The following is a 72089-nucleotide window of genomic DNA, read 5'->3' as shown; positions in this document are numbered from 1 at the left end:
TGTCCAATAACCACGTTGAACTCGTCTCATGGCACCTTAATCTACAACAAGGATAATAACGCTATCGTTATGCTATGAAAGGTACAACTATCGCACAACGAACGATAAACTTATTTTATATTAAAACGGACAACATCTCCCCTATAATCTTTACGTCCTCCGAATTCAAGATATTACCAAGAAAAAAACAATAATTACATATATACATTATTTTCCATCCTTATATCCATCACAAAATACCACAATATAGCCCAACACACCCCAATCACTTCATACACAAAACGACAACCATAGTAGCGTCAAACAACCCGAAAATGTAACGACGATTTTCAAAGGCGATCTCATTCCTAAGCTTACATCAATTGACTTATGACATACTCTTACGTATGAAAACATGAGGTGTAACATCATTCCCCCCTTTGGAACATCTGTCCTCGAATAGTGACTGATGAGCTTGTCAATCTCATAACCCATAGATCTTACGGTAGGGTATTCACCCTTTAGGCCACTTTCTCACACCCCGACTTGTTGCCAAAATTCTTCCAATCTCGTAACTATTGCTACCTTATGTCATGCAGCCTGTATGACTTTGTCCTTGTATGTGCGATTATGCGACTCTTCTCTCCTTTTTCCTCCAGCTTTTAGCCAATCTTTAGGCCTCTCTTTGCGAAGATATATAGAACTATGACAAGTTGTCCCTCTGGGCATCTATAGGTGTACTGAAGTTTGTCGCTTGGTACTTTGTCAAACTTATGACTATTGCTTTATTTTGTTTCATAGCCTCGGTTATTTATCCTTATGGCTTTACAACATTTACGTAGGTCATACTATACCATAACATTTACTTCAGTTTTATTAATAGCGAGGTCTGCTACCCAACTCCAGATAACTCTCTTACTGCTTATCCTGTATATATAAATCTAAGTCCTTTAATGCTTCATCATTACTAATGATCTTAAGAATGACAGCCTAATCTCATCTTTTACTTTGGAACTTTTATCCATCTATTGCTGATTTGCCTTAATTTTGATCTATAATCTAGCACTGATAACTTGAACCCTCTTACGTAACACATGTCACTAGGGCTTACGTATCATCGGGGAACATCTGAAGTGATTTGCCTGATCCACCTAGGGACAAAACTATACTTCAATAACCGTATTTCATGGAATCCCAACGTGGTTTATCTTATGAGGGGCATTCTAATCCCGTGCAATTCTTTAAATCATTACTCAATCAAAGGCCTAAACATCATGCTCATATCCATCACAATTACACCCTTATTCTACTACTAGGGTAGCATTCTATCTCTTCTAAATGCTCCTAGTGTTAAACTCCTCCGAGTTCATTCATGCTATACGTAGCTTTCTATAACTTACGGAAACCATCAACTCTCTTATTTTATTGGGCTTAATCCTGAGGCCTTACCTATTCTTGTTACCTTCTCACTCACCTTTTCTTATCCTTACTCATATCTACATAAAATCTTGTCGCCCTACCATACATTAGCTTACGACCTACACATGTCCATTTTATACTACTTGCAACCTTCCTTTAACTTGCTAGCACCATAGATTTCCTTTCGTGCCTTCTCGGTTGTCTTTAAACATAAGCAATTACTTTTCCGAGTAGTTTTGGCACTTGCTGCATGAATACTTGGCTTAACTTAGTGCCCAAGAATACTGGAATTTCTTGTAACTCATATGATATCGAATATTATTTTTTATTTTACTTCACGTTCATTACTCACGATAGGTACCACTTTCTTATGGAGTGAATACAATGTTGTAGTGAGATTGTTGTTACAAGACCATTTCTTCTTCAAATTACTGTACTTAGGTTGCCTTCTTCCTTATTTCCTCAGCTAATCTTTCATTGTGGTACTTAGGCGAGACCCTCTGACTCTTGTAAAGCTGCGAGCATATTACATCGTATACCTGGCAGAATGTTTTGATGTTCTTACCCACTTATAATTATCTTTAGTTACTTACCTCTGTGCCCTTGTGCTCATGGGGTTACTTCAGAACTGAAATTTTGATTTTTTCCCCAGTGGCACTCTCTTTTATTTTCGTAACACTTCTACAGTACCTTTAACTACCCTAACTCATATATGAATGTTTCTCAAGGATTACGATGTCATATCTGCGAGAGTGAATTCCCTATGTTGGGGTTCACTAATTTTATCATGCATTATCTGCTAATTTGTCTGTATCCTGTTGTCTAGAAATAACTAGACTCTTCTTGAATGAATTACTAAATACTCATTGGTCTATTCTCATATCTATATTCCGCATAATCTGTCTCGAGTTATTTCCTTTATCTTAACCTACCTCTACCACTGGATCCTAATGTATCAAGTGTCCATTCACACTTATTTATCAATTAACATCCCGGCAGGGAACCTTTACTGCCTCTTCCCGACGTCGTGCTTGCATAATGTTCAGGAGTCATAACATATATGTAAGATCTGAATAAATGCAATCTCATTCCTTTCGCCTTTTTACCATATTCTTCCTTTACTATTCTATAGTTACCTATTCATCTTTGGCATCTCTTTACTTCTTCACTAACTCGTACTCACCTTTCGGTAAACCTTCTGTACTAAGAATAATAGAATTTTTTATGCAGGAGGGTGGCACCTAGTGTAACAGGCACACTTAGCCCCTTAATCTTAACTCTGCTCACAGTGCTTGCTTTAGGGAAGCGTCTTCCTGAATGACCTTTAAAAATTATTCTTTTGTCATCCATTCTATTATTGTCAGAACAAGGTCTCTGAAATTCCCACGATGTCAACAATTATCAAATCCTCTGGTGCCTAATTCAAGTTCTGTTTTATCTTGTTTACCAGCCCATATTAATTTTTTTTACTCCGGGGTGTCTAACATAGCCTTATTCATAATCACATTGGAGTCACCAACTCATTTCCTTCTTGTTGTTTCCTTCACTTTACAATATACTCTGTCATCCTGTCATATTTTGATTTACCGTTATCACCCATTTATCACAACTTACTCATAATGCTTCATTTATTCTCCTGCTAATATCTCTATCTATCGCCTTATTCTGAAAGATTCAAAAAACTATTCTTTCACTTTTAGCTCCCCTTGCTCCATCTCACTAGCTCTTCGGGTGGCCTAACGTTCTCTCTTTACTAGGGACGGGGGTCATACTAAGGTAAATATTTATCCCTTTTAGGATTCCACTGCCCATCGTCTGAAATTCCTGAACATTCTAGTATTCATATCTGGCTGTACTATTCTGGAGTGCACCAACTAGGTGTCTCACAAGGAGAACTTTTACCATGGTTGCAATATCCTTTGGAGATGTCAGCTTACGCTAATAATCCATCCACTATTTTGGATTACTCTAACCCTAGCTGAATCCTGATATCCCATCCTTCTCTTAAACTCTATTTGTTAGATCCTATAGGGCATAACTGAAATGGGTGTGGCCAATTATACGTACCCCTGCTATTGTTGAAGGTAACTCAAAATGCTTATATTTCTCTACCTGAATTGTAAATACTGATAATTTTTACTAACTGTGTACCTCATATCCTCCTTCACCTTGCGTCTGTTACCTGTTGAAACTTATACTTTTACCTTCTTATACTCCCACAGCCTGCTACTCGCGGGGTGTGGTTGACTTGAAATTTGCACATCTCGGATGCACGATCTGATAGACCCTCAAATAGGGCCACGTCGGTAATAACTCTTTATCTATTAGTGCCATTACCTGTTGTTGTATTAGTCCTGGCTAATTCTAATCTTCCTAATTGCAAACATCTCGGTATCATTAGTGAACATAAGTCTTGACTCAAACTCTTATGACTCAGCTCTATAACATGATTTGGATTTGAAAAAAGGGTAACAGACTCCTAAAAGCCTTGTAGCTTCCTGTTTATATAATATTGTGCACAACACATCTATAAACAAAGCTCTACTAGACATAGCTTGTAGACTCCCTAGGATAGAACTACTCCGATACCAAGTTTGTCTCTCCCCAAAACCTGGGTAGGCGAGACCGGCACTCGGTACCTCACTTGACCGAGCATACCAACCTGCGATTGAGAGACTCCGAACATACAATGCGATACTTTGTCCATAGGTCCACGTTGTAAGAAAATTTGGGAAACAAAATATAAAATGGAATGGAGACTAGCTCCAGCAGAACATCAGTATAAAGCTGGGCCGGGAAGGCCGTAATAACTACTACAAATGGCAAACCAAAAATAATATATACATACAAGGCCTGCAAGGCCAACATATGGCACTGATTGACAGGATATGTCTACAAGCGTCTACTGATGGTTGTATTATGTTGTCGGAATAGTGCCCCGACCTACCCATATAATCTTTATATATAAAATCGACACAAAGGTCTAGACCTGGTAACTCCGGGGGTGTGGAGCTTACCAATCAGGCTGATGTTTGGCTCTGTCTACTCGAAAGGTCTATACGGCTATTTAATAGGACCTGCAGGCATGAAATGCAGCGTCCCCGACAAAAGGGTCGTCAATACAAAATATTGTACCGAGTATGTAAGGCAAGAGAAAAGCTAAAAGCTGAAACTGAACTGATAATATTGTAAATGAAAGTAACTGAGAGTCGAAGATCACCTGAAGATATGCTTACCTACTGATACTGACTCAACTCTCTCAATGTAGATAGTAAAATAGCCGTCTGGCCCTATAAGGCTCTGTACATGTAACTGCTCTGCCGTAGTAGGCTCGCTCATAGGCGCTGGCCATACTAGGCTCGGTATCTCGGCCATTCTGGGCTCGCTCATAAGAACTTGGCAATAGTAGGCTCGGTATATAACTTACCATCTGATTTTAGGTTTCCCAATAGGGGCATGCCCACCGATTATAGCTCGGTGGTGGTGAAAATACTATAATATCATATATATATATATATATATATATATATATATATAGAGAGAGAGAGAGAGAGAGAGAGAGAGAGAGAGAGAGAGAGAGAGACTTTCTACTCTCTTGAATATTAAAAGACAATACTTAACTGAATTTAAAGTCCCTATAATGGAGAATACTGTAACTTATGAGACTAGGATAATGTACATAAATTCAGGAGTACGAACTTCTCTTTATGTATCGTTATCAAACGCATGTAGTTACAGGATCATGCCAGAATGAAGGAAAGGTTTAGCCTTAACATACCGTAACAAAATCTGTCCAATAACCACGTTGAACTCATCTCGTCACACATTAATCTATAACAAGGATAATAATGATATCGTTAAGCTATGAAAGGTACTACTATCGCACAACGAATGACGAACTTATTTTATATTAAACTGGGCAGCATCTCCCCTATAATCTTTACTTCCTCCCAATTCGAGATAACACCAAGAAAAAAAGTAATAACAACATATGTACATCATTTTCCATCCTTATATCTATCACAAAATACAATAATACAGCCAACACACCCCAATCACTTCATACACAAAACGACAATCATAGTAGTGTGAAACAACCCAAAAATATAACAACGAGCTACCTGCTAACCAGCCCGCAATTATGTGGTATTTATCAACACCCTTTCTCCTCTCAAACTCCATAAAAATAGTAGCAAAACAGACAACCCGAAACAGCCCACAAAAGAGTCCATTACAATTTGAAAAACTCGAACTCACGGCTTCCGATTACCGTCCCATGATTTCTTACTATTATGGAACGGATTTCTCTACCTTTCCAGCAGAAAAAAGAGATGAAAGAGGTCAGTATACTTACCTTATTTGGTGATGATCTCAGCTTCTAACTTGGTTCTTCAACTCTTAGGTTTTCCTCCTACTACAACTTGAAAAGAAGAGAAAATCATTTAGGGTTTTGTGTTAAATTTTTGGGAGAAGTTTGCTAAGGGTTATATCTGAATTTTGTCTCTATAATGAGTAAAATATATGAAGGAAATGAGCCTTTAAAAGGTCCATTTGTCCGACCCCAACTAGCCCCTTTTTGTGGACTTGTTTGGTCCTTTCATTTAAGCAAGTACGTGACACACCTACTTGTCACTTATGCAGCATGCGCAGTCTCGCAAAAATGCAAATATGTCTCTACTACTATGTTGTATCGACAAAAAATTTAATGAGATAGAAACTAGACTCGAAGTTCTTCAATTTAGTAAGTGGATCGTCCCGTAATTCCAAGTATATTGGGAGAAAATCTACGATATATTTATACTAATATTCACTGCATTATTAATGTAACTTGTGATGACCTTTGCCAACTTTTTCTCCACAACTCGCTTGACTTCAAAACATAGCACACAATTATCATATGACTAAAATAACTCATAACATAACCTCCTTATCATGTTAATCGCCCTAGTCTCACACCAAAAGTACATGTCATAACATTCCCAACTTATCGACTTTTGACAAAACTTATTTTCTTCAATTGGTTTAGCTTCTAAGCCTTCCAACCCTCATGGTACTTGTTATTCATGATCTTAATGATCTCATTCCTGAGCTTACTTCAATTGACTTACGGCGTACTATTACATACGAAAACATGGGGTGTAACAATATCATTTGTAACCCCCAGTACCCTTCCTTTATAACTGCCCCAATCTCGCACTGCTATTTAACCGAATGATTCATAAACTACTGTGACACAAGTCATAAAACACTAAAAAGACTCTGCCAAGTGCATATTCATCCTTGTGATAGTCACGCAAACTTCTTCAAGCCCTCCAAAATAGTAGTTTATGAATTTCGCTGAATCGAAGTCTCGTACGAATCACACAACCTCACATCTTCTCGTAGGAGATAAACCACCTACTTAGCCTCCAACAAACATCTCTCTATGGCATTACTACAGTCATAACCACTATGCAATCAATCCTTCTGAGTCTATACTTGAAACGATTCAGCCTGTCATTTTGAGTGTCGTAGCCCCGCTCTCCCATTTACTGCTTATTATGTGCTCACTTGCTTTTATGTGACTTGTCGGGGTAGTTGGTTTGGTCCCGAGAATGTTACAGAATAAATTAGGATATTTAGTCCCAAGGTTAGTTGACCGGATGTTGACTTATATGTAAACGACTCTAGAATGTAGTTTTGATGGTTTCGATAGTTTCGTATAGTGATTTTGGACTTAGGAGTGTATCTAGATGTTGATTTGGAGGTCCATAGGTCATTTTGTCTTGAAATGGCGAAAGATGGAAAATTAGATGTTTGGAGAGTTGAGAAGTTTGACCGAGAGTTGACTTTGTGGTTACCAGCCTCAAATTTTTGTTCCATAAGTTAGAATAGGTCCTTTGTGTCACTTATGACTTATGTGCCAAATTTGAGGTCAATCGATGTTGATTTGATAGGTTTCGGTGTCGATTGTATAAGTTGGAATTCATTAGTTTTTATTGGGCTTGAATTGGGGTGTTATTCATGATTTTATGTTGTTTGATGTTATTTAAGGTGTCGACTAAGTTTGTATCATGTTTTAGGACCTGTTGGTATGTTTGGACGGGGTCTCGGGCGCCTCGGGAATGATTCGGATGGGAATCAGATTGAAATATGGACTTAGAAGAATTTCTAGGCTGCTGATGTTTGGTATGTGACCCGCAGAAGAGAAGAAGTGATGGAAGGTGCGGTCTGGAAAGAGTTGGGTAGTGGGCACAGGTGCGAGGAGGTGGTCCATAGAAGTGGAGCCGCACCCGCGGAGAAGAGGTTGTAGAAGCGGATTTGGGCAGAAGGCTTTGGAGTCGCTAAAGCGAGGGGTGATTTGCAGATGCGGTCCTGCACGTGCGAAGCTGGGACCGCAGGTGCGTGAGGTCGGCTGTTTAGTGGGCTTCACAGAACCGTGATTTTCTCTGCATAAGCAGAAGTGCAGGTGCGAGCCCAGACTTCGTATGTGCGGAATGCCTGGCAGTGTTTAAATTGAAGGGGTTCCGAGGTTTTTATCATTTTTGAACTTTTGAGGCTTTGTTGAAGGAGATATTTGAGAGGGGTTTCATGAGATTTCTTGAGGTAAGCACTTTTGATTAATCTTATTCGATAATATTGATTACCCACTGAATTTCCCACCTAGTTTATGTGTTTTTAAAGTGGAAGTTTGGGAGTTTTGGGCTAGGGATTGGTGAGTAAGATTTGAGTATTTGAGTGACGATTTGGTGTCGGAAAGTGGTGAATTTGGTATGGTTGGACTCATGGTAGAATGAGTGTTTGGATTTTGTAACCTTTGTTTGATCCCGAGACATGGGCCCGGGTAGACCTTTTGAGTTGACTTTTTAACTTTTTATTAAGAACTTAGTATTTACATATGGAACTGAACTTAGCGGATTAAGACCTTTTGAGTTGACGAGTTGTTTGTGGCTAGATTCGAAGCGTTCGGAGGCCGATTTGTGAGGCAATGGCTTATTGGAGTAGATATTTGCACGGTTTAAGGTAAGTAACACTTCTAAACTTGGTTCTGAGGGTATGAATCTCCGAATTACATGTTGTGTGATTGGTGTGGAGGTGACGCACATGCTAGGTGACAGGCGTGTGGGTGTGCACCATAGAAATTGTGACTCAATCGATTTCGTGGAACTGTGTAGTCATATAATCTTGTCCTTATCCATGTATTCTCCATGTGTTAGAGAAATTGAGCCGTGACTCATGTTAGAAATCATGCTTAGGCTATGGTGTTATTGTTGGGACCCACATAGGTCGTGTTGCTATCAAATTACTTGCTTAGTTTGAAATTTCGTACTCAGCCACATCTATCATTTACATATTATATCTCAGTCTCTGTTGGCATATATTGCTACATCATATCATCATTATTTGGGCTGATTTTTATGATGTTTGTGAACCCGAGAGACTGGAGAGATTGATGACTAAGTGAGGCCGAGGGCCTGATTGTGAGGATGTTTATGGGATAGAGCTTCACGCCGCAGCAGGCTTTATTAATTCATGTCATGATTGGCTTATTCTAATGCTTGGACAGGATCCACCCCACCGCAGTCTGACTTATCAGCAGTGAGCGCAGGTACCTACTGAGTGCGAGTGCTGAGAGTGAGTGCCAAGAGCGAATGCTGAGCGATTGGGAGGATTGAGTGACTGTGAGGAAATGGGTGACTGTGAGGAAATGAGTGACTGTGAGGATTGAGTGAATGGGAGAACTGAGTGAATTGATACTATGAGAGTATGCATATGATTTTACCACTGTTTTGCATTACAGTTGGCATGCATAATTGATATGTAGATATAGAAATGTATCATCCCTCACTTTTGTCACACTTGGCATAATTTATCTGTTTTGAACTTAAACTACTGAACTTGAAAGCATGTCTACATTTATGTACTGTTATTTCTGTATTTGGACTATACCTGTTGAGCTCGCCACTGCTTTCAGCCCAAGGTTAGTCTTATTACTTATTGAGTGCATTGGGTCAGTTGTACTGATACTACACTCTGCACTTCATGTACAGATCTAGGTACTTCCGGGTATTGTGGTTGCTAATTTTTTGAGCTTTATCAGTTCGGAGATTTTTGAGGTAGCTGCTCTAGGATCCACACACCTTGATTCTCCTCCTCTATCTTTCAGTTTTGTTTACATATATTATTCTACCTTCCTAGATAGTGTTTCAGCATTTCAAACCATATTATTGTATAGATGGTCATGTACTCCGTGACACCTGAATTTTGGGGAAATGTTGTATTGAGTTGCGGTATTTTCTTATCAGTATTTATGAGATTTTACTCTTAAACTTATTTTGTTATGTTTTCAAACTTAATGAATGGGTGGTTTATTGTGGTTGTCGGCTTGCCTAGTATTGCGATAGGACCGGGCAAACTGCCACCAGTACCACTAGCTAGGGCAACGAGAGGCCGGAGCCATATTAAGGGCCGAGGTGCAGCTAGAATAGCACCTGTAGTACCACCAGTTGCTCCAGCTAAAGAGCAAGTTCCAGATGTAGTTGAGCTGGCAGGATCAGCTCAGGCAGTAGCTTTGCCCATGGTGATTCCAGGCCTTCAGGAGGCTTTGGCCCAGATATTGGCTGTTTGCACTAGCCTTGCTCGGGCGGTTTAAGTTCAGGCCGCACCAGCCACTTCTTAGGATGGGGGAGGTGCTCACACTCCAGCTGCCCATACTCATGAGCAGGTGATGCAGGGACTCCAGACACCGAGGGTATTACCAGCCTAGCTGGTTGCAGTTGCTCGAGCCTAGGTGGGTCCCATTATGAGTTATGTGGAGAAAACTTGACTAGAGAGGTTTGTTTCATGCCCCAACCTCGGGAGGCGCAACCGGCACTCAACCGAGTGAACCCGGCCGAGCAATCCTGTTAGATACTTTCTACCTAATTCACCCATGATCAAGAAAAAACGTGATTTCATTAATTATACAGTATGACGCTCATTCATACAATCCTAAATCGTTTCATTAGTCACTGCGCCTTTAAGTCTCAAAATACACATATCTTATAGTTTGAATGGAAAAAGTGATCAAACACGACATATACTTGTTAAACATTTCCAACACCCATATACAACCCACATAGTATCTACGGGGCCTCTAAAGATACAAAAGAGAGTAAAGATGGTGCCGGCAACAAGGCCCCGGCTATACCTAAAAATGTGACCATATAAACAAAAGGTACAATACTAGACCCTGGAATGAAATGGGGCTCACCGAGTCTGCTGAGAAGAGGATGCATCACTATCAGTGATCAACACTGTCTGCTATGTAACCACCTGCATCCATTTAAAGATGCAGCGCCCCCGGCAAAAGGGAAGTTAGTACCATCCAATAGCACTAGTATGTATAGCTAAACACCAACTCAATGGAATAAATAATAATACAAGAGGAACAATCAAGAATTCAATAAGGGCTTCAAATAATATTAAAACAACGAGTTAAGGATCATATACGTTTTCAAGTCATTTTCCATATTAATAGGTTGGGTGATCTTTAGTACCGATATTCCACAATTCACAATACCTCCGTATTGTTACACAGAGTCTGATCTCGACTCGATCAGCTAGGTTGTCTCATTTGAGATATTACCATAATTTCTTTATAATTTCCAGCACAATACCAACATGTGTGCGGCATGCGTCCGATCACGGCCCGATCGGCTAGGCCATTTCATTTGAGACATTACCACAATTTCATCCACAACACAACTGTATTCTAACACGGAATCCGATCTCAGTTCGATCAGCTAGGCCATCTCATTTGAGACATTACCTTCTTCAGTCAATCATCTCACATCGTACTTCTTAACAATTACAAATTCATTCTTGGCACTTAGCCGTATTTCATAGTTCCAGTTCCCTTTTCCACGTCAAATATCATTATCATTATCAACATCAATAGGGTTTCTCATTCAAGACATTAATTCACATATGAGCAATTTAGGAAATCTTAGGCACATAGAGGCCATTCATACAATTTGGCATAACAATCTTTATTTCGGTCTTGACATGAAGTTTTAACATTCCTAACACATATTCCATATTTTTGAACATATTCTCAAATGGCAAGATAACATGAAGAAGCATTTAGAATAAACATTGAACAAACATCCTTCAATACAATCTTATTAGGAAACAACAATTCAATAATGATCAAGGACTTACTCTAATTACATGAACACCGTGGGATTCGATTCTTAGAAGAAGGGGGTTTAGCCAACATACTTGAATCGAGCTTCTCAAACTCTAAAATGATCCGGAATTCATAGCAACTTCAATCTATTTTAGAAATATAACAAGTTGAACCAAAAATTAGGAAGATGATCATGGTTTTAGCAAATTTGAGCATATTATCAAACACTAGGTGTGCATTAATGTTTTAAGGCCCTTTTTGTGAAAGACTCCACCAACCCACACCCCATTCTTTTCTATCTTTAACTTACAACCTTCCCTTATACCATAGGAACACATGCATATAAGGTATGAACTCCCATCCCCATAAATTACCTTACTAATGGCCCATTCTAATTACATTTTGAAATTAAGAGTTTGGGTGATAGAATCTTACCTCCTAGGAAGAACACCTAGGTGTCTCTCTTGATAATATTCAAGGTTTTAAGTAAGAATTGAAGAACAACTTGATGAAGATCACTTCCTCCCTCTAGGGCCCTCTCTCTTACTCTAGAAATATCAGAAAATATGTTTAAAATGGTCTATGGGGTGTGTTTTAACGGAATTGGGTCGGATTTAGAAACTCCAAAATTGAAGCTCCGGAACGGGTTCTGCGGTCGCATATGTGACCGCATAATTAGTTATGCGGTCCACGAAATGACCGTGAAAATGGGAGCCAGAGCTTGAAAGAAATTGACCTAGTCGACGGTCACTATGCGGCCCGCATACCTATTTTGTGATTGCATAATGCACCGCAAAATGGTTCTGCGATCGCATAGTGCACCCTGAACCTCCCTATGAAAAATACCAAGGTGGGATATGGGACAAGAATGTGGCCCGCGAAACGGTTATGCGGTCGCATAATGGCCGTGAAATTGGGCATCAAAAATGCCCCAGAAATCTTGCCCACTCTACGACCAGTCTGCGGTCAGCTGAGTGGTTCTGTGGCCGCAGAATGGGCCACAGAAATGCGTACTTCTGCCCAACATTTTCCTTCAACTCGCAGCGCACTGTTCAATCGCAAAAGTCTAAACTGCTATTAGCACCTTCTGCTCGAATGAGGATTAGGGTTTGCTATTAGCACCCTGTGCAACTCAGTTATCATACCCTACACCAGCAACCCCAAATTTAACTAACTTCCGAAATTTCCAAAAATTTCGCCAGAGTTCCCTTTGTAACTAGGACTATCCACCTGCCAGAGAGCCCCAGAAACACATCTGACAAACATATGCACAATGCATCGACGTAAAAAACTCATAACAATACCAAACGTGGCCTCATGTTAACAACATATAATCAAAAGGAACACCTTTACATTAACTGAATAAGGGATACAGAATTCATAGGCGAGAAGTTCATAACAAGAAAGGATTACCCATCTATTCAAACAAGTGAGGATACTTCTTCTTCTTCATTTCTTCCTCGGCCTCCCACGTGGCTTCTTCAACCTGCTGGTTTCTCCATAATACTTTCACGGAGGCAATTTCATTATTCCTCAACTTTCGGATTTTCCTATCAAGAATGGCAACTGGAATTTCTTCATATGACAATTCTTCATTAACCCCAATGGTCTCAACCAGCATAATAGCTGACGGATCTCCAACTATGTTCTTTAACATAGGCACATAGAATACCGGGTGGACTAATGACATTTCGGGTGGTAGCTCAAGCTTGTACGCCACTTGGCCAATTCTCTGAATGATTTTGTACAGCCCGACATACCTCGGACTCAATTTCCCTTTTTTTCCAAACCGCATAATTCCCTTCATGGGGGAAACCTTCAAAAATACCCAATCATCTTCTTTGAACTCTATGTCTCTGTGACAAACATCCGAATAGGATTTTTTACGACTTTGAGTGGTTTTCATAGCCCGATGTACAAGTTCTTAACTTTATGATCTTAACTTTTTCCATAGCCCGATGTACAAGGTCTGGCCCTATCAACTCTACTTCCCCAATCTCGAACCACCCAATGGGAGATCTACATCTCCTACTATATAATGCCTCAAATGGTGCCATCTGAATACTAGCATGAAAGTTGTTGTTATAAGCAAACTCCATGAGTGGAAAATGATCATCCCTTCTACCCTTGAAGTCAAGAACACAAGCACGCAACATGTCCTCAAGCGTCTGAATAGTCCGCTCTGCTTGGCCATCGATCTGTGGATGGAAGGTTGTAGTAAGATTCACCTAAGTATCCAAACTTTGCTGAAATGTCTTCCAAAAATTGGTCGTGAACTGAGCCCTTCGATCGGAAATGATAGAAACTGGAGTACCATGTAGCCTAGCTATTTTATTGATATACAACTAAGCATACTGTTCTGCTGTGTCGGTAGATTTAACTGGAAAGAAATGAGCTAATTTCGTGAGTTGGTCCACGATCACCCAAATTGAGTCAAACTTGTGCGGAGTGCGTGGTAGTCCTACCAAAAAATCCATATTAATCATCTCCCACTTCCACATTGGAATATATATGTTCTATGCCAACCCACCAGGCTGTTGATGTTCGGCCTTCACTTGCTGACGTTTCGGACACCTTGCCACAAGATCCGCCATATTACTTTTCATGGCATTCCACCAATAGACTTCCTTGAGATTGTGATACCTCTTTGTAGAACCTGGATGCACGAAATACCTAGAAGCGTGAGACTCGGTCATGATTCTTTCCCGGAGACCATCTACATTCGGAACACATAGTCTCCCTTGGTACCTTAGTGTACCATCATCCAAGCCAAGAGCAAAAGCCATAGTCTTATGTTTTTGAATCCCCTCCTTCAATTGCACCAAAAATAGGTCGTTGTATTGCTTCTATTTGACTTCCACAACAAGCGATGATTCAGCTCTATTTTGCACAATTACCCCTCCTTCATTAGAGTCCGTAAGATGAACTCCCATTCTAGCCAATCGATGGACTTCCTTGGCCAATGGCCTTTGTTATACGTCCAAGTGTGCTAAACTACCCATAGATTTCCGGCTAAGAGCATCCGCCACAACATTGGCTTTCCCCGGGTGATATAGAATATCGATGTCATAATACTTGAGTAACTTAAGCCATCTTCTTTGCCTTGAATTCAGCTTCTTTTGTTTGAAAATATATTGAAGACTCTTATGGTCTGTGAATACATCCACATGGACCTCATACAAATAGTGACACTAAATTTTCACTGCAAAAAGCACTGTCCCAATCTCTAAGTCATGTGTTGGATAATTCTTTTCATGATTTTTGAGTTGCCTAGAAGCATATGCTATAACTTTGCCGTGTTGCATTAACACACATCCAAGCCCAATACGTAAAGCATCACAATATACCACAAATTCATCTGTACCATCTGGCCAGGTCAACACCGGCACTGTAGTCAATCTTAATTTCAACTCCTGGAAGCTCCTTTCACAAGCATCGGACAATTGGAACTTCACCGCTTTCTGAGTCAATTTGGTCAACGGAGAGGCAAGAGTAAAGAACCCCTAAACAAACTTCATGCAATACCCTGCTAAGCCCAAGAAACTGCGAATCTCGATTGGCGTTATAGGTCTAGGCCAATTCTTTACTGCTGAAACCTTTTTAGGATCAACCTTGAATCATTCTCTAGAAACAACATGACCCAAGAATGTGACAGATTTGAGCCAAAATTCACACTTTAAAAATTTTGCATACAATTGGTGCTGATGAAGATTCTGCAACATTGCCCTGAGATGATCGGCATGGTCCTCCCGACATCGTGAATACACAAGAATATCGTCAATGAACACTATCATAAAGGATTCGACGAAAGGCTTGAAAACCCGATTCATAAGGTCAATGAAAGCTGTTGTGGCAGTTGTTAGCCCAAAAGACATCACCAGAAATTCAAAATGCCCATACCGGGTCCTAAACGCTGTTTTTGGAATATCTTGGTCTCTAATCTTAAATTGGTAATACCCGGATAGTAAATCAATTTTGGAAAAGCATCTAACACCCTGTAACTGATCAAACAAATCATCTATTCTTGGTAGTGGGTATTTGTTTTTGATTGTGACTTTGTTGGGCTACCGGTAATCAATAAACATCCTTAGTGATCCATCTTTCTTCCTCCCAAAGAGAACCGATGCGCCCCATGGTGACACACTCGGTCGGATAAAACCATTTTCTAGCAAATCCTTCAATTGTTACTTTAGTTCCTTTATGTAATGCCCCAAACCTGAAGAGGCGTGGCCGGCACCCGGTGCCATACTCGGCCCGAGCGTACCATTATGTAACTGTGAAGTCTGGAGGGGTAACCCTTAACTTAGGCCGATGAGGCCATACTATGAATCATCTTAAAATAACGTCTCTCTACTCTCTTGACTGGAAGAAGACAATACTCAATTAAATATGAAGTCCTAATAAGGAGAATGCTGTAATTTATGAGACTAGGATAATGTATATAAATTTAGGAGTATGAACTTCTCTTTATGCCTCGTTATCAAACACGTGTAATTACGAGATCATTCCAAAATAAAGGAAGGGCTTACCATTAAAATACCTGAGTCGATTCTCTTGACAATCCCTCTAACACACGTTAATTGCGAAAACACACGTGATGACAAGATAGGAGTAGGGAACAATCCGTATGATATTCTTCGTTGCTTATGTGATATATGCGGATGCATATTAGAATGACTCACGTTACGTATGTTGCTTTAAAATTGCACCGTACTTTGGAGTCATTAATTGTTGAAAGATATGTATCTCCCTTTGAATGGGTGTGGGCCCCAGTACATGTGGTCGCTTAACCACATACTATTAATCCTTAATCTTGCCACATAACCTATAATGACTTAAGAGTCATATATCTTGGGGTGTCTTGCTGCCACGTTTTTGGCATTATTAACTTATCCAATAACTCCCCCATTTCCATAATTTCCTTAAGCAGCTGAAAGAACTATCATTTCTCTATATTGGAATATGGAATCCAGTTAAATGAAATACACTGTGAGCAAAATATCAACAAAAAGTCATATGAAAAATATAAAATAAGAGAGTAAACTGAAACCGCGAGGAAATCGTTATAGAAGCTGCATAGTTGAGTCCACGTCGCATGTGCTTTATTGATCAACTTAAATTACAAAAATATTTAGCATTAATTCATTAGGAAAGGAATAAGGAGAAGGGTGTCTATCACTTAGTTAACTGCAGTAGGAGGATAAAGTTACTTATTAATCCCTCACTAAACCAATAATTAACCAATTACCCTCATAATTATGAATTATCTCAAATTACTTATAATACTACTCAGTTTTAACACACTATATACACCTTACTATCATAGTCATGCGGTACCTTGTATGGAACGAGTCCATAAATATCAGGTATTATATCTCGGACCATATTTTATTCCAAATCAACAAACTTCGACGAAACTCACTTTCTTCGATTCACTTACCCGCTCACCTTCACGAATTTACTCATCACTTGTTTGAAATAGCATAATGCTTACGGCAAAACATTAATATATAAAAATGCGGGATGTAACATCTCATTCCCGAGCTTTCATCAATTAAATTATGGCATATTTTCACATACGAAAACATGGGTTGTAGCATTATTCCCCCTTTGGAAAATTCGTCCTCGAATGTTGACTGCTGCACTTATCATTTTCATATCCTATGTCTTCCGAATACTTTAGTACTCTCCTTGCCATCTAGGAAACTGTTTTGTGAATAAATCCAAAAGCCAAGGCATTCCCCCCTTTAGGCATCTTTCTCATACCAGGACTTGTGGTCGGAATCCTCCCAATCTCAAAACTGTTGTTACCTTCTATCATGCAGCTTGTACGATTCTGACCTTGTAAATGCGCCTATGCGACTCTTCTTTCCTTTTTCCTCTAATTTTTAGCCATTACTGAAGTTCTTCGCTTGGCACTTTGTCGAACTTATGAATATTGCTATATCTTATTTCATAGACCTGGTTATCTATCCGCATGATTTTACTGCATCTAGGTACGTCATATTGTACCATAACTCTTACTTCGATTTATCGTTACTGAGGTCTGCTTCCAACTCTTGGTTACTCTCGTTGCTCATCCCATATGTACAAGTCTAAGTCATTTAATGCTTCCTCATTACTGTTCATCTTAAGAATGATGGCCTAATCTCATCTCACACTTTGTGACTTTTATCCATCCATTGTTGATTCACCTTAATGTTGATCTTAATTTACCACTGATAACTTGACCTCTTATGTAACATTGTCACTAGGGCTCACGTCTCATCGGGGAACATCTGGAGTAATTTCCATAATCGTATTTCATAGTATCCCAATATGATTCACCTTATGGGGGTGGGGGGGGGGTATTCTAATCCCGTGCCATCCGTGAAATCTCTTCTCCTCTTCCTTTGTTTTTCTTCAAATCATTATTCAATCAAAGGCCCAAACGTCATCCTTTATCTGTCACAATTACACCCTTATTTTATTATCAGGGCAACATCCCATCTATTCTAAATGCTACTAGTCTTAGACTCCTTTGAGTTCATCCAGGCTATATTGAGCTTTATATAATTTAGAGAACCCATCAACTCTCTCTCATTTTTGTAGGCTTAATCCCGAGGGATTATCAATTCTCGTCACCTTCGCACTCTCCCTTTCTTATCCTTACTCTTGTCTTCCTAAAACCTTGTCGCTTTACCATACTTTAGCTTGCGACCTATGCATATCCATTAATACTATTCGCAGCCTTCCTTTAACTTACTTGCACCATAAATTTCCTTGTGTTATTCTGGAACATCAAGAGAGACATCACATCGTCTTTAACTCTTCTTTTCTCTCTGAAATAGACCTCTCAGTACCTAGAAACCACAGGCTGGAAGATATTCCACTGACGACACCGCTATCATTCCTTGATATTGAATCCCCGCGCTTCTAGCCTTCTATTCGAAGTATGGACTGTTCTCAACATTCTGCATTTGATTATCTTGTACGTTGTTCACCTTTATCTTACTTACCTTAAAGTTTTGCATCTCATCTTCTATCTCTTTCATGACCTCCCTTCCACATAGGTATGATTTCCATCCACAACTTGAAGCTCTACCATAATACTTGTATCTATGGTGCATACACAATCCGGTGGGAGCTTCATACTGACTTCTTATGAGGCTGGTACTCTTCTAACTAGCTTTATCATAGAGCCGTTATAGAATATGGCTATTTGTACTATCTCTCTTGCACCTTTGATATTAAGAGTGATCCTGCAATGTTCTCAATCATGATGTCTATAATTTTCTGGGTCAAATAATCAAACTCCTGATTTACTTAGTTGATGTAAATCTTTAGTTTCCTCTTCCCTCTGATCAACCTTTACGTAGGCTTAAGCTATCTTCCGATCTGTGGCTCATGGTATTAGTTATTATTTTAGCCTTCCATGGACGATATGGAATATCCATGATACAATCTTCTGATAATTCAATCCTTTGTCTATGATCTGGACTCAATTCCTTCTTTTTTAATTTATACTGGAGTCTTCTACGGCTATATGATTGTCAACACATATGCTTCACGGATAATACTCCGAAATCTTATGTGCGTCCGTAACTAATTCTGGATCATTGATCAAATAATTCCTTCTGTTCCTTCTCAACTTTCCTTAAATGCAAGCAATTACTTTTCCTGGTCGTTCTTCCACTTGTTGCATGAATACCTGGCTTATCTTAATGACCACGCATATTGGAATTCCATACAATCCATATGATCTTGAATCATTAGCCACGATATGTGACACTTTCTTATGGAGTGCATACAATGTTGTTGTGAGACTAATGTTACACAACCATTTCCTCTTTAGGTTGAAGCCTTCTTCCTTATTTCCTCAGCTCGTCTTTCGTTGTAGTACTCAGGGAAGACCCTCCGACCCTTGTAAAGCTGTGAACTTATTACATCGTATTCCCGAAATTTTTTTTGATGTTTGTACTCACCTATAATTATCCTTAGTTACTTACCTCCATGCCCTTGTACTTCTAGGGTTGCTTCTGAACTGATATTTTGATTGTCTTTCCAGTGGCACTCTCTTTTATTTCCGTAATAATCATACAGTAACTTTAACTACCCCAACTCCTATCTGAATATTTCTCAAGGATGACGATGTAATTTCTGCGATACTGAATTCCCATGTTGGGGTTCACTGTGCTTATCTTGCACGATCTGTTGATTTGTCTATATTGGGGATGATGGGGTGCCAAAGAGGTTACTATTGGGGATGATGGGGTGTTGAGGATGTAGGGTCATATTTGTGTGTCCAATGTGGATGGGCTACGTGAGTTGATTCTTGAGGAAGCCCACAGTTCGCGGTATTCCATTTATCCTAGTGCTGCAAAGATGTATCAGGACATGAGGCAACATTATTCATGGAGGAGGATGAATAAATATATAGTGGGGTTTGTATCTTGGTATTAAGTTGTCAGCAGGTGAAGTACGAGCATCAGAGACAGGGCGATTGCTTCAGAGGATTGAGATTCTGAAGTGGAAATGGGAGCGTATCACCATGGATTTCGTAGTTGGGCTCCTAAAGACTTCGAGGAGGTTTGATTCTATTTGGGTTGTTATGGATCGATTAACCAAGTCTGCGCACTTCAATCCTGTTGGGACTACTTATTCTTCAGAGCGGTTGACTGAGATCTATATTCACGAGATTGTTCACCTTCACGATGTTCTAGTGTCCATCATTATAGATCGGGGCATGCAATTTACATCGCAATTTTTAAGAGCAGTGCAGCGAGAGTCAGGCACATGGGTTGGGTTTAGTACTGCATTCCACCCTCAGACGGACGGACAGTCCGAGCACAGTATTCAAATATTGAAGGATATGCTACGCACTTGTGTCATAGATTTCGGGGCCTCTAGGGATCAGTTTCTGTTGCTTGCAGAGTTTGCCTACAACAACAGCTACCAATCAAGCATTCAAATAGCTCCGTATGAGGCTTTGTGTGGGACGGTGTCGATCTCCTGTAGGTTGGTTTGAGCCGGGTGAGGATGGGCTATTGGGTACTGACTTGGTTTAGGATGATTTGGACAAGGTTAAGTTGATTCAGATTGGAAGGTCTGTGATGTTGCTTACATGGTATGGGAGAAGGTACTACTCATAGTTTAACCCATGAAGGGTGTTATGAGTTCGAGAAGAAGGGAAAGTTGAGCCCTCGGTATATTTAGCCTTTTGAGGTGCTTGAGAGGGTTGGAGTGGTGGCTTATAGGCTTGCATTGCCGCTTAATTTATGGAGTGTTCATGTAGTGTTTCATGTTTCCATGCTCTGAAAATATGTCGGCGATCCATCTCATGTCTTGGATTTTAGCACAGTTCAGTTGGATGGTGATTGGACTTATGATGTGTAGCCAGTGGCCATTTTGGATCGGCAGGTTCAAAAGTTGAGGTCAAAGAACATAGCTTCAGTGAAAGTGCAGTGGAGAGGTCAGCCAATCGAGGAGGCTACTTGGGAGACCGAGCGGGAGATGCGGACCATATATCCACACCTATTTGAGACTCCAGGTATGATTCTAGACTCGTTCAAGGATGAACATTTGTTTAAGAGGGGGAAGATGTAACAACGCGACCATTTGTTTTGAGTGTCATAGCCCCGTTCCCCCATTTACTGCTTATTCTATGCGCAATTGTTGTTATGTGACTTGTCGGGGTTGTTGGTTTGGTTCCGAGAATATTTCAAAATGAATTGGGACACTTAATCCCAAGGTTGGAAGCTTAAGTTGAAAGAGTTGACCGGATGTTGACTTATGCGTAAATGATTCAAAAATGTAGTTTTGATAGCTCCGCATAGTGAATTTGGACTTAGGAGTGTGTTCGGATGTTAATTTGGAGGTCCGTAAGTGATTTTTGCTTGAAATGGCAAAAGTTGGAAAATTAGAAGTTTGGAGAGTTGGGAAGTTTGACTGAGAGTTGGCTTTGTGGTTACCGGGCTCAAATTTTGGTTATGGAAGTTGGAATAGTTCTGTTGTGTCACTTATGACATGTGTGCAAAATTAGAGGTCAATCAGAGTTGATTTGATAGGTTTCGACGTCGATTGTAGAAGTAGGAATTCATTAGTTTTGAATTGGGGTGAGATTCGTGTTTTTGATGTTGTTTGATGTTATTTGAGGCCTTGACTAAGTTCGTATCTTGTTTTATGACCTGTTGGTATGTTTGGACGGGGTCCCGGGGGCCTCGGAAATGATTTGAATGGGAATTAGATTGAAATTTGGACTTAGGAGAATTTATGGGCTGCTGATGTCTAGTGCCATCGCACATGCGGGGGATTGGTCGCAGGTGCGTGACCGCAGAAGAGAAGAAGAGATCGCAGGTGTGGTCTGGAAAGAGTTGGGCAGTGGTCGCAGGTGCGAGGATGTGATCCGCAGAAGGGGAGCCTCACCTGAGGAGAAGAGGTCGCAGAAGCGGATTTGGGCAGGAGGATTTGAAGTCGCAGAAGTGAGGGGTGGTTCGCAGATGCGGTCCCGCATATGCGAAGCTGTAACCGCATATGCGTGAGGTCAACTGTTTAGTGGGTTTCGCAGAAGCGTGATTTTCTCCGCAAAAGCATAAGCGCAAGTACGAGCCCAGGCTTCGCAAGTGCAGAATGCATGGGCAGTGTTTAAATTGAAGGGGTTCCGAGGTTCTTTTATCATTTTTGGACTTTTGAAGCTCGGTTGAAGGAGATGTTTGAGATGGATTTCACGATATTTCTTGATGTAAGCCACTTTTGATTATTCTTATTCAATAATATTGATTACCCATTGAATTTCCATCCTAGTTTATGTGTTCTTAAGTTGGAATTTTAGGAGTTTTGGGCTAGGGATTGGAGAGTAAGATTTGGGCGTTTGAGTGACGATTTGGTGTCGGAATTTGGTAAATTTGGTACGGTTGACTAGTGGTGGAATGGGAGTTTGAATTTTGTAACCTTTGTTGGATTTCGAGACGTGGGCCCGGGGTTGACCTTTTGAGTTGACTTTTTGAATTTTGATTAAGAACTTAACATTTTTATATGGAATTGATTCTTATAGTTTGTGTTGATTGTATCAAGTTTTTTGTGGCTATATTCGAGGTGTTCAGAGGCCGATTCGCGAGGCAATAGATTATTGGATTAGAGATTTGCACGGTTACAGGTAAGTAACACTTCTAAAGTTGGTTTTGACAGTATGCATCCATGAGTTACGTGTTGTGTTATTGGTGTGGACGTGACGCACATACTAGGTGACGGGAGAGTGGCCGTGCACCATAGATATTGTGACTCAATCTATTCTGTAGGAATATGTAGTCATATAATCTCGTCCTTATCTATGTATTCTCCATATGTTAGAGAAACTGAGTTGTGACTCATGTTAGAAATCATGCTTAGGCTATATACTGGTATTGTTGGGACCCACATAGGTCGTGCTGCTGTTGAATTACTTGCTTAATTCGAAATTTCGTACTCAGTCACATCTAACATTTGCATATCATATCTTAGTCTTTGTTTCCATATATTGCTACATCATATCATCATTGTTTGGGCTGATTGTCATGATATTTGTGAGCTCGAGAGACTGGAGAGATTGATGACTGAGTGAGGCTGAGGGCCTGATTGTGAGGATTTTTATGGATCGGGTTGCACGCCGTAGCAGGCTTTGTTGATTCATGCCATGATTGGCTTATTACAGCGCTTGGGCAAGATCTACCCCTCCGAAGTCTAACTTATCAGCAAAGAGCACAGGTAACAACTGAGTGCGAATTTGAGTGCCGAGTGCCAGTGCCAAGAGCGAGTGCCGAGCGCTTAGGAGGTTTGAGAGACAGTGAGGAAATGAGTGATTGTTAGGAAATGAGTGACTGAGGATTGAGTGAATGGGAGGACCGAGTGAATTGATACTCTGAGAGTATGAATATGGTTTTATCATTACAGTTGGCATGCATAACTGACATGTATATATAGAGATGTATCATCCCTCACTTCAGTCACACTTGGAATAATTTATCTATTTTGAACTTAAACTGTTGAACTTGAAAGCATGTCTACAGTGCTGTACTGTTATTTTTGTATTTGGACTGTACCTGTTTAGCTCTTCACTTCTTTCAGCCCGAGGTTAGTCTTGTTACTTATTGAGTACATTAGATCGGCTGTACTCATACTACTCTCTGCACTTCGTGTGTAGATCCAGGTACTTTCGGGTATGGTGGTTGCTGATTTTTGGAGCTTTATCAGTTCAGAGATTTTGAGGTAGCTGCTATTGCGTCCCCAGACTTTGACTCTCCTCCTTTATCTTTTAGTTTTACTTACATATATTTTTCTACCTTTCTAGATAGATTTTCAAATCATATTATTGTATAGATGCTCATGTACTTGGTGACACCCGGATTTTGGGGAAATATTGTATTGAGTCACAGTATTTTTTTATTAATATTTATGAGATTTTACTCTTTAACACTTTTGTTATGCTTTCAAACTTAATGAATGCGTGGTATATTGTGGTTGTCGGCTTGCCTAGTAATGCGATAGGCACCATCACCACATGTGAGATTTGGGTCATGACAATACTCGTCAACCAGATACAAGAATTCGCTTCATCCCACAAATGAGCAACTGAGAGAATTTAACGACCCGACCAGTTGTTTTGTGTATTTGAATCTTGTTTGCCCCTTTGATGCTTCACATATGTGTATTTATGGTTTTATGACTTGTGGGGTTGGTTAGATTCATTTCGGGAAGGTTTTGGGTTAATTTGGACCCTTCAGTTCTTGGTTTAGAAGTTGAGGTGGAAATGCTGACCGAAGTTTCACTTTTGTGAAAATGACTCCAAAACGGTATTTTGATGGTTGCGATAGGTTTGTATCGTGATTTTGTACTTGGGTGTATTCTCGAAATTGGATTCAGAGGTCCCTAGGTTGATTTGACCTATTTTGCCGAAAGTTGGCAATTTAAGGTTTAGAAGTTTCCAAAGTTTGACGTAGGTTGACTTTGTGGCAATCAGGCTCAGAATTTTGTTTTGGGACTTGGAATAGGTCTATTTTGCTATTTGGAACTTGTCTACAAAATTTGGTGTCATTTGGAGTTAGTTTGATAAAATTCAGGCGCTTGGTTGCAATTCTAGAGGTTCTTGAGTTTTGTTTTTTTGAAATTCATGCATTTTGATATACGATTCGTGGTTCTAAATATTATTTTGGTGTTCTGATTATGCGAGCGAGTTTTTATGATATTTTTAGACTTGAGTGGATGTTTGGTTTGGAGCTCCGAGGGCTCAGGTGAGTTTCGGATTGGACTGAACTCATTTTTCGGTTGCTGGTATGCTAGTGCTGCAATTATCGCAATTACGAGCACCAACCTTGAAATTTCAAAGTGATCAGAAGTGGATCAGGTATCGCAATTGCGATGCCTCACTCGCAATTACGAAGTTTAGCTAGTCTGCTTAGTTTTGTAACTGTGACATTTTGGTCGCATTTGCGATGGGAGCAGGCTTCACAATTGCAAACACAATGTCGCAATTGTGACATCCGCACCTGAACAAAAGGGTTGGAAAGACGGGATTTCATCTCATTTCTCTCATTTTAGAACCCTAGACTCTGTAGGAGGCGATTGGAGAGGGAAGTTTTACATACAATCTTTGGGCAAGTGATTTTGATCAATTTCCAACTATATTTCATGATTATATATGATATTTAACATCAAATTTAAGAGAATCAAAGAGAAAGTTTGGGGATTTTTATCTATATTTTGACTTTTGGAGAATTGTGTAAACGTCATAGCTGTATTAATCGTAATGGGGTTCTCATGCATTTTTTAATGATATTGGAGCCGTGCGGAGGCAAATTTTAAAGGAAAAGCTATCTTTGAGTGTTGATTTGGGTTGATTGAATTATGTGGAAGACATGTATATGAGTTGACGAGTGTGTACACGGGCTAATATGTACTATTTGACCGGTTTAGACTCTTAGGATACTTATAAATACTTAATTGAATTATTATTAATTGTTTTATCTTTTGTTGTCAACTTTCTTCTTACATGCATTAACTGAAGTTGTTATTACATGTTCTAGTTCCCATTATCAAGTCACTCTTATATGCATTTATTTGTAGTTGTTGTTACATGCTATCCTCCCCATTATTGAGTTATTCTCATGCTTTTAGTCGTAGTTGTTATGTTATGTTATCTCTTTCATTGTTAAGCTTCAGCTACGTACTTGAATTGGAAGTTGCCATTTCACATGAATACCTTCATTTTGGGTTATTGAGGTAGTAGTTGTTAAATCTATTAGCATATTGTGGTTTAAGTGTTGATTATTGGGACATCCTTCCTTATTGACTTGTTTCTTATTCATTTTGTCATTATTGAGATTCTAGTACACATTCTGGTTTAGACATGGGCTATGTGTTGTGGTAATATTATTATTGTTGATTTGGTAATGTTGGGGCATATGGGCACATGTGGTGCGAGTTGATTTGTTGTGGTGTGATTTTGATATGCATGCGGTGGTATAAGGATGGGTATTGAAACGCAAGTGGTGAGATAAGGTGTGATTTATACGCGTGTTCCTAGTAAGGGAATTACTTGAAGCCATACGGTGAGATAAGGGGGCTAAAACGCATGTAGCTATGTCGGAAAAATGTTTTTAAAAATAAATGCAAGGCCTATGCAGTGATATAAGGAAGATTGTTATTGTTACTTGTGAAATGAGAATATGAGGTGCGATACCTCGGTTGTGATTTTTGTTGTACATTCCATGTTAAGAATGCTTGTTGATTTGTATGGTTATTATCTTTCCTTCATTGCTTTACTTGTATACTCACGGTACTTGTTCTGTTGTTGTTCCTATCATGTGTATCCTCTTTATTGCCTTTTTATGGCCTTAATATCCGTTGTTAGCCTTATATCATTGTACTGCTCTATTGTCATTATTTTCTATCCTTGCGTTATTAAATTATACAATATTCTGTTTAGGTTTCTTTTTTTGTTATAGGTGTCTTGACCTAGCCTCGTCACTACTCTACCAAAGTTAGGCTTGATACTTACTAGGTACTGTTATGGTGTACTCATGCTATGCTTCTACATAATTTTGTGCAGATCCAGGTACATCTGCTCATGCCGGATGCTTGTGATTGACCAGTAATTCCGGAGACTTCAAGGTATACCTGCTCGACGCTCGCAGGCCTCGTAGTCACCTTCTTCTATTGCTTTACTACTGTTTATCTTCACTTCAAATAGAGTTGTATTTAGAGATTATTATTGCATTCTCTGTAGATTTTATAACTTAGTTCCACCGGTTTTTGGAGATATTTGACAGTTGTACCATTTGGGTTTTATCATGATAGTTTAACAGTTTATTTTGATATCTAAGTTGCTATTTATGCTAATTCTCAATGTATGTCAGGCTTACACAGTCTTAGAGAGTAGGTGCCATCACGACATCCTAAGGTGGGAATTTGGGGTCGTGACATGTTGGTATTAGAGCTCTAGGTTCATAGGTGTTACGAGTCATAAGCAAGTTTAGTAGAGTCTTGTGGATCGGTATGAAGACATCTGTACTTGTCTTTTAGCGGCTACAGAACTATTAGGAAAATTTCCATTTCTTTGATTCCTTATCGTGCTAATTTGTTGGTTTTGAAATCTAAGCCTTTGTCTTTCTATTCTCTTCCAGATGGTGAGTACACGCACTGCTGGATCAGATGATCAGACATCCGTGCCACTGCTAGAGCCGCGAGAGGCCAGTGTCTAGGTAGAGCCCATGTAGCGGCACGTGCTGCAGCTAGAGCAGTGACTGATGGGCCACCAGTAGCTTCGGTTGAGAGACAGGCACCTCAGGTGCCTTTTTTTAACCCTGGACTTCAGTAGACCCTATAACAGTTTTTGAGCATGTTTGGTGCTTTAGCTCAGGTGGGATTGATCCCCCTTGAACCCGCTACATCTCAGGCTGGGGGAGGAGCTCAAACTCCCGCGGCCCGTACTCGAGAGCAGTGGGTCCACATTGATCAGGTCTTGAGTGTCATGCTAGCAATGCCCGTTATTCTAATTCAGTATTAGGTCAGGCTAAAGGCATCTGAGGAGGAGCATAGGAGACTTGAGAAGATTAAGAAGTATGATCCTCATACATTTAGTGGCGCAGTTATTGAGGATGCGTAGGGTTTTCTAGACAAGTGCCACCATATTCTCCGCACCATGGGTATTGTGGAGGTGAGCAGAGTTGTTTTTAGTATATTTCAGTTGTCAGGAGTAGCATATAGGTGGTGGCAGGCTTAGGAGGAGGATAGGCCAGTTGATGCGGCCCTGCTCACTTAGGCTCAGTTTTCATATATGATTTTGAGAGAGTTTGTTACCCAAACCCTTCGAGATACATGGTATATAGAGTTTGAGCAGCTGCGTCAGGGGACTATGTCAGTGTCATGCACCTACCTTGGTTTCTATAGTCAGAGAGAGATTCCGTAGATTTATCGAGGGGCTCCGTTATGGTCTTGGATTCAGCTTGGCTCAAGAGTTGGAGATAGATACTCCATTCTAACAGGTTGTAGAGACCCGATCGGTTGTTTTGTGAATTTGAGCCATGTTTGCCCTTTTGACGCTTCACACATGTGTATTTGTGGTTTTATAACTTGTGTGTTTGATTAGTTTTGTTACGGGAAGGTTTTGGGTTGATTTGGACCCTTTGGTTCTCGGTTTAGAAGCTTAAGTTGAAAATATTGACCGATGTTTGACTTTTTTGAAAACATTCTTGGAACGGTATTTTGATGGTTCTGATAGGTTTGTATCGCACTTTTGGACTTGGGCGTATGTTCGAAATCGGATTCGGAGGTCCCTAGGTTGATTTGACTTGTTTTGAAAAAGGTTGGCAATTTAGGGTTTAGAAGTTTCCCTAAGTTTGATCGTAGGTTGACTTTGTGGCTATCTGTTTTGGAATTTTGTTTTGGGACTTGGAATAGGTCTGTTTTTCTATTTGGAACTTGTCTGCGAAATTCGGTGTTATTTGGAGTTAGTTTGATAGGATTCAGACACTTGGTTGCAATTTTACAAGTTCTTGAATTTTCTTTTGAAATTCATACATTTTGATGTTCGCTTCGTGGTTCTAAATGTTATTTTAGTATTTTGATCATGTGAGCGAGTTTGTATGATATTTTTAGATTTGTGTGGATGTTTGGTTTGGAGCCCCGAGGGCTCGGGTGAGTTTCAGACGTGTTTCGGATTAGACTAAACTCATTTTTAGGTTGCTTGTGTATTGGTGCTGCAGTTATCGCAATTACGAGCACCAACCTCGTAATTGCGAAATGATCAGAAGGGGAGCAGGTATCGCAATTGTGATGCCTCACTCGCAATTGCAAAGAGTAGGCTAGTCTAGGTTGTTTCGCTATTGCGACATTTTGGCCGCAATTGCGATGGGAGCAGGATTCGCGAATGCGAAGACAGTGTCGCATTTGCGACTTCCTGGTAGGTTGTCAGGTTTTGAAATTGAGAGTATTTCTTTGCAGTTGTGAAGGTTCGCAATTGCGAACCCAGTGTCGCAATTGCGACATCTACAACTGAAGAAAAGGGTTGGAAAGACGGGATTTCATCTACTTTCTCAAATTTTAGAACACTAGACTCGGTATGAGGCGATTTGGAGAGGAGCTTTTCACATAAAATCATTGGGTAAGTAATTTTGATCAATCTCCAACTGTATTTCATGATTATATATGAGATTTAACATCAAATTTATGAGAATCAAAGAGCAATTTTGGGGATTTTTGTCTATGTTTTGAAAAATGAAAATTTTGGATTTGAGAGTCAAATTGGACTCAGATTTGAAAACAAAACACATATATGGACTCGTGGGGCTATGGATAGTCGGGATGTACCCTTGGACCGGGGTTTTGATTGGGCGAGACCAGGGTTGACTTTTGTTGACTTTTGGAGAATTGTATAAAGATCATAGCTTTATTAATCGTAATTGGTTATTCTTAAATTGTTTGACGATATTAAGTCATTTTTGTTAGATTAGAGTTGTGCGGAGGCGAATTTTAAAGGAAAAGCTATTTTTTGAGTGTTGATTTGGCCTAGTCGAGGTATGTATCTTGTCTAAGTCTTGTCTAACTTTGTGTGGGGAAATTACCCCTTGGGATTTGGGTTTATTGTACTAACTAGATTATTTGGAAGGCCTGTATACGAGATGACGAGTGTGTACACGGGCTTATATGTGTTATTTGATTGGTTTAGACTCTTAAGATACTTATAAACACTTAATTAAAGTTATTATTAATCTGAAGTGGAAATAGTAATTCAAGCACAACACACGAGTTTGACTTCCCCAGCACCATTATACAACCCACACCATATCTACGGAGCCTCTATAGATAAAGATGAGTGCAATGATAACGCCGGCAACAAGGCCCCAGCTATACCTCAAACAAAATACACAAAGAACAAAAGATACATGACCCAGGGATGAAGTGGGGCTCACCAAGTCAGCTGGGAAGAAGGTGTGCTGCTATCACTAATCAATATCTCCTGCTGTGGAACCACCTGCATCCATTTAAAAGATGCAACGCCCCCGCCAAAAGGGACGTTAGTACCGTTGAATATTACTAGCATGAAAACTAAATACTAATTTAAGAATTCAGAAATACAAGATGAATATGACGAACTAGTGCAGCAATAGAATAATATAGATAATCGTTTAAACCATAGCAAGCTTATTAAAAGTTATAAAATAACATTTATAGGATTTAAGATGAGATCCTCTGTAACCATCTTCACACAAAGCGGCCCCGCCGCCACACCCGATGTATGCAGGTGGAAGTGTACGTACAATACCACTACTCTAATCAAGCGGCCCTGCCGCCTCACCCCAATGTATATGGGTGGATGTATAACCACAGTACCAAGAACCTACACAAAGCAGCTATGCCGCCTCACCCCAATGTATGCAGGTTGAAATGCATCAACGATACCAATACCAACACAAAGCGGCTATGCCGCCTCACACCAATGTATGCGGGTGGTGGTGCCATAACAATACCAAAACTATACACAAAGCGGTCATACTGCCTCACCCCAATGTAAGCGGGTGGAGGTGCAGTCCCACAATACCATAATCCCTACACAAACTGGTCATACCGCCTCACCCTAATATATATGCAGGTGGAAGTGTATCACAATCACAATCTCTATACCATAATCCCCAGACAAAGCGGTCGTGCCGCCTCACCCCAATATATGCGGGTGGAGGTGTATCAAAATCAAAATCTCTACACAACTTGGCATAATAACCGTCACATAAATAACGACTATAAATTATAACATGTGGATACATAATCCATAGTTTGGGATGCATCCTCAATTTATAATGCAATATGATAAGAGCATTTGAAACACGAATTGAATATATATCTTTATCACAAAACTTATCGGAATACTCCATTTATAATCAACATCTCGGAACTTACAAGGATATTGGGAATTCCAATTCTTAAAGAAGAGTTTAGCCAACATACCTCACTTGAGCTTCCTTACACTCTAAATGTTTCGGAATTCTTAGCAACTTTAATCTATTTTAGAAATATAACAAATTGAACCAAAATTAGGAAGATGACCATGGTTCTAGCTCATTCGAGCATTTTATCAAACACAAGGTGTGCATAAGGTTTCAAGGCCCTTTTATGGAGAATTCCATCATCCCACAACCCAATATTTACCATGCCTAGTTCAGCAATCTTCCTACACCCCTTGATATCACATGCATGTAAATAAACAACCCTCCTACCCAAAATTTATCTTGCCAATTATCCAACTCTACCGAAAATTTGAAGGTGAGGGTTAGGGTGTAGAATCTTACCTCTAGGATGAAGATGTAGTGAGTTTCCCTTCTTAATCTTCCAAAACTTGGGCAAGAATTGAAGAACAATTATTGAAGAGCACCTTCTCACTCTAGGGCACTTTCTCTCACTCTAAAATATCAGATTATAGTTAAAGAATGGCCCAAAAAGTGTATTTATCGAAATAGGGTGGTTTTAAAAACTCAAATATGGAGCTTCGGAAAGGTTCTGCGGTCGCATATGCGACCGCATAATGGATATGCGGACCGCATATCGGTCGCAAAATTGATGACAAAAATGATCAAAAATTTGTCAGTGTATGCGGTCACTATGCAGTCGCATAGTCGACCGCAAAGCTGCTTCCAGAATGGCTCTCTCTTGCTCACATCTGCGGTCATTATGCGGCCCGCAGAGTGATTATGCGGTCACATAATGGACCACATAAATGCGCTTTTCCGCCAGAAATTTTCCTTTACTTTCTGGTGTTTTACATTCTCTCCCACTTAGGATCATTCGTCCTCAAATGAGGGTAAAAATCCATCATTAGCATCCTATGCAACTTAGTTTGGTTTATACCACAAACTAGCAGTCCCAAATTTGACTAACTCCCTAAATTTCCAAAAATTTTGCCAAAGTTTCCTTTGTAATTATGCCTATCCACCTGTCAGAGAGCCCCAGAAACATATCCTAACAACATATACATATTCCAACGACATAACATAATACAAAACAACACCAACAGAGGCCTCATAAGCAATATATTTCCAGAAAGGAACACCCTTAACGCCAATTGTTCAAATGATACAAAATTCATAAAACGTAAGTCTTATAATTTATTTTCCTATATCACAACTTTATAAATACATGGTCATTCAAACAAATAAGAATACTTTTTCTTCATTTATTCCTCAGCCTCCCAAGTAGCCTCTTCGACCTGTTGGTTTCGCCATAACACTTTCACGGAGGCAATTTCTTTATTTCTCAATTTCCGAACTTGCCGATCAATAATAGAAACCAGAATCTCTTCTTAAGTCAATTTCTCATTTACCTCAATAGTCTCAACCGGAATATTGAATGTCGGATCTCCAACTACTTTCTTCAAGATAGACACATGAAACACCGGGTGTACTAATGAAATCTCAGGTGGTAGTTCAAGCTTGTATGCCACCTCACCGATCCTCTGAATGATTTTTTACGGTCCGACATACCTCGGACTCAATTTCCCTTTCTTACCAAATTGCATTACACCCTTTATGGGGGAAACTTTCAAGAATACCCAATCATCTTCTTGGAACTCCAAATCTCTACGACGAACATCTGAATAGGATTTTTGGCGAATCAGAGCAGTCTTCAACCACTCCTTATTGATTTTAACTTTTTCCATAGCCTGATGCACAAGGTCTGGCCTTATCAAATCTGCTTCCCCAATTTTGAACCACCCAATGGGAGATCTACATCTCCTACCATATAAAGCCTCGAACGGTGCCATTTGAATGCTAGCATTGTAGAAATTGTTATATGCAAATTCTACGAGTGGTAAATAATTATCCCAGCTACCTTTGAAGTCTATAACACAAGCGCGCAACATATCCTCAATCGTCTGAACAGTCCTGTCTGCCTACCCGTCAGTTTGTGGGTGAAAGGTTGTACTAAGATTCACCTGAATACCCAAACCTTGCTGAAATTTCTTCCAAAAATTAGTAGTGAATTGTGCCCCCCGATCATAAATGATGGAAACAAGGGTGCCATGCAACCTGACTATTTCTTTGATATACAACTGAGCATACTGCTCCACTATGTCGGTAGACTTAACGAGCAAAAAGTGTGTTGATTTCATGAGTCAATCCACAATCACCCAAATTGAGTCAAACTTGTGCGGAGTGCGCGCTAATCCTACCACAAAGTCCATATTAATCATTTCCCACTTCCACATTGGAATTTCTATGTTCTGTGCCAACCCACCAGGCCTTTGGTGTTCTGCCTTCACTTACTGACAATTTGGACATCTTGACACAAAATCTGCCAAATTCCTCTTCATATTATTCCACCAATAGACTTCCTTAAGACCATGATACATTCTCGTAGAACCTGGGTGCACGGAATACCTAGAAGTGTGAGCTTCAGTCATAATTCTTTCCCGGAGATCATCCACATCTGGAATATAGAGTCGCCCTTGGTACCTTAATGTACCATCATCTATGCCAAGAGAAAAGGCCATGGTCTTATGTTTGTGAATCCCCTCTTTCAACTACACCAACAATGGATCGTGGTATTGCTTCTCTTTGACTTCCACAATAAGCGATGATTCAGCCCTATTTTGCACAATTACCCCTCCTTCACTAGAGTCCGCAAGACAAACTCCCAAACATGCCAATCGGTGAACTTCCTTGGCTAATGGCCTCTGATATGCCTCCAAGTGTGCCAAACTACCCATAGATTTCCGGTTAAGAGCATCAGCCACAACATTGGCCTTTCCCGGATGATATAGAATATCAATGTCGTAGTCCTTGAGTAACTCAAGCCATCTTCTCTGCCTCAGATTCAATTCCTTCTGCCTGAAAATATATTGAAGACTCTTATGGTCCATGAATATGTCAACATGGACCCCATATAAATAATGACGCCAAATTTTCAATGCAAATATCACTGCCACAAGTTCTAAATCATGTGTTGTATAGTTCTTCTCATGATTCTTTAGATATCTAGAACCATAAGATATCACTTTCCCACGTTGAATTAATACACACCCAAGCCCGATTCTTGAAACATCACAATATACCACAAATCCATCTATATCCTCTGGTAGAGTCAACACCGGCACCGTAGTCAATCTTGCTTTCAATTCCTGGAAACTCTTTTTACAAGCATCTGACCATTGGAACTTAATTGACTTCTGCGTCAATTTAGTCAATGGAGAGGCAAGAGTAGAAAACCCCTCCTTAAACTTTCTGTAATATCCAGCTAAGCCTAAGAAACTGTGAATCTCTGTTGCAGTTGTAGGCCTCGGCCAATTCTTCACAACCACAATTTTCTGAGGATCAACCTTAATCCCCTCACTAGAGACAACATTACCCAAGAATGTGACAGACTCGAGCCAAAATTCGCATTTCAAAAACATCGCAAACAACTGGTGTTGATACAGAGTCTGCAACACTGCCTTGAGGTGACCGGCATGGTCCTCTCGATTGCATGAATATAAAAGAATATCGTCAATAAACACTATCACAAAAGAATTGAGGAATGGCTTGAAAACGCGATTCATAAGATCCATGAAGGCTTGTGGGGCATTTGTTAGCCCAAAAGACATCACCAGAAATTCAAAATGCCCATACCGGGTTCTAAAAGCTATTTTCGGAATATCCCGCTCCCTGATCTTCAATTGGTGATACTTGGATCTTAAATCAATCTTGGAGAAGTACCTGGCACCTTGCAATTTATCAAAAAAATCATCTATCCTTGGCAGTGGGTACTTATTCTTGATTGTGACCTTATTAAGTTACTGATAGTCAATACACATTCTCAGTAACCCATCATTATTTCGTACAAAAAGGACCGGTGCGCCCCAAGGAGACACACTTGGCCGGATAAAATCCTTTTCTAACAAATCTCTCAATTGTTCCTTTAGCTCCTTCAATTCTGTCGGTGCTATTCTGTAGGGTGGAATAGATATAGGATGCGTGTCTGGCATTACATCAATCCCAAAATCAATCTCCCTGTCTGGTGTGATCCCAGGTAGTTCATCCAAAAATACTCCCGGAAATTCATTCAAAACAGGCATGGACTCAACTGTAGGTGCCTCAGCATCGGTGTCTGCAACCCGGACCAAATGGTAAATACATCCCTTATTGATCATCTTTGTGGCCTTAAGGTAGGAAATAAACCTACCCTTTGGAACCACATCATCACCCTTCCACTCAATAGCTGGCTCATTTGGAAATTCGAACCTAACAGTTCTAGTTCGGCAATCAAGCTTGGCAAAACATGAACAAAGCCAATCTATCCCTATTATCACATCAAAATCGACTATTCTCAATTTAATAAGATCGTCCACGGTCTCTCGACCACGCAATGTGACAACACAATCCCTATAAACACGCGCGGCCAAAATAGACTCACCAACCTGAGTAGATATAGAGAACGGCTCATAAAGCTGTTCTGGTTCTATCCAAAATTCCATAGCAACATAAGGTGTGATATATGACAAAGTGGAACCGGGATCAATAAGAGCATATACATCATGCGATTGGACAGTCAATATACCTATGACAAAATCTGGAGAAGCCTCTGATTCCTGACGCCTCCACATGGCATAGAATCTGCTGGGTCCTCCCGAATTCTGTGCACCACCCCTTGCTGCACCACGCCTTGCGGGTGCTGGGGTGCCTTGAGCTGGAGGTGCTGTAGATGTAGTAGCTGCAGAATTAGCTGGCTGTGCCGCACCTCTGCCCATATTTCGGCAGGACGAGCGACAATCCCTCTGAATGTGACCCCTCAAACCACACCCATAGCATAATGGTAGGTCCATGAAACAGGACCCAAAGTGCATCCTCCCACACTTAAGGCATGGAAGCCTCTGCTGCTGAAACTTTTTGTCAGGCCGACCCTGCTGGTGGGGTCCCCTATTGCCCTGACTGGGTCCAGATGATTGTGCACCGATCGAAGACTGGGCGAATGATTGGGATAGTCATGATGGCATTCCCCTGAATGCTGACCTACCACCACTACCACCGGAAGAACTACCAAAGTTGCCCGCGGACCTGGCCTTGCTGCTACTCTAACGCTCCATTCTATTCTTCAATTTACAGGTCTCTGTGGCTTGAGCAAATGCCACCATCTTACCATAGTTCATATCAGAATTCAAGGCAGCTTTAGAGGCCTCATTTATAACCAAGGGGCTAAGGCCCTGTACAAACCGGCGTACTTTAGCCTCCATAGTGGGCAACATGTGAATAGCATACTTGGATAGGCGTTCAAACTCCATATGGTACTCCCACACATTCATACTACCCTGCTTCAGGCTTTCTAACTCAGCGGCACGATCTGCCTTAGTTTCGGGAGGCAAGAAATGATCCATAAAGGCATCTGTGAACTCACCCCACCTTGCTGGAGGGCTTCCCTCCTCACGGTATTCCTCCCACAACTCAAACCAAGAATAGGCCACCCCTTTCAGGCGGTAGGAGGCCAACTCTACTCCCTCCGTCTCTGTAGCATGCATAACCTGGAGAGTTTTGTGCATCTCAGCAATGAAGTCCTGGGGGTCCTCCTCAGGATCAGTACCCGTAAATACTGGAGGATCTAACTGAAGAAACTTGTTCACCATGGAACTAACAGATTCCCCTGGATGACTGGAAGAAGTAGGCCCAACACTCGATCTTTGGGCCTGAGAAGCCACTATCTATGTGAACACTTGTATGGCTCCCCTAATATCAATATCAGACACACCAGAATTTGAAGTTGGAGCTGGAGGTGGAACTGGAATATCAGTTGGAGGAACTGTTGCACCTTCTGTAGGTGTAGGGATTGTTGCGGTCTGATCAGTTGTAGTAGAGTCAGGCAATATAGTAACTGGAGGAATATTCTCACTCTTCGTGTGCTCACCTGCATCATCAATTATAGGGTCAATTGTCACTCTTAGGGTAACATTGGCTTTTTGGCCAGTTCTTGCCTTCTTTCTTAGGTGCCATGTACTGAAAATTAGAGCAACGCAGGAGTTAACGGAGGAACAATCTTACAACCAGCTTTATCGCACAATCAAGAACATGAAAGAAGGGTATTATTCCTAAATGCCCATGTAGCATCCTAATTATAGATGTGGTCGATAACACACCGATAATAAGGACTCTACTAGACACGGCTCCGAGACATTCTAGGATACTTTAAAACCTTAGTCTCTGATACCAAGTTTGTCACGCCCCAAAACCGAGGAGCGCGGCCGGCGCTCAACCGAGTGACCCCGGCCGAGCAAGCCTATTAGATTTCCTTCTACCCAAACTCATTCATGAATAAAGAGAATATATATATTTTCATTAATCAACCAATAAAGTGATCATGTTGCAATACCAATTTCTTACCATCGGTTACTTAATTTTAAAGTCTGAATTCCAAACACATTTTTCATAATCTGAAGTGGAAATAGAAAATCAATCACAACACATGAGTTTGACTTCTCCAGTACCATTATACAACCCACACTATGTCTACGGAGCCTCTATAAATAAAGATGAGTGCAATGATAACGCCAGCAACAAGGCCTCAGCTATACCTCAAACAGAATACACAAAGAACAAATGATACATGACCCCGGGATAAAGTGGGGCTCACCAAGTCAGCTGGGAAAGAAGGTGTGTTGCTATCACTGATCAATATCTCCTGCTGTGGAACCACCTGCATCCATTTAAAAGATGCAACACCTCCGCCAAAAGGGACATTAGTACCGTTGAATATTACTAGTATGAAAACTAAACACTAATATAAGAATTCAGAAATACAAGATGAATATGATGAACCAGCGCAGCAATAGAATAATATAGATAATCGTTTAAACCATAGCAAGATTATTAAAAGCTATAAATAATATTTATAGGATTTAAGATGAGATCCTCTGTAATCATCGTCACAAAAAGCGGCCCCGCCGCCTCACCCGATATATGCAGGTGGAATTGTACGTACAATATCACAACTCTAATCAAGCGTCCCTACCGCCTCACCCAAATGTATGCAGGTGGATGTATAACCACAGTACCAAGAACCTACACAAAGCAGCTATGCCGCCTCACCCCAATGTATGCGGGTGGAAATGCATCAACGATACCAATACCAACACAAAGCGGCTATGCTGCCTCACCCCAATGTATGTGGGTGGTGGTGCCACAACAATACCAAAACTATACACAAAGCGGTCGTACCTCCTCACCCCAATGTAAGCGGGTGGAGGTGCAGTCCCACAATACCATAATCCCTACACAAAGCGGTCATGCCGCCTCACCCCAATATATATGCGGGTGGAAGTGTATCACAATCACAATCTCTATACCATAATCCCCACACAAAGTGGTCATGCCGCCTCACCCCAATGTATGCGGGTGGAGGTGTATCACAATCACAATCTCTACACAACTTGGCATAATAACTATCATATAAATCACGACTAGAAATTATAGCATGTGGATACATAATCCATAGTTTGGGACACACATACTCAATTTATAATACAATATGATAAGAGCATTTGAAACACGAATTGAACATATATCTTCATCACAAAACTTATCGGAATACTCCATTTATAATCAACATCTCGGAACTTACAAGGATATTGAGAATTCCAATTCTTAAAGAAGAGTTTAGCCAACATACCTCACTTGAGCTTCCTTACAATCTATTTTAGAAATATAACAAATTGAATCAAAATTAGGAAGATGATCATGGTTTTAGCTCATTTGAGCATTTTATCAAACACAAGGTGTGCATAGGGTTTCAAGGCCCTTTTATGGAGAATTCCATCATCCCAAAACCCAATATTTACCATGCCTAGTTCAACAATCTTCCTACACCCCTTGATATCACATGCATGTAAATAAACAACCTTCCTACCCAAAAATTATATTGCTAATTATCCGATTCTACACAAAATTCGAAAATGAGGGTTAGGGTGTAGAATCTTACCTCTAGGATGAAGATGTAGTGAGTTTGCCTTCTTAATCTTCCAAAACTTGGGCAAGAATTGAAGAACAATTATTGAAGAACACTTTCTCACTCTAGGGCACTCTCTCTCACTCTAAAATATCAGATTATAGTTCAAAAATGGCCCAAAGAGTGTATTTAACGAAATAGGGTCGGGTTTTAAACACCCAAAAATGGAGCTCCGGAACAGTTCTACGGTCGCATAATGCACCGCATAATAGTTATGTGGTCACATAGTCGACCGCATAGCTGCTTACATAATGGCCCTCTCCTTCTCACTTCTGCGGCCATTATGTGGCTCGTAGATTGATTATACGATCGCATAATGGACCTCATAAACGCGTTTCTCCGCCAAAAATTTTCCTTTAATTTCCAGTGCATTGTTCAAAAACTTAAGTACTTCAAAATTTTGTGGGGTGTTACACCAGGTATGTTAAGGCTAAGCCCTTCCTTCATTTTGGCATGATCTCGTAACTACATGCGTTTGATAACGAGGCATAAAGAGAAGTTCATACTCCCAAATTTATATACATTATCCTAGTCTCATAAGTTATAGTATTTTCCCTTATCAGGACTTCATATTCAATTAAGTATTGTCTTCTTCCAGTCAAAAGAGCGGAGGGTCTATATATATACAGTATTACAGTATTTTCCTCACCGTCAAGCTATAATAAGTGGGCAGGCCCCTATTGGGCAACCTCTGATCAAATGGTAAGTTATATACTAAGTCTACTGTGGCCGAGCGCCTTCGAGCGAGCCCAAATTGGCCGAGATATAGAGCCTAGTATGGCCGAGCGCCTATGAGCGAGCCTAATACGGCAGTGCAATTATATATACCGAGCCCTGTAAGGCCGGACAACTATTTTACTTACTATATTGAGACAGTTGAGTCAGTATCAGCAGGTAAGCATATATTCAGATTATTTTTGACTCTCAGTTAATTTAGTTATTATATTATCAGTTCAGTTTCAGCTTTTAGTTATTCTGTTGCCTTACATACTCAGTATATTATTTTGTACTGACGTCCCTTTTGTCGGTGATGCTGCATTTCATGCATGCAGGTTCAGACAGACAGACGAGTAGACCTCCTCAGTAGGTGTTGCCCGAGTTCAGCTTGATCAGTAAGCTCCGCGTCCTTCGGAGTTGCCGGGTTTAGAGTTTTACGTACATCTTGTGTATATATGTATGTATATGTAATGGATAGGTCGGGGCCCTGTTCCGATCACAGTACGTGCATCAGTAGAGGCTTGTAGACATATCATGTCAATTAGTGCAGTATGTTGGGCTTGTAAGCCTTGTATGTATATTTTGTTGGTTTGCCAGCTGTCGTAGTTATGACGGGCTTGTCGGGAGCTTTATATTGATGTTTAGTCAACGTTCGCAAATTTTCTTGCAATGTGGTCCATGGCCAAAGTATGAAATTATATGTTCAGAGTCCCTTAGTCACAAGTTGGTACGCAAGGATAGGTGAGGCACTGGGTGCCGGTATCGCCCCCAGGTTCGGGGCATAACAAAAGTGGTATCAGAGCAGTTCTGTACGAGTGAGTCTACAAGTCATGTCTAGTAGAGTCTTATTTATTGGTGTGTTGTGCACCACACTTATAAGCAAGAGGCTACAGAGCATTTACTAGATCATGTATGTACTAAGACGTGTAAGCCTCTTGATAAGGAGCCTTAAGGCAAACAATATCTATCCACCTCTATGGTGAAAGGCAACGAGAGATTCAGAAGATAGATACAAGCTTCAACAAGTAAAAGGAGCAAGATGAGAAGGGTACGAGGTACCCAGTTAATGGAGATTATCGGTATTTTCAACTCTGGCAGAAAAATATAAGCATTGTGAGTTACCTTCAACAGTAACAGAGGTATGTAGAATTGGCCACACACATCTCAGTTATAACAGGTGTAGTTTAAGAAAAAGGACGGGATATTAGGATTCGGCTGGGGTTAGAGTAACCCAAAATGGTGAATAGATTGTTTGTGTTAGTTGACATTTCTAAAGGATATTGCAAAGGTGCTAATAGATCCTTGTTAGGTACCCAGATGGTGCATTCTAGAATACTACAATTAGATGTGAATATTAGCATGATAAAAAAAATTAGAAGATAGGCACTGAAAGCCTGGAAAGGATAAATATTACGTTAGTGTGGCTCGCATCCCTAGTAGAGTGAGAACGTTATGCAATCCGAAGAGCCACTTGATAGAGCAAAGGGGAGCTAAAAGCAAAAGAATATCTTGTTCGAGTTTTAAGAATAAATTTATAGGCATAAATGTTAGCGGAAAATAAGAAAAGAGTTAATGAAGAATTGTGAGTAAGATATGATACATGGATGACCACGGTAGATCAAAAGATGACACTATTATAGAGTCTATAGTCAAGTGAAAGAAAAGACGAGAGCAGGCCTTGAGACAATAAAAGAGTATAGGCCATAAAGTCATATCCTCATTTCGAGAAACAAGTTTGTGATTCCAACGCGACTACCAGAAGGAAAAGTTAGACCCCTGAGAAATAGAAATCAGTATGGGCTGGTGAACAAGATAAACTAAACATGAATTAGGGACTAAATGCTTTGATAATGGTCGACATCATGAGAATTTTAGATTTTGTTCCGGCAAAAATAGAATGGACAATAGAAGAAGATTCATGAGAAATTTAGAGAATGGTCATTCAGGAAGACGCTTCCCTAAAGCAAGCAATGTGAGCAAAGTTCAGCTTAAGGGACTGTATGTGCCAGTTATATTAAGTGTCACCCTCGCGAGTAAGGAAATATATTATCCTTGGTACAGAAGGATTTCCATGAGGTTGGTAAGGGTCATCGATGATGTGAAAAGACGCCAAAGATGAAGAGGTAAAACATCTATACATAGATCATCGTAGCACTAAATCATAGTACTCCCCAAAAGGGGGGAATATGGAGTGATGTGGCATTAAGTCAGAATTAAGTGGTTCTAGTAACTATGGAATGGTAAAGGAAGAAAGCGATAAAAATGAGAAAGGGATGAGATTTCACTTATTCAAATCCTACAGATATGCTACAATTCGAGAACATTATGCAAGCACAACGTCAAGGAGAGGAAGTAAGGGTTCCGGGATGGGATGTTTTTGATAAATAAGGAGCTATTGTGAGAGGTAAGTTAAGACAAAAAGAATAACCCAATAAAGATCGCGTGAAATTTTGATATGAGAATGGGCTAAAGAGTAGTTAACAGTTAACTCAGGAAATGCCTAGTCATTGCTAGACAGGTGGTTACAGACGAATCAACATATCATGCAAGATAAACATAGTAAAATCCAATATAGTGAATTCAGTCTCGCAGATATGACATCCTAACCTTGAGAAATATTAAGATGGGAGTTGGGGTAGTTAAAGGTACTGTATGAGTGTTACGCAGGAGAAAGAGAGTGGCACTGTGAAGACAATCAAAATATTAGCTCAGAAGCAACCGTACGAGCACAAAGGCATGAAGGTAAGTTAGTAAGGATAATTACAAGTAAGAAAGAACATCAAAAATTCCGCCAGGTAAACGATGTGATAAGCTCGCAGCCTTGCAAGAAACAGAGGGTCTTCCCTAAGTACTACAATGAAAGTCTAGTTGAGGAAGTAAGGAAGAAGGCTTCGATCTAAGCTCAGCGACCTAAAGAGGAAGTGATCTTATAACAACAGTATCACAACAACGTTGTATCCACTCCATAAGAAAGCGGCACCTACCATGGCTAACGGATAGGAAGTAAAAATCAGAAGTGATATTCAAGATCATACGAGTGGTATGGAATTCCAATATGTATGGGCACTAAGATAAGTTAAGTATGCACGCAACAAGGGGAAAGAAAGACCAGGATAAGTAATTGCGTACATTTAAAGAAAGCTTAGAAGGAAAGAAAGGAATTATTCGATCAGTGACCCAGAGTTAGTTACGTCATGAACGCACTTACGATTTCATAATGTTATCCATACAGCATATATACTGACATTCATACAGTCGTAGAAGACTCCGGTATAAGTTAAAAGAATGAATTAATCCCAGGGTATAAACAAAGGATTGAATTGTTAGAAGATTGTATCATGGATATTCTATAGCGCCCATAGAAGTCTGAAGTAATAACTAATACCAGGATCCGTAGATTGGAAGATAGCTCAAGCCTACATGAAGGCTGATCAGAAGGAAGAGGAAACTAAAGAGTTAGATCAACCAAATAAATCAGGAGTCTGATTATTAGACTTAGAAAATTATAGAAATCGTGATTAAGAACATTGCAGACTTACTCTAATATCAGAGGTACAAGAGAGATAGTCTAACAACCATATTCTATAACGGCTTTATGATAAAGCCAGTTAGAAGAAGTACCAACCTCATAATAAGTCAGTATGAAGCTCCCACCGGATTGTGTATGCACCAAAGGTGCAAGTATTATAATAGAGCTTCAAGTTATGGATATGAATTATATCTATGTAGAAAGAAGGTTATGAAAGAGATAAAAGATATGATGTGAGATTTTAAGGCAAGTAAGGTGAAGGAAGGTTGTGAATAGTCCATACTTCAGATAGAAGGCTAGAAGCACTGGGATTCAGTGTCCAGGAATGATAGTAGCATCGTCAGTGTCATACCTTTCAGCCTATGGTTTCGATGTATCGAGAGGTCTAGTTAAGAGAGTAAAGAAGAGTTTGAGACGATGTGATGTCCTACTTGATGTTCCAGAATGACACAAGGAAATCTATGGTGCAAGCAAGTTGTAGGAAGGTTGCGAGTAGTATAAATGGATATGTGTAAGTCGCAAGCTAAAGTATTGTAGAGCGACAAGGTTTTAGGAAGACAGGAGTAAGGATAAGAAAAGGCGAGTTAGAAGGTGACGAAAATGGATAAGTCCTCGGGATTAAGCCCAAGAAAACAAGAATAGCTGATGGTTTCTCTAAGTTATAGAAAACTCGGTATAACCTAAATAAACTCAAAGGAGTCTAAGACTAGTAGCATTTAGAAGATATGGAATGTTGCCCTGGTAGTAGAATGAGGGTGTGATTGTGATAGATAAAGGATGACATTTGGGCCTTCAATTGAGTATTGACTTGAAGAGAATTTCATGAATTGTACGGGATTAAAATACCCATGTAAGGTGAGTCACATTGGGATGCTATAAAATACGGTTATAGAAGTATAATATCGCCCCTAGGTTGATCAATCTAATCATTTTAGATGTTCCCCGATGAGTCGTAAGCCCTAGCGGCAGTGTTACATAAAAGGTCAAGTTATCAATGGTAGATTATAGATCAATATTGAGGTGAATCAATAATGGATGGATAAGAGTTACAAAGTATGAGATGAGAGTAGGTTGTCATTCTTAAGATAAACAATAACGAGGAAGCATTAAAGGACTTAGATTTATACATCTAGGATAAGAAGCGAGAGAGTAGCCTGGAATTGGGTAGCAGACCTCGATAATAATAAAACCAATGTAAGAGTTATGGTAAAGTATGACCTACCTAAATGTAGTAAAGTCATACGGATGAATAACCAGGTCTATGAAATAAGATATAACAATATTCGTAAGTTCGATAAAGTACCGAGCGAAGAACTTCAGTATACCAATAGATGCCCATAGGGACATCTTATTAAACCTTGTATATTTTTACAAAGTGAGGCCTAGAGATTGGCTAAAAGCTGAAGGAAAAAAAAAAAGGAAAGAAGAGTCGCATAGGCGCACTTGCAATGTTAGACTCGTACAGGATGCATGATAAAAGGTAGCAACATTTACAAGATTGGAAGGATTCGACCCCGTGTCGTGGTATGAGGAAGAGGCCTAAAGGGGGGAATGCCCTGGCCTTTGGATTTATTCACAGAATAGTTTCCTAAATGGCAAGGAGAGTATTAAAACCATTCGTAAGAGCCATATAGTTATGAGACCGATAAATGCATTAGTCACCATTCGAGGACGAATGTTCCAAAGAGGGGAATGATCTTACGCCCCGTAGTATTACATCTATGTTACGCTCCACGATATTATATTATGACGATGTTATACCCTATAGTATTGTACGTTGAATTTGCCGTAAGATAATTGACATCAGTTCAAGGACAAGATTATTTGAAGATTATAAGTATTATGCTATTTCAATCAAGGGACGAGTAAATTTGCGAAGGTGAGAAGGTAAATAAATCGAAGAAAATAAATTTTGTCGAAGATTGTCATTTTGAGATAAAATATGGTCCAAGCTAGAATACCCCGTATTTATGGATTAATGCCATACAAAGAACTACATAACTATGATAGTAAGGTGTATAAAGTATGTTAAAAGTGAGCAGTATTTTAAGTAAGTTGAGATAATTTTTAATTATGTGTGTAATTGGTTAATTATTGGGGAATGGGATATTACCTAATTAATTAGGGAATTATTGGATAAAGATTTAATTTCTCAACGTGGAAGCCCACCCTTCAAACTAAGTGACTCATAAATCAAATTGAAAGGTGGCAAACTAAAGTTATAAACACAAGTCACTACATTCTTCATTACGTGTAAACATATACTTAGAAGATTTGTAACCATTCTGCTTCATTTGGTCTTTAGATGTTAAGTGATTCAATTATAATGTTTTTTCTATTACAAAGACACATTAGAATGTATTAAGATAATACATAACATTTGCCTACTACAACCCCAAAATAACACACAATGGAGCATTTGATTTCATAGCATCTTAAGCAACGTGAGATTTTTTGAATCTAAGGGAATACGGTGCAATCTTTCCCAAGAATATCATATGGAATTTACCTACTCCGGGTATGTTAAGGATAAGCCCTTCCTTCATTTTGGCATGATCTCGTAACTACATGCATTTGATAACGAGGCATAAAGATAAGTTCATACTCCCGAATTTATATACATTATTCTAGTCTCATAAGTTACAGTATTTTCCTTTATCGGGACTTCATATTCAATTGAGTATTGTCTTCTTCCAGTCAAGAGAGCGGAGGGTCTATATATATACAGTATTATAGTATTTTCCCCACCATCGAGCTATAATCAGTGGGTAGGCCCCTATTGGGCAACCTCTGATTAAATGGTAAGTTATATACCGAGCCTACTATGGTCGAGAGCTTATGAGCAAGCCCAGAATGGCCGAGATACAGAGCCTAGTATGGTCGAGCGCCTATGAGCGAGCCTAATATGGCAGAGGAGTTATATATAAAGAGCCCTATAAAGCCGGACAACTATTTTACTTACTATATTGAGAGACTTGAGTCAATATCAGCAGGAAGCATATCTTCAGATTATCTTTGATTCCCAGTTACTTCAGTTATTATATTATTAGTTCAGTTTAAGATTTCAATTATCTTATTGCCTTACATAATCGGTATATTATTTCGTACCGTTGTCCCTTTTGTCGGGGACGTTGCATTTCATGCGTGCAGGTTCAGACAGACAGACGAGTAGACCTCCCTAGTAAGTGTTGCCCGAGTTCAGCTTGCTCGGTAAGCTCCGCGTCCTTCGGAGTTTCCGAGTCTAGCATTTTACGTACATCTTGTGTATATATTTATATATATGTTATGGATAGGTCGGGGCCCTGTTCCGATCAAAGTACATCCATCAGTAGAGGCTTGTAGACATGTCATGTCAGTTAGTACAGTATATTGGGCTTGTAAGCCGTGTATGTATATTTTGTTGGTTTGCCAGTTGTAGTAGTTATGACGGCCTTGTCGGCCCAACTTTATATTGATGTTTAGTCAGCGTTCGCAAATTATCTTGCAATGTAGCCCATGGCCAAGGTATGACATTATATGTTCAGAGTCCCTTAGTCGTAAGTTGGTACGCAAGGATAGGTGAGGCACCGGGTGCCGGTCTCGCTCCCCTGGTTCGGGGCGTGACAAGTGGTTATGAGTTTCTACATCTTTTTTACATCATTAGCAGCGTTGTGAAGGTTTGGATCAAGGTTATATCTGGTATGAGGTATGTTACAGGTACCAGGTTTGGTATTGGGATGTTATTATGGTCAGAGATATTGCTACAGACGTATGAGAAATGGGTTACGTTGTGTGGTTAAATCTCAAGAATATATTTATTATTTTCTACATCTTGTTGAGATTTATATAATATGTATATGCAAGAATCAGATTGTATCAAATATTTTGAATGTTGGAATTTGGGTCTATGGTTGATATAGTAAGGTTGAAGAAAGAATTTTCAATTAAGTTGTGTTGACAGGCTTATATAGGTTGAGGTGATATGGGATCACTCATGCGTATGTGCATGTAAAGTTTATACAGTGATTTAATGTCTTTGGAATGAATCTTGGCGCGTTTGAGGATGAAAATATGTTTAAGTGGGGGATAATGTAACGACCAGACCGGGCGTTTTGAATCTTAGCATGTTATTCGATGGTTTGAGACTTTGAGTAGCTTCATATGATGTAATATGACTTGAGGGTATTGTCGGTTTTGGTCTTCTAGTGGTTCAGGATTGATTTGGAAAAGTGACTCTTGATTTTGAAGCTTTAAGTTGGAAGAGTTGACCAAGATTTGACTTTTCGGTAAACGGACTCGAAATCGGGTTTTGATTGTTCCGATATGTTCGTATTGTGATTTTGGAGTTCTATGTATGTTCGGATTTGGTTTCGGAGGTTCCTAGAAAAATTTGACACTATTTGTTGAAAGTTGGCAATTTGAAGAATTTAAGAGTTCATAAGTTTGACCAAAAGTTAACTTTGATGTTATTGTCCTCTAATTGGTGTTCCGGGACTTTTGATAGGTCTATATTGTTGAATTGAACTTGTGTGCAAATTTTGGAAGTAATCTAAAGTGTTTAAGTATGATTCAAACACTCTTTTGAAAGAATGGAGATTTAACAACTTAAGAGAAATTCTATTCGGTTTGTGCCTCGATTCTTTGTTGTGATGTTCCCCTAGGTGTTTTGAGGCTTTGGATAATTTTGGATAATATATTTTTACTATTTGGTATAATTGGATGGGGTCCCGAGGGGCTCGGGTTTGTTTTGGATCATTGGTTGAGAAACTAGTTGTTAAGGATTTGGAGTTTGACCATTGTCAATATCGAGCTAAAATGACCTCTTTTTGGTGTTTTGAGTGCGTGAGGAGGTTAGTAGCATATTTTATGATTGAAATGCATATCTGGTTTGTGTCGTGGACGTTCCGAATGAGGTTTTGGTGCTAAAATATAGATTTCTTATTGCTGGTTTTTTTTTGGAATAAATAATTACGAAAATACCATTTATGTCCCTGAAATTTTCCGACTTCCTTTAAAACTTCAAAACTTCATATCTCCCTCATTTTGATGGCCAAATTGTGTGATTGAAAAAGCTATTTTGGGTGTAATATCACAGGGATCATGTTGGGCTTATCAAACGTGAGGTTTGGAATTATCTAGAATCTTATTCGGGTAGGGAAAACTACTGCATTTTTGATTATTTTGGAATTTAGTTTACTTTTTATCACAAGGTCTTGGAGCATGGTTTTTATAACGACCCGACCAGTTTTTTTGAGTTTCGGCGATTCGTTCAGTGGTTCGGGGTCTTGAATGACTTCATATTATGTATTATGACTTGCGTGCATGGTCGTGTTTGAATTTCGAATGTTTCGGGATGAATTTGGATGAGTGATTCACACTTTAGAAGCTTAAGTTGAAAATATTGACCGAAGTTTGACTTTTGAGAAAACGACCCCTTAGCAGTGTTTTGATGCTTCGATAAGTTCGTACCGTAATTTTGGACTTGGGCGTATGCCCGAAATCGAATTCGGAGGTCCGTATGTTGATATGTGTTGTTTTGACTGTAGGTTAACTTCATATCTCTCGTGTTTGTATTTCTATTTAGGGACATGGAATAGGTCAATTTTGTCATTTGGAACTTTTCCGCAAAGTTTGGCATCATTTCGAGTTGATTTGATAGGAATGGGACGCGCGATTGTGTTTTTAGAAGTTCTTGAGTTTCATGTATTTAGGAAGTCCGATTTGTTATTTCAGATGTTATTTTGATGATTTGATCGCGCAAGCGAGTTCGTGTTATTTTTGTAGACATGTGTTGATGTTTGGTTTGGATCCCCAAGGGCTCGAGTGAGTTTTGAATGCGTTGCGGAGTATTTGATAAAGTTTAAGTACTGCTGGTTATTGCACAGAAGCTACAGGTCTCGCAATTTCGATATATGCATCACATTTGCGATGTTTGGCTTAGTCTGCTAGGTTCGCATTAGCAAACCCTGTGTTCACATTTGCGAAGGTGGTCTGGGTTCAGCAGTGATCGCATTTGCGATCATCTTGATTGCTTTTGCGATCATCTTGATTGCTTTTGCGATGGTCCAAAGTTCGCATATGCGAACCAGTCATCACATTTGCAATGACAACAGGGATGTGAAGTTCTTCACTTTTGCGATTGTTTCTTCCCATTTGTGGTGTTCACATTTGCGACACCTACGAATGGACAAAAAGCCAAGGGATGGGATTTTTAGTCTCATTTTCATATTTTTGAACCCTAGACTAGGTAGGAGGAAATTTTAAAGAGGAATTTTCATCTAAAATCATTTGGTAAGTAATTTTGTTCAATTTCCTACTATGTTACATGATTATATATGAGTTTTAACATCAAAATCTAGAGAATCAAAGTGAAAATTTTGGAAACTTTGTCTATATTTTAAAAATGAAAATTTGAGCGTTGAGAGTCGACTTGGACTCGGATAACAAAACACATATATGGACTCGTAGGGTTATGGATAGTTGGAATATACCCTTAGACCCAGGTTTTGACCGGACGAGCCCAGGGTTGACTTTTGTTGACTTTTGAGAAATGGTGTAAAGATCATAGCTTTATTTATTAGAATTAATTTCTCTCGCATTATTTGATGTTATTAAGTAAATTTTGCTTAGATTTGTGCCAAATTGATTGAGGCCTTTTGAGGTAAGTATCTTGCCTAATATTGTGTGGGGGAACTATCCCGTATGAATTGGTTGTTTGCACTCTTTGAACTATGTAAAAGACGTGTACATGAGGTGACGAGTGTGTACACGAGGAGAGCGACCGATGCTCGACTGAGATATCCCGGCCGAGCAAGCCTGAACAATACCTTCTACCCAACTCGCCCATGAATAAAGAGAAGATATATTTATATCATTAATTAAACATTGAGTGGATTCCATGAACAATGTGAATTCCATTACCATTAGTCACTTCATTTTATAGTCTCAAAATACATACAAAATCATAGTTAAAGTGCAACAAGTGATTCAAATACAACAAGGCTAGTTTGACTTTCCCAATACCCATATACAACCCACACTGTGTCTACGGAGCCTCTATGGATACAAAATACTATGATAATATCGGCAACAAGGCCCCGGCTATACCTCAAAACATAATACACGTGGGACAAAAGATACACGACCCCAATGAGGTGGGGCTCACCAAATCTGCTGAGAAGAGGGTGTACAACTATCAATGATCACTGCCACCTGCTGCGAAACCACCTGCATCCATTAAAGATGCAGCGCCCCCAGCAAAAAGGATGTTAGTACATATGGAATAGTACTAGTATGTAAGACTAAACACCCTTTCGTTAGTACAAGTGATAACACAAGGAAGGACAGCCATAAATCAATGAAGGCCTCAGACAATATTAAAACATAAATTAGGAGCAAGATAAGTGTCAAGTAAATTTCTATTATTTTAGGTTGGGAGATCTTAGCAACGATATACCATCGTGATTTTAGCACGGAGTCCGATCACGGCCGTCTCATCCAAAGACATCAACCACAATCACAATCATTATCCCAGTCTCAATCATTGTTTCAATCGTAATCTCAAGAACAATCACCACCATGTGTGCGGCATGGCGTACGATCACGACCCGACCGGCTAGGCCATCTCACCAAAAATGTCATATGGATTGACTTCACCCTTTTCTAGCAATCATCTCATCTAAATAAAGGGGATTATTTTATTCACATCAATCTCATCCCAATGAAGGGGTACAATCACGATTCACTCCTACACTGGCACGTGTAGTTTCGGGGTTAGGTTATTTCAACCTACCGTTCCTCGGTGATCAATGATACTCCCAGGGTGTTTATTTATTTAATGGTTTGACAACTCATTTCATTATCTTTTATATATCATTCAGTTCATTGGCACCGATGGCCAAAACACAATATCACTCTTGGAACGTTGGCCATATTTCATATTTCATGTTCATCTCTTTCACTTTCAAACATCATCATGTATCGCCATCATGTATTGTCAATATTGAGATTTCTTACACAATTTGGCATAATAACATTCATTTGAATCACGACTTGAAGGTATAACATTTAGAAATGCATCCTATTCTTTGAACACATTCTCAAATAATAACATAACATAAGAAGAGCATTTGGAATACAAATTAAACATATATCTTTTGACACAAGACTTATTCGGAATAGTCAATTATAATGAACAACTTGGGACTTACAAGGACATTGTGGGATTTAATTCTAAGAGAAGAGTTTAGCCAACATACCTCGCTTTGAGATTTCCTTACTTTACTACACAGTTCCGAAAATCCTAGCAACTTTGATCTATTTACAGATATAGCAAAATTGAACACAAATTAGGAAGGAGTTCATGGTTCCAGCTCATTTGAGCATTTTATCAACCACTAGCTGAGTATTTAGCTCAACATTCTTCCCCCAACCCTTGATAGTACATTGATGCATAATGGACAACTCCCACCACCAAGAATTACTTTTCTCATTACCTATTTTCAGTAAAATCACAAAATTTAGGGCTAGGGAGTAGAATCTTACCTCTAGGGTGAAGACCTAGTGAATGTTTCTTGTGAATTCTTCAACTTTGAGCAAGAGTTGATGAACAATGAGCTTAGGAAGTTCCCGTCTCACTCTATCGCACTCCCTCTCTCTAGAAATATCAGACTTTTGCTTCAAAAGTGGCACTTTACTTCAATATATTGTAAATAGGGTCGGGTCAAACAAATTAGAAAAATGAAGCCCCGATGCAGATTTGCGGACGCATATGCGACCGCATAACGGCCCTCCGGAACTGGGCATTTCTGCCTCGCTCTGTGACCGGTTTGTGGTCCGCAGACCAATTATGCGGTCGCATAATGCGCCGCAGAACTTCCCTCCGAAAATTTTTATGTTGGATTTGTGATGGATTGTGCGGCCCGCAAAATTATTATGCGGCCGCATAATAGACCGCATAATTGTCCAAAAATTTACTCAAGTTTCTGCTTCAGTCTGCGGCAAATTTGTGGTCCGCATATTAGTTCTGAGATCGCAGAATGGACAGCAGCAATGCCCTGCACTTCCACAAATTTTCATCAACTCCCCAACACACTGTTTCAACCGAAAAAGTCTGAACCGCGGCATGCAAGCTCCCCGTGAAGAATCTCTACAATCATCAACACATAAGTCTATCTTGGAATCATGAAACACTGGGTTTTAGGTGAAATTTTATGGGGCCTTACACCTTTATTGCCAAATATACACTAATATGCCTTAACTGAAGTTGTTGCCTCTTTGATAGCCATGTTATCTCTACTGTAGTTGATTATCCTTAATTGAAGTTATTGTTATCTCTTCCGTTGTCGATTATCCTTAATTGAAGTTATTGTTATCTCTTCTATTGTTAACTTATCCTTATTTGAGGTCGTTCTTACATACTATCTCTCGTTTGAAACCATCATTACTTGTTATATCTTTCATTGTGAGCTCGTTCTTCCATTCTTTGTGTTTAGTAATTCTTGTGTTGATTTACTTGTCGTGCTCCCGTGTTATTTTTGTTGTTGTTGTACTCAATGTTGTTGAACCGAAGGCTACGTGTGGTTGTTTTATTGGAATTTGTGTGGAGGAAATGTTGTGGAATATGGGCACATGTGGTGAGAGTTGTTATATTTTGATGTTATGTTTTTGGCACACATGATATTGTTGAGAGGATTGTTGGGGTGTTCGCGCGCGAGTTGTCCGTGATTTTGTTATTATTGATATTGCTCATGCGGCGAGACAAGGCATGCTATATATGCAAGGATGCGCATGTGGCGAGACAAGGCAAGAATATTATTATGCGCGTGTGGCGAGACAAGGAAGGAATTTACTTTATTATTGCTCACACGGAGAGACAAGGGGGGCTATATCGGTGATGATTTGTGATGACTTGTGATGGCTTGGGGGCATTGTTGATTATAATTTTTGTGTAGTGGTGTGCATACTTTGTGTGAGCCGTGCATTTTACGTTTTGTCGTGTTGTTTCTTGTGTACCATACGTTGTCTCTGATATTACTTGTTGACTCGAGTTGTGATAGAAGACTTGCACAAGCATACACCGTAGTTATTCACTCAGACCAGTCCAAGAAGATGAACCTTGATGTTTATAGATCATTTACATGTATTCTTTTATACTTGCCTTCTATGTGTGAGTTGTACGATTGGCACGTGAGTTGTCCGTGCGTATATGAGATAATTTTGCTATTGGCACATAAGTTGTCTATGCAGTTCTGAGATATTGTTAATGTTAGCACGTAAGTTGTCCATGCTAATATGAGATATAGTCACTCTCTTTGCATGTGCGTTGTCTGTGCAGATATGAGGTATTAATAGTATTGGCACATGAGTTGTCCATGTAGCACATGAGTTGCCCATGCAGTTGCAATTTGTATTGTAGGCACAAGGTGCCAAGTGACTAGGGTTCGTGTTTTGGTACCCGTGATTTGTGATTGTGAGGTGTGGGACCTCGGGGAAGTTCTTGTATAAACCTTGTGCGAAAGCAGTTGTTTTGTTGGGTTGTTACATGTGTTTCCCTTACTTGGTTTCACCGAACTTTAACTGTATTCTTCTTATTTTATGATGTTATTACATATTGCTCCTTGTTATTAATTATTGTTCTAGTTCTTATTGTAAGTATTGTAGCATCGTTCTTACCATATTTAGCCTAATATTGTTCCCTGTTAGTTTTATGTTCATACTTGCACAAGTTATTAAGTCTAGTAGGTGTATTCAACTGTTCCTCGTCACTACTCCACTGAGGTTAGTCACTATACTTATTGGGTACTTCTGTGGTGTACTTATGCTCTACTTTCTGCATATTTTTGTGCAGATACATGTATTCGGAGCGCACGGGTCATTAGTTAGTTGATTGTGAGTTGCAGCAGAGACTTCAAAGTATACTGCCGTCGTGTTCTCAGGCCTCAGAGTCACCTTCCAAAATTTTAGTTTGTACTGTTTATTTCTATTTTAGAACAATTATACTTAGATAGTTTCTAGTAAACTCAGTAGAGTTTATGACTTGTACTACCGATTTTGCGATGCAATGTATCTACTTTGGGTTGTTGGCTTTATATAGAAATTTATGTTTCATGCTTAATAGTTAATTGGTTAAAATCGGTTATTAATTCAGGATGTCAACGGCTTACCTAGTCTTAGAGACTAGGTGCCATCACGACTCCTAATGAGGGATTTTGGGTCGTAATAGTTTTGGGCAATTATGGAGGGTATATTCATTACTCGGATTGGGGTAACTATTGTTTACTCTAATTTGTTTAAATTTCATGATTCCAACCTTGAATTTATCGATTGATTGATGAATTGAATTGAAGAGAATGGGGATTTTAGTATAAACTTTTCTAAATCATAAATTGATGATTTGAAGGCCGATTTGAGGTCAAAATTGGATGAAATTGCGATGGTTGGACTCATAGTGGAAGGGGTGCGGGCCCGGGATTGACCTTTTGATTTTAGTTAAAAATTGAAGTTTTATTATTCAGAATTATTTCCTATAGCTTTTATTTATGATATTGTGTTATTTGGCTAGATCCGAGCTGTCCGAAGTTTGTTTCTCGCGGAAAGGGCTTCGTAGAGTATTGATTTAGCTTCTTTGAAGTAAGTATCTTGCCTAACTTTGTATGGGGGAATTACCCCATAGGATTTGGTCTATTTTCACTACTTGTACTATTTGAAAAGACGTGTACACGAGGTGACGGGTGTGTGCACGGGCTTTTGTGTGGTAATTGAGAGGATTAGACACTTAGGATATTAATATGCCTTGAATTAAAGTTGTTGTTATATGAAGCTCATTCATTGTTGAATTACTTCCGGTACTCTTCTATTATGGTTGTCTTTTTTGTACTCATTGTGGTTGAGCTGTGGACTACGTATTGTTGTGGCATTGGCATTGTTGTTTGAGCAATGATGTGGCATATGGGCACGTGGTGTGCGATTGATTGTTGTGTTATGATTGAGATGTGCATGCGGCGATATAAGGGTGGTGTGTATACTGATGCACATGCGGCAATATAAGGGGGAAGATATGCTCGTGGTGCAAGTAATGAAAAATACTTCCATATGATGCACGCGCGGCGAGATAAGGGGGCTATAGCGCGTGAAGCTATTTCGGGAAAAATATTTTTAAAATGTGAAGATCACACGGCTATGTAAGGATGATTGTGATATTGATATGTGGCACATCAGAGTGACTCTTTTTGTAATTTTTGTATTGGAACGATTTGTGACTTCTTGTGTGTGTCATGCATTTTACGTGATATGTTGTTTTGTTTCGATGTGCTAATATGTCTCTCCGTTATTACTTAATGAATTGGTTTTCAATATGGATTTACCTACATGGAGTTATTATCTCATATTTTGTTGAGTTGTTGGTAACATAACAGATTTTTTGATAAATTCTAAATAAAGAAATTGTTATCATTTTTGAACCCGATATCCAAAAGTGAACCTACGCTCAAAAGTGCGAGCGTAGGTTCAACCTAATATCCAACAATTCTTGCTCAATCCTTGAAGATTATCAAGAAAGTCTTCCTCCTAAAGGTAAGAATCTATACCCTAGCTCTTAATTTCGAAAATCTTCTAAAAAGGGGGATAATTCGAAAGACGATTATTAGGTGTGGGGGTTGTTATCTTGCATGCATGTGTTATAAAAGAACGTGGGAAGGTTGTGAGCTAAAAATGGTAAAGAGTGGGTTGTGGGATGATGGAATCCTCCATAAAGGGACCTTGAAATCTTAATGCACACCTACTATTTGATAAAATGCTCAAATGAGCTAGAACCATGTTTATCCTCCAAATTTTTGGTTCAATTTGTTATATTTCTAAAATAGATTGAAGTTGCTAAGAATTCCAGATCATTTTAGAGTTTAAGGAAGCTCAATTGAGTTATGTTGGCTAAACTTCCCTTTTTCTTAGAATCGAATCCCGCGGTGTTCATGTAATTGTTGTAAGTCCCAAATTGATCATTATAGAATCGACTATTCCAAATGTGTTTGTGTTGAAGGATGTATGTTCAATATTTATTCTAAATGCTTCATCATGTTATCTTGCTATTTGAGGATGTGTTCTAATGTGGAATATGTGTTAGAAATGTTAAGACTTCAGGTCAAGATTGAAATAAAGGTTGTTATACCAAATTGTATGAAAAGCATCTACGTGCCTAAGATTCCCAAATTGCTCATATGTGAATTTAATGTCTTGAATGGGAAGCCTTATTGTTGTCGATAATGATAATGATGTTTGAACATGGAAAGGGGAACGGGAATTTTGAAATATGGCCAAGTGGCAAGAATGACTTTATAATTGTGGCCACTAGTGCCAATGAATCGAAAGGATATGAAAGAAGTATGATATGAGATGATTGACTGAAAATGGTAATGTCTTGGGTGAGATGACCTAGCCGATCGGGCCATGATCATACACCAATGCGCACACATGGTGGTGACTGTACTGAAAATTATAATGAAATTATGGTTATGGTTGATGTCTCAAATGAGACGACCCAGCCGATCGGGTCGTGATCGGACTCCGTGTAAGAATACGATGGTATTGTGAATTATGGTATATCGGCACTAAAGATCACCCAACCTAATAATATGGAAATTGTCTTGCAAAACTTATGTGATCCTTTACTTGATGTTTTAGTATTATTTAAAGCTCTTATTGAATTCTTGACTGTCCCCCCTATATATTATTATTCATTCTATTGAGATGGTGTTTAGTTTTACATACTAGTATTATTCGACAGTACTAACGTCCCTTTTGCCGGGGGCGCTGCATCTTTAAATGGATACAGGTGGTTCCATAACATGCAGTGTTGATCAACGATAGTGGTACATCCTTTTTCCCAACAAACTTGGTGATACCCATTTCATCCCGGGCTCATGTATTGTATCTTTTGTTCATATTATTATCACGTTTTGAGGTATAGCCGGGTCCTTGTTTCCGGCACTATCATAACACTCTCTTGTATCTTTTAGTGGCTTCGTAGACATTATGTGGGTTTTACATAGGTGCTAGAAAAGTCAAACGGATTATGTAGTGTTTTGATCTGTTGTTCAACTCGAATCATAAGAATGTGTGTATCTTGGAACATAAAAATGATGTAACCAGTGAGATGATTTAGTATTGTATATATGATCTTACTACTGTCTAATTAACGAAATTATGTCTTCTCTTGATCATGGGTGCGTTGGGTAGAAAGCGTCTATCGGGCTTGCTTGACCGGGTTCACTTGGTTGGGCACTGATCACGCTCTCCGAGTATTGGTGCGTGACAAACATTGTATCAGAGCCTAAAGTTTTAAAGTGGCATAGGATGTCTCGGAGCCGTGACTAGTTGAGTCATCCTTATCGGTGCGTTGTCGACCACATCTATAAGGTGGAGGCTACTTGGACATTTACGAATAATACCCTTCTTTGATATTCTGGATCGTGCGATGAACCTGATTGTGAAACTGTTCCTCTTCTAACTTGTGCATCCCTTTAACTTTTAGAACATGGCACCTAAGAAGAGAGCAAGAACTGGCGAAGGATCCAATGCCGCCTCAGGAGTGGCAGTTGACCCTTTATCTGGTGATGCGGGTGAATACCTGAGGGGTGAGGATAATCCCCCGACTACTACACTGCCTGATTCCACTACACCAGACAAAGCCACACCACTTCCTGCACCTACTGAGTGTACATCGGTTCCTCCAACTAATATTCCTGTTCCACCTCTAACCCTAGCTTTCGATTTTGGTATTTCTAATGGGGATCTTAAGGGAGCTATCCAGATGCTGACACAGATAGTGGCTTCACAAACCTAGAGATCAAATGTTGCACCCACTTCTTCTAGTCAACAAGGGAATTCTAGTGGTTCCGGGGTGAACAGGTTTCTTCAGTTGAATCCTCTGGTGTTCACAGGTGCTAATGCCGAGGGGGACCCACAGGACTTCATTGATGAAATGCATAAGACTCTCCGGGTTATGCACACTACTGAGACGGAGGGAGTGGAATTGGCTGCCTACCTCCTGAAAGGGGTGGCCTATTCTTGTTTTGAGCTGTGAGAGGACTCTCGGGAGGAGGGAAGCCCTTCAGCGAGGTGGAGTGAGTTTGTTGATGCTTTTATGGACCATTTCTTGCCGGCCGAGACTAGGGCAGCTCATGCCACAGAGTTTGAGAACCTTAAGCATGGATGTAAGAGTGTGTGGGAGTATCACTTGGACTTCACGCATCTATCTAAATATGCCATTCTCATGTTGCCTACTATGGAGGCTAGAGTGCGCCGGTTTGTGCAGGGCCTTAGCCCTTTGGTTATCAATGAGGCCGCTATAGCTGCTTTGAATTCAGATATGAACTATGGGAAGATGGTAGCCTTTTCTCCAGCTATAGAGAACCGTAAGTTGAAGAACATAATGGAGCGAGAGGGTACCAGCAAGGCCCGATCCGCGGGCAACTTTGGGGTGTCATTTGGTGTGGGCAGGGGCACATTTATTGGAGGGTCATCAAGGCCATCCAGTCTTTTGCTCATTTTTCAGGCAGTGCACCGCCAGCAGAGCCCAGTCAGTAGCAGGGGAGTCATTTCAGGCCCAATCAGGGCAGCAGGGGGCCCCACCAATAGGGCCGATCAGGAGGGAGATTCAGTAGCAGCGGAGGCCCCCATGACCCAGGTGTGGGAAGATGCACTTGGGGATCTGCTACATGGACCTACCTATATGTTACTGGTGTGGATTGAGGGGTCATATTCAGAGGGAGTGTCGTTCATCCCGCCAGGATGCGGGCAGGGGCAAAACACAACCATCCAGTTCTACAGCTGCTACATCTTCAGCACCCCCTCCAGCTCGAGGCACTCCAGCGCCAGCAGGGTGTGGTGCAGCTAGGGGTGGTGCGCAGAGTTTAGGAGGACCTAACCATTTCTATGTTATGAGTGGTCGCTAGAGTGCAGCGGCTTCTCCAGATGTTGTCACATGTATATTGACTGTCCAATCTCATGATGTATGTGCTCTTATTGATCCCGGTTCCTCCTTGTCCAATGTCACCCCTTATGTTGCTTCGGAATTTGGTATAGAACCGGAACAGCTTCTTTAGTTGTTCTTTGTATCTACCCTGGTTGGCGAGTCTATTGTGGCCGCAAGGGTTTATAGCGGTTATGTTATCACGGTATGTGGTTGGGACACTGTGGCCGATCTCATTGAATTGGGGATGGTTGATTTTGATGTAATTATGGGAATGGATTGTCTTTATTCATGTTTTGCCAAGCTCGATTTCTGAACTAGGACTGTGAGGTTGAATTTACAAATGAGCCAATTGTTGTGTGGAAGGGGGCTAAATCTAATGCCAAAAGGTATGTTTATTTCTTACCTTAAGGCCACAAACATTATTAATAAGGGGTGTATCCATCATTTGGTCTGGGTTACGAACACCTATGCTGAGGCACCTACACTTGGGTCTATGCCTGTTATGAATGAATTTCTGGGAGTCTTTCCTGATGAGCTCTCTGCAATTCCGCCAGACAGGGAGATCTATTTTTGGGGTTGATATGATGCCAGGCACGCATCCTATATCTATTCCACCCTACAGAATGGCACCGGCAGAATTGAAGGAGCTAGAGGAACAATTGAGAGATTTGTTAGAAAAGAGTTTAATCCGGCCGAGTGTGTCGCCTTGGGGTGCACCGGTCCTTTTTGTAAGATGGGTCACTGAGAATGTGTATTGACTACCGGCAGCTCAACAAAGTCACAATCAAAAATAAATACCCATTACCAAGAATTGATGATTTGTTTGATCAGTTACAGGGCACTAAGTACATCTCCAAAATTGATTTACGATCTGGGTATCACCAATTGAAGACGAGGGAGCAGGTCATTTCGAAAACAGCTTTCAGGATCTGGTATGGGCGCTTTGAATTTTTGATAATGTCTTTTGGGCTAACAAATACCTCGGCGGCCTTCATGGATCTTATGAATCGGGTTTTCAAACCTTTTCTCGATTCCTTTGTGATAGTATTCATTGACGATATCCTTGTGTATTCACGAGGTCGAGAGGACCATGCCGATCATCTCAGGGCAGTTTTGCATACACTTCATCAACACCAATTGTACGGGAAATTTTCAAAATGTGAATTTTGGCTCGAATATGTCACATTCTTAGGTCATCTTGTCTCCAGAAAAGGAATTAAGGTGTCACTCAAAAGATTGCAGCGGTGAAGAATTGGCCTAATCCTACAATGCCAACCAAGATTCGCAGTTTCTTGGGATTAGCAGGGTATTGCAGGATGTTTGTGGAGGGGTTCTCTACTCTTGCCTCTCCGTTGACTAAATTGACTCAGAAAGCGGTTAATTTCCAATGGTCCGATGCTTGTGAAAGGAGCTTCCAGGAGTTGAAATCAAGATTGACTACGACACCCGTGTTGACCCTGCCAGAGGGTACAAATGGGTTTGTGGTATATTGCGATGCTTCAAGGATCGGGCTTGGGTATGTGTTAATGCAACACGGCAAGGTTATAGCTTATGCTTCTAGGCAACACAAGAATAATGAAAAGAACTACCCAACACATGACTTAGAACTTGCGGCGGTGGTTTTTTCATTAAAGATTTGGCATCATTATTTGTATGGGGTCCATGTGGATGTATTCATGGACCACAAGATTCTTCAATATATTTTAAACAAAAGGAGCTGAATCTGAGGCAGAGAAGATGGCTTGAGTTACTCAAGGATTACGACATAAACATTCTGTATCACCCGGGGGAAGCCAATGTTATGGTGGATGTTATGGGTAGTTTGTCTTACTTGGAGGCATGTCAAAGGCCGTTGGCCAGCGAGGTTCACCAGTTAGCTAGCTTGGAAGTTTGTCGTGTAGACTCCATTGAAGGAGGGGTAATTGTGCAAAATAGGGCTAAATCATTGCTTGTCGTGGAAGTCAAAGAGAAGCAATACGACGATCCATTGTTGGTAACACTGAAGGAGGGGATTCATAAACATAAAACTATGGCTTTTACTCTTGGCATGAATGATGGTACACTAAGGTATCAAGGGCGGCTATGTGTTCCAAATGTAGATGGTCTCCGAGAAAGAATCATGAACGAGGTTCACACTTCTATGTATTCTATGCACCCAAGTTCTACTAAGATGTATCATGATTTCAAGGAAGTCTATTGGTGGAATGATATGAAAAGAAATGTAGCGGACTTTGTGGCGAGATGTCCAAATTGTCAGCAAGTGAGGGACGAACACCAAAGGCCCGGTGGGTTAGCCCAGAACATAGAAATTCCAATGTGAAAGTGGGAAATGATTAATATGGATTTTGTGGTAGGACTACCGCGCACTCCGCACAAGTTTGACTCAATTTGGATGATTGTGGATCGACTCATGAAATTAGCACACTTTTTGCCAGTTAAGGCTACCGACACAGCGGAACAGTATGCTCAGTTGTATATTAAGGAAATTGTCAGGCTACATGGCACTCCAATATCATTACCGATCGAGGGGCTCAATTCACGAAAAATGTTTGGAAGAAATTTCAGCAAGGTTTGGGTACTCAGGTGAATCTTAGTACAACCTTCCATCAACAAACCGATGGGCAGGTAGAGCGGACTATTCAGACACTTGAGGACATATTGTGTGCTTGTGTCCTTGACTTCAAGGGTAGCTGGGATGATCATTTGCCACTCATAGAGTTTGTGTATAACAACAGCTTTTATGCTAGTATTTAGATGGCATCATTTGAGGCATTATATGGTAGGATATATAGATCTCCAATTGGGTGGTTCGAGATTGGGGAAGCAGAGTTGATAGGGCCAGACCTCGTGCATCAGACTGTGGAAAAAGTTAAGATCATTAAGGAGTGGTTTAAGACTGCTCAGAGTCGTCAAAAGTCCTATTCAGATGTTCGTCGCAGAGTTCAAAGAAGATTATTGGGTATTCTTGAAAATTTCCGCCATGAAAGGTGTAATGCGATTTGGTAAGAAAGGGAAATTGAGTCCGAGGTATGTCAGACCATACAAAATCATTCAGAGGATCGGTGAGGTGACGTACAAGCTTGATCTACCACCTGAGATGTCATTAGTGCACCCGGTGTTTCATGTGTTTATGTTGAAGAAAGTAGTTGGAGATCCAACACTCATTGTTCCGGTTGATACTATTGAGGTTAATGAGGAATTGGCATATGCAGAGATTCCAGTTTCTATTATTGATCAGCAAGTCTGAAAGTTGAGAAATAAAGAAATTACCTCCGTGAAAGTGCTATGGCGAAACCGGCAGGTTGAAGAGGCTACTTGGGAGGCCAAGGAAGAGAAGAAAAAGAAGTATCCTTACTTGTTTGTATAAGCTATGTAACCTTTCTATAAAAATATCGCCTATGGATTCTTGTATCACTTGTTCAGTTAATGTAAAGGTGCTTCTTTCTAAGTATATTGTATGTGAGGCCACTGTTGGTGTTGTTTTATGTTATGTTACATCATTGGATTATGTATATGTTGTTAGGATGTATTTTTGGGGTTTGCTGGCAGGTGGATAAGCCCAGTTACATGGGAGACACTGGCAAAATTTTTGAAAATTTAGGGACTTAGCCAAATTTTGAAACAACTAGTGAGTGTGAATTAATAGTTGGGTCACATTTGATGTTAATAACAGATTTTAACCCTCATTCGAGGACGAATGTTCCTAAGTGGGGGAGAATGTAAGTCCACGTAAGATTTCGCAAAGGAAAAAAATATGTTTCGTGGTGCCGAACTAGGCTTACGTGTTTGAGGATTGTATAAATTCTTCAAGGCTCGGACTTTTTGCGTTGAACAATGCACTGGAAAGTAAAGGAAAAATTTGGACAGAAGAAATGCACTTCTGCGGACCTCATAATGGTCGTAGAGTGAGACAGTCTCTTGGGCCATTTTTGATGTCATTTTCGCAGCCCAATATGCGACCGCAAAACCATTTCGCAGGCCGCACTCTGATCACATATCAATCTTTGATGTTTTTCGTTGGAGGTTCCACGGCGCATTATGCGACCTCAAAACAGGTCTGCAGGCCGCATAATGACCGCAAACCGAGTCAGATTTGCCCAGTTCTGGAGGGCAATTATGCGGCCTATTCTGCAAACGGCATAAACGATATGCGGTCGCATATGCGACAACATACCCTGTTTCGGAGCTTCTTTTTTGGGGTTTTAAATCCAAGCCTATTTAGGTAAAACATATGACACAATCCATTTTTTAGCATATTTATGATATTCTTCGAGTGGGAGAGAGTTTTAGAGTGGGGAAGTAACCTTCAACCTAATATCCAACAATTCTTGCTCAAGTTTTAGCATATCTCTGAAGATTATCAAGAATGTCTTCCTCCTAAAGGTAAGAATCTATGCCATAGCTCTTAATTTCGAAAATCTTTTAAAAAGGGGGATAATTAGAAAGACAATTATTGGGTGTGGGGATTGTTATCTTGCATGCATGTGTTATCAAAAAATCTATATTTCTAAAAAAGATTGAAGTTGCTAAGAATTCCGGATCATTTTAGAGTTTAAGGAAGCTCAATCGAGGTATGTTGGCTAAACCCACCTTCTTCTCAGAATCGAATCCCACGATATTCATGTAATTGGTGTAAGTCCCAAATTGATCATTATAGAATCGGCTATTCCAAACGTGTTTGTGTTGAAAGATGTATGTTTAATATTTATTCTAAATGCTTCATCATATTATCTTGCCATATGAGGATGTTTTCAAAATATGGAATATGTGCTAGAAATGTTAAGACTTCAAGTCAAGATCAAAATAAAGGTTATTATGCCAAATTGTATGAAAAACCTCTATGTGCATAAGATTCCAAAATTGATCATATCTGGATTTAATGTCTTGAATGGGAAGCCTTATTGTTGTTGATAATGATAATGATGTTTGAATGTGGAAAAGGGGAACGAGAATTATGAAATGCGGCCAAGTGCTAAGAATAACTTTATATTTGTGGCTACTAGTGCCAATGAATCGAAAGGATATGAAAGAAGTATGATGTGAGATGATTGACTAAAAAAGGTAATGTCTTAGGTGAGATGGCCTAGCTTATCGGACCGTGATCGGACACCATGCCGCACACATGGTGGTGACTGTGCTGGAAATTATAATGAAATTGTGGTTATGGTTGATGTCTCAAATGAGACGACCCAGCCGATCGGGTCGTGATCGGACTCCGTGTAAGAATACGGTGGTATTTTGAAATATAGTATATCGGCACTAAAGATCACCCAACCTAATAATATGGAAATTGACTTGAAAACTTATGTGATCCTTAACTTGATGCTTTAGTATTATTTGAAGCTCTTATTGAATTCTTTACTGTCCCCCCTTGTACTATTATTCATTCTATTGAGATAGTGTTTAGTTTTACATACTAGTACTATTCGACAGTACTAATGTACATTTTGCCTGGAAAGTTGCATCTTTAAATGGATGTAGGTGGTTCCATAGCAGGCAATGTTGATCAACGATATTGGTACATCATTTTTCCCAACAGACTTGGTGATCCCCATTTCATCCCGGAGTCATGTATTGTATCTTTTGTTCATATTATTATCACGTTTTGAGGGATAGCCGGTGCCTTGTTGCCGGCAGTATCATAACACTCTCTTGTATCTTTTAGAGGCTCCGTAGACATTATGTGGGTTGTAGATGGGTGCTAGAAACGTCAAATAGATTATATTGTGTTTTGATCTCTTGCTCCACTCGAATCATAAGAATGTGTGTATCTTGGAACTTAAAAATGATGTAACCAATGAGACGATTTAGTATTGTATATATGACCTTCCTACTATCTAATTTATGAAATTATGTCTTCTCTTGATCATGGGTATGTTAGGTAGAAAGCGTGTATCAGGCTTGCTTGATCGGGTTCACTCGGTTGGGCGCCGATCATGCTCTCTAGGTATTGGGGCATGACAAAAAACTGGATTGCTAGTGTGTTGATGCCTCATGTGTCACAATTGCGAACACCAGCGTCACAATTGCAATCCTAGCAAGGAGGACTCGGGTGTCACAATTGTGATACCTGGATTGCGATTGTGAAGAGTGTCAGGATTTGGGTAGGCTCGTATTTCTGACAAAAGTGTCACATTTGAGATGAAGGTAGGCTTCACAAATACGAAGCCATTGTCGCATTTGCGACTTCCTCTTAGGCTGTCACTTGTCGCATTTGCGAGAATTTCTTTGCAACTGCGAGATTTCGCAATAGAGAACCACCCAATGTCTCAATTGCGACATCTGCAACTGAACAAAAGTTAGAAAAGTCGGGATTTAGGTCTCATATTTCATATCTTAGAACCCTTTACTCAGTAGGAGTCAATTTGGAGAGGGGATTTTCATCTACACACTTTGGGTAAGTGATTCTAATAAATTTTTAATTATATTTCATGATTATATCTTAGTTTTAACATCAAATTTTGAGCGTCGATTTGGACTCGGATTTGAAAACTAAACACATATATGGACTCGTGGTATTATGGGTAGTCGGAATCTACTCTTTGACCCGGGTTTTGACCGGACGGGCCTAGGGTTGTGTTTTGTTGATGTTTTGGGAATTGTGTAAGGATCAAAGCTTTATCTATTGTAATTGATTCCCCTTGCATTGTTTGATGATACTAAGTCATTTTGGTTAGATTTGAGCCGTGTGGAGGCAAATTTTAGGGAGGAAATAATTTTCGAGGGTTGAGTTGGCCTAGTTGAGGTAAGTATCTTGTCTAACCTTGTGTGGGGGAACTACCCCGTAGGATTTGGGTTGACTGTGCTCTTTGTGTTACGGGGAAGACGTGTACGCGAGGTGTCGAGTGCATACACGGGTTGTATGTGGTATTTGACCGATTTAGGTTACTTAGACTCTTTAAATACCTTTAATTGAATTGTCATAACATGTTATATCTTTCATTGTTAATTTACCCTTACATGTGTTAATCTACTCTTACATGCTAAATTTGACATTGATAGCACTTGTTCTATATCTTACTTGTCATATTTGCTCTCACATGATTTTGTTGAAGTTGTTAACTCCCTTATTGTCTTGTTACTTCTTATTGTTGCATTACTCTTATTAGAAAGTTGTTCTCTCGTGGGAATTGTCTCCTTCTTGGGTTTTTGACGTTGAAGTGGTGAAGGCTATTATCATTGAGGTTGAAGTTGTTGATTTTTGAAATATCTTTCCTTGTTGAGTATTTCACATTCATTATGTCATTGTTGAGATTCTTGTACACATTGTGGTTGAGCCATGGGCTAATTGTTGTAGATACATTAGTATTGTAGTTTTTGAAAAGTTGTAGCTTATGGGCACTCGAGGTGCGAGTTGTTAAAGTGTTGTGATATATATGCGCATGCGGTGGTATAAGGATAGGGGTTCATACGCATGCGGTGAGATAAGAAGGGCTTGATACGCGTGTTCCTAGTAAGGGAATTACTTGAAGCCACGGTGTGAGATAAGGTGGGTTAAAATGCATGTAGCTATTTTGGGAAAAATGATTTTTAAAACTAAATGTAAGTCTCACGCGGTGATATAAGGAAAGATTGTGATTGAAATTGTGAAATCTGAATACGAGGCAGTACCTCGGTTGTGATTCTAGTTGTACATTACATGTTGGAAAGGCTTGTTGGTTGAATAGTTCTTATTATTTATTCATTTATTTTACTTCTAATTATCCGTATTTTCCTTCTTGTTGCTTCATCATGTGTTTACTCCATGTTACCTTTACTGCGTAAATCTCTGTTGTTAGCTTACATTATTGAACTGTTTTCTTGCCATTTACTTCCTTGTTTCCCGACGAGCTCTGAACACAAACTTAAATTATGTTCGCTAATCAAATATAGTATAGTATAATATCGTATCCACAGGGATTGGATTTAAACAATATTCTTGTAGTTTCTAGCTTGGTTGCTATCCAAGATAATCAACAATTGAGATTTCTATGATAGGATAGGTGCAAGATAATTGTTTTGGATCTAACTCTAGATAATTCACTTCTAATGTTCAAGTGAATTCACTCGATTATTAGTTCAAACGTTAGGTATAACTCCTCTCACTATTAAGTCTTAATCTCACAAGATGAACCAATTTAAGCACGTGACGATATGCAGGAATGTGTAGTGGATTGGTCTTTAGGAGAACCTCTCTTCGTTATCCTCCTAACGATATGCTCTTGATGAACAGTGTATTCCATCCATATCTTGACTCATTCGTCATTGTGTTTATTGATGACATCTTGGTGTACTCCCACAGCTGGGAGGATCATGAGAAGCGTTTAAGGATCGTGCTCCATACCTTGAGGTTGACGAAGTTGTATGCAACATTCTCAAAGTGTGAATGTTGCTTGATTCGGTGGCATTTTTGGGCCATGTAGTGTCGAGTGACGGGATCAAGGTAGATCTGAAGAAGATTGAAACAGTTCAAAGTTTGACCAGAACATCTTCAGCTACTGAGATTCAGAGTTTCCTTGGTTTGGCCGTATATTATCGACATTTCGTAGAGAGTTTCTTAACCATTGCTACACCTTTGACTAGATTGACGTAGAAGAATGCTCCTTTTAGATGGTCTGAGGAGTGTCAGGTGAGCTTTCAAAAACTCAAGACTACATTTACTACAACCCTAGTGCTGGTGTTGCCTACGGGTCTAGGGTCTTACACTGTGTATTGTGATGCGTCACTTATTCAGCTTGGCGTGGTGTTAATGCAAGACGGTAGTGTGATTGCCTACGCGTCTTGGTAGCTGAAGGTTCATGAGAAGAATTATCTGGTACACGACTTTGAATTTGCAGCTATTGTTCACGCATTGAAGAATTGGCGATACTATTTGTACAGTGTCCCATGTGAGATCTATATCGACCACTGGAGTCTCCAGCATCTGTTCAAGAAAAAAGATCTCAGTTTGCGGCAGTGGAGGTGGTTAGAGTTACTGAAAGACTATGATGTCACTATTCTATATCATTCCGGAAGGCCAATGGTGGCCGACGCCTTGAGTAGAAAGGCGACGAGTATGGATAGTTTGGCATATCTACCGATAGCTGAGAGGCCACTAGCCATGGATGTTCAGACTTTGGCTAATCAGTTTGTTAGATTGGATTATTCGGACCCAAATCGGGTCCTTACTTGCATGGTTTCTGGGTCTTCTTTATATTAGTGCATCAGAGAGCGTCAGTATGATGACCCCCATTTTCTTGTCCTTAAGGACACGATACAACATAGCGATGCCAAGGACGTTTCTATTGGAAATGACGGGGTGTAGCAGATGCAGGGCCGGTTATGTGTGCCTAATGTGGGTGGGTTGCATGCGTTGATTCTTGAGGAGGCCTACAGCTTGCGGTACTCCAATTATCCGAGTGGCGCAAAGATGTATCATGCTTTAAGACAGCAGTATTGGTGGAGGAGATTGAAGAAATACATATGGAGTATGTGTCTCGGTTCCTAAACTGCCAGCAGGTGAAGTATGAGCATCAGAGGTCGGGCGGTTTGCTTCAGAAACCTAAAATTCCCGAGTGGAAATGGGAGCGTGTTACCATGGATTTCATTGTTGGGATCCCACGGACATTGAAGAAGTTTGACGCAGTTTGGGTCATCGTGGACCGGTTGACTTAGTCGGCACATTTCATTTCGGTTGTGACTACCTATTCTTCATAGCAGATGGCTTAGATATTTATCCGTGATATTGTTCGTCTCCACGGTGTGTCGGTGTCCATTATCTCCGATTGAGGCACACAATTCACATCGCATTTTTGGAGAGTTGTGCAGCGTGAGTTTGGCATGTGGGTTGAGTTGAGTACATCATTTCACCCCCAGACGGATTGGCAATCCAAGCGCACCATTCAGATATTACAGGATATTCTTCGTGCATGTGTTATGGATTTCGGGGGTTCTTAGGATCAGTTCTTGAATCTTCAAAAATTCGCTTACAATGACAGCTACCAGTCGAGTATTCAGATGGCTCCTTATGAGGCCTTATAGGGAAGCGGTGCCATTCTCCAATTGGTTGGTTTGAGCCGGGAGAGGCTAGGTTGTTGGGCACAAATTTGATTCGAGATGCCTTGGAGAAATATCAAGTTTATTCAAGATCGGCTTCGTACAACCCAGTCTAGACAGAAGCATTATGCTGATTGGAAGGCTCGTGACGTAGAATTTATGGTGGGAGAAAGAGTTTTGCTCTGGGTGTGACCCATGAAGGGTTTGATGAGGTTCGGGTAGAAGGGCAAGTTGAGCCCTAGGTACATTGGTCATTTTGAGATCCTTGAGAGAGTTGGTGAGGTGGCCTACAAGCTTGCATTGCCACCCAGCCTATTGGCAGTCCACCCGGTGTCCCATGTATCAGATTTCAGTTCAGTCTAATTGGACAAGGATTTAACATATGTTGAGGAGCCGGTGGCTATATTGGACAGGCAGGTCCAGAAGTTGAGATGAAATAACATTGCTTCAGTGAAGTTCAATGGAGGGGTCATCCGGTCGAGGAGGCGACCTGGGAGACCGAGCACAAAATATGGAGTCGTTATCCTCACCTTTCCATCACTTCAGGTATATCTCTATGCATATTTGAGGACGAACGTTTGCTATAAGAGGGGGAGAACATAATGATCCGACCGGTCATTTTGTGTTATTGCACCCCCGTTTCCCCTTTTGATGTTTAACACTTGCGTTATTTTTGTTTTATAGCTTAAGAGGTTGATTGGTTTCATTCTTGGAAGGTTTTGAGTTGATTTGCTGACGAGCTCGAAACACACACCAAAATTATCCTCGCTAATCAAATATAGTATAGTATAATATCGTATCCACATAGATTGGATTTAAAAAGTATTCTCGTAGTTTCTAGCTTGGTTGCTATCCAAGATGATCAACAATTAAGATTTATATGATTTCTAAAAACAATTAACTAAGAGTCTAAAGCTATTGACTAATGACAATCGAAACAAGGAACAAGCAAAAAAGGTTATCAATGGGAGAAGATAGAGTTTTGATAGGATAGGTGCAAGATAATTGTTTAGGATCTCACTCTAGATAATTCACTTTTAGTGTTTAAGTGAGTCTCTCGAATTCACTAAATTATTAGTTCACACGTTCAGCAAAAACGCCTCTCTCGATTAAGTCTCAATCTCGCGAGCTGAACCAATTTATCACGTGAAGATATGAAAGAATGCATAGTGGATTGGTCTTTAGGAGAGCATCTCTCGATTATCCTCCTAACTATGTTTAATAAATGATTCAACTAGCCTCTTTCGATAACTAAGAAGAATTAGTGAACTCAACCAACAATATAATGCAAAGATATCGCAAGTTATGCCTCTCTCGATTACATGAACAAGTGAATATAGATGCAATAATTAAATCATCCAAAAATGCTTCAATACATAAAACTAGAGTTATAATCCATAAACAATCATCAATACACCAAATCTATCAAACCCTAAAGAGAACTATTGCATATATATGGAGTAATTCATGACAAATAAAATTAAAGTATAGGAAAACATAAATTCGATCCAAACGCTTGTGTTCTTCCAACTCCTCCTTAGCTTCCTTAGGTATAAAGTATGTCAAAAGACCAGAAAATAACATTTTTCCCGTGTATTTATACCAAGTAGGGTCGGGCCCGGACGAAACCTCCCTTTCCAAGCCGAAATAGGAAAACTTGCAAACTTAATACTTTTCATGCGTCGCATGGTGCATAGCATTAGTGCATTTTTCTCGGTTTTAAACTATATGAACTTATCTTGTCTGAAAATATTATGTACTGATGCTACGCACTATGCCTCGCATTAGTGTATTTTTCTGTCAGACTCAAAAATTACAAGTCTCTGAACTTCTCAAATTTCTGACGCACATTTGCACTGATGCGTCGTACTGTGCTACGCATGGTGCGTTGCATTAGTGCATTTCCTCAGAATGTTGCTTCTTCCTTGATTTTTGACGTCCAGAAGTGATCCTCGACCTCCGAGCACTATCCCGGCTTAATCCCTTGGGCTTTTACACAAACTTTAAAGCTCCAATTATTTGATTTAGCTCCACAACATCTACATAACTCGGAGTCATTCCTACAAGGCATAAAATATGCAATAAGTGCAAAATACTACCAATTAAAGCTCAACACAATTAAAGTGCAGTGAATTAGAGTGCAATAAGAGACTAAAATACATGATTATAGCCTACCATCAACACCCCACACTTAAACCATTACTCATCCTCGAATCAAACTACGCTTTATATAGACACGACATTTTTAAACAACGTTACTAACTTATCATACCCAGAATATTTAAAACAGATTAAGCACTCTAATGTAACATCCTTGCCTCCAGATTTGACTCAAAAGCACCATGCATTTTCACAACCCGCTCACTTATTCTAACATAGAGGCCAACGACATTACCTTTCCTTCGTGAATAAAGTGCCCTCACACAACAATAGAGACTAGTTCCACACACAATAAAATTTAAGAACAATTAGGAACTCAAGATAGTAATAATTCACTCACTCTCAGAAACAACATTCATATGCCACAAAAGACGTACCATAGGCTTGCCCGCAGTGTACTACTCTACTAATTGAGCTCATTCAGTCTAGGATCAAGTAGGATTTTAATTGGTTGAAATGTAGGCTACGAGACGGGTAGGATATATTTAGATATAAGAGTGACTACACCTCCCTAAGTACTTTAATACATAATTACTCGTCCAAAACCCCACACTTATGCCAAACTATAACTCCACCTTCACAACAATATACATCAACTCCCTACTTCTCTAGGCACAAATACATCAATTGTTACCACTATCAAAGAATATTTTTTACAACAATACAACTATTTTTCTTTTTCTTTTCTTATTCAATTCAAGTGG

This window comes from Nicotiana tomentosiformis, chromosome 3, assembly GCF_000390325.3.
Source record: "Nicotiana tomentosiformis chromosome 3, ASM39032v3, whole genome shotgun sequence".
Taxonomy (NCBI): Eukaryota; Viridiplantae; Streptophyta; class Magnoliopsida; order Solanales; family Solanaceae; genus Nicotiana; species Nicotiana tomentosiformis.
This window is presented reverse-complemented; position numbering follows the sequence as displayed.